The sequence below is a fragment of the Triturus cristatus genome, chromosome 2_2 (assembly GCF_964204655.1).
Source record: "Triturus cristatus chromosome 2_2, aTriCri1.1, whole genome shotgun sequence".
Lineage (NCBI taxonomy): Eukaryota > Metazoa > Chordata > Amphibia > Caudata > Salamandridae > Triturus > Triturus cristatus.
Window position 1 is genome coordinate 887,185,498 of NC_140582.1, and position 72,089 is coordinate 887,257,586.

Consider the following 72,089-nt stretch of genomic DNA (forward strand, 5'->3'; position numbering starts at 1 on the left):
AAGCAGAGTCATGATGACCATCCCACATTCCAGTTCGGCCAGCCCACAATGATTTACACAGTAAGGTTCAGATCCCATGTTTGATGTAAATAGACCCCCCAATAAACATGAGCATCTCCTGTTTTGGGAAACAAGTCATAAAGCAGGAACAAGCAGGTGTGGAAGAGATTAGCCGGGGGATTGTGTAGAATGAAAGGACTTTATGACGGGTCAAACCCTGATGCTAATCACAGGTGGACGGAGGAAGGGGAGCTCGTGAGACCGGTTTGACCCAGGGCAGCAGAGCCAGCTGCCCAGGTCACAGAGAAGTCAGAGGGAAAGCCCATGTACTGTGAGGCCCGTATTTACTCCATTATAGCCTATGTGAGGGCAATGACAAGATGGCCACTGCTTCCAAAATGGAACCCGCGTAGTGAAGCTGAATAACGTGTACACATTGCATTCATAGCTAGAACGATATATAAAGCACTCGTACATGCCGCATTTACCATTTGCGGTTTGCTAATACCAAGGTAGACAGGGGTAGGGCCCTGTTCCCTACGCGGTCCTGAATATTAAAGTACGACACTACAGTTAAATGTGCACAATGTATGCAGGCCCATAACTCCCAGCAGAGTGCTGATTCACCCTTGCTATAAGCCAGGTAGTATTCTTGTAGTGCTTCAATCAGCCTATCAGTCTCTGTCCACTCCTGCAATTATCCTGATAGAAGCATGTCCTTATCTAATCGCTATTTGAACACACAAGCACTTAAAAATTCACCTTCCTGTTAACTACCAGCACTCTCACTATCTAGTCAGGTCAGTGTCTATACACCTGTAGAATGACTTAGGCATTAAGACACATAGTGGTACAGTGAAATGTGTGTAATGTATTCTAGGGGTGGGTGGAATTTGCGAAATCCACTTTCGCAAATTATCGCGAAAATGTTTAAAATTATCGCAAACAACCGGAAATATCGCGAAGATGCGGAAATTTTTTTCCCGCATGTTTGCGAGATTTTCTGCATGGTTGCGGGTCGCCAACTTACCCATTTGGTTGCTTGCGGGCGCGGCCATCTTGTTTTGAGTTGTCTCGCGGTGCATGATTGCAAGAAGAAAGACGTGATCGCGCGACGCATGACGTCGCTGCGGGCGCAAACTGTCGCGAGACAGCGCAAATGGCTAAAAAAAATCCAACATCTCATGGAGAACGCGACCAGATCAAGAAAACTTGTCGGCGAACGCAGGGAGTCAGGTAAGGCGATCGCGCGCACGCGAGAATGTATTATTTTACAGCGCGAGCAAGAAACAAATTATCGCCAACCTGCGGAAAGCGGAAATTTTGACATTTTCGCGCTCTCCGCGGAATGTGAAAATGTCAAATTATCGCAATTTCCGCGAACGGAACGAAATTTTCGCCCAGGCCTAATGTATTCAGGCCCCTAACCCCTAGCAGAGTACTGATTCACCCTTGCAATAAGCCAGGTAGTATTCATGCAGTGCCCAATCAGACTGTCACTCTCTGTCCACTCCTGGAGTCATCCTGACAGAGGCATGTCCTTATCGATTCTCTGTGCCAACACACAAGCACTTATAAACTCTTCCTGCAGTCAACTACCAGCAGTGTAAATATCCAGTCAGTATCCATGCACTTGTAGAGTGACTCAGGCATTAAGATAAGCAGTGCTACAGTGAAATGTACACAATCTATGTAGGCCTCTAACCACTAGCAGACTACTAAATCCTCCTTGCAATAAGATAGGTAGTATTCATGTAGTGCCCCAATCAGCCTGTCATTCTCTGTCCACTCCTGCAATCATCTTAACAGAACTATGCCTTTATGTAATCACTGTACCAAAACCTAGGGATTTATAACTTCAGTATTCTCTTTTGTTGCCGTACTCTAATCATTTAGTCAGTATTTATGTACTTATGCAATGACCCTTGTAGCAATACATCAATATTACAAACACCTATACAGTATTCATGCAGTCCTCTAAACACATAAACACTACTTATTTTGTCCTTTATTTTTCAAACTACTACCTCTGTATTGCAGAAAATGGGTTGTGATTTCTAAACAAAACATATAATATGTGTTTAATAATGCAATACATTATTTTATAGATTTATTTTATTTTTTTCAAACAGATAGTGTTCATCATCATTACAACAAAAGTCAACATGACTAAAAAACAGAAAGAAGGAAACAACAGAAAAAGGAGTACTATTTGAAGAAAACACAACAGCAACATTTAGATGAAGAACAACATGTGGAGATAAAAAAGAAATCTTGCGGTAGGAGAACCAAATCATTTATTAAAAGACTTTCACAGCCTAGAAACAGTGTATACAATGTGGAAAGTAGTAACAATGCCTCAAGAAGAAAGAACAATAACAAGAAAAAAGGAGAAATTAATGGGAAATTAAGTTTTCAAGAAAACATATATGGTAAAAGGAGAAATAATCAATTTACTGAAATAAGAAAAAGAATGTTTTATAAAAGAGGTATCTTTAATATGTTGAGAGATGTGAGGAAATATAAAAAAAAATCAGCATTTTATAAAAAGAAAAAACAGATTGAAACAATTGTTGAAAAGGCTTTTGAACTGAAAAGGTAATTATTCATTTTAGTATTAAATATAATTCGATCATTAGATAAGCCAATATCTTTCATGAAGGCCAAAAGTAAAAGGAAAAGATTAATTAACAGAAGTAACTTTTGTGATTTTTTTGGGGTGAATGGAAACACAGTTCAAGTTCAGAGCCTTTTTTTAATGAAGAGAGTTATTTTCAAACCAATAGATTGTTGCATGCAGTTGATACCAGTGGTCGTGCTTATGAGGTTAAAAACGGTTGTCGAATTGAAAAAGAAAAAATGGTTCCTAGAAATGTTGTGGAACTGGTAGCTGATGAAGTTCTAGGGAGACGTACTAAAGCCTCAGTATATACTTGGGATTGTAGTAGCATACGCAGTATACGTCAGGAATCTATTGATATTTTTCAGAATTTCTTACGAGTTTATAGTAAAAAATGTCTTAAACAAAAGATTAAGATGTTGCAAGGTCTAGATCCTTGCAGAGTGAGAAAAAAATACTTGTTTGCAATGTCATTCTCTGGCTTGTCTTTCTAGAAAAGTATGTCAAAGTGTTTTTCATCATTTTAGAATGTTAGCAGTGCATCATTCTCAAATGCGGAAATTAGTCAGAAGATTGTATTACGCAAAAAGTCCAGCAATATTTTTGAATTAATTAAACAGTGCACTTGTGCATGGGTCAGTATCAGATGTAAAAAAAGTTTGTGATGAAATAGAGTTTCGTTACTTTGGTCCTGAAGAAGAGAGTAGACAAAGTGGGACATTGATAGAAGTAGGCTTTGAAGAAAATGTGGAGAAGATTACTACAGAGAAATTTGAAGAAGAAATTTCAAAGTTTAAGGTAATTTCGTGTGAAAGGCCAAATTATACATGTATTTGTTGTCGACGAACTGACAATAACAATAAAACTAGGACAGTTAGGTGGCAATTACGATCCGGTAAAAAAAATTCCCGTACGACTCGTATCCGGTCTTTTTACCGTACGAATCGTACAAGTGCCGTACAAACTGGCAATCACGATTCGCATGGTAAAAAGTCCATACGAACCGCCTTGGGAATTATTCCCCACACGTCCTCGGGTCGGAAAATGTGTCCGACACGTCCTCGGACGATTTACCGTACAAACGTGAAAAGCGAAGTCCGACCGGGGAATCACGATCCGTCCCGGGCGTCCGAATGTACAACCGTATGGTAAAGACCGTCGGCACCGAACTCCAATAGCAACCATGGAGACGTCCAAACAGGTGCCCGGTACGCGCCGTACCCCCCCAGCCCCCGCATGTATGCGCCGTACCCCCCCCAGCCCCCGCATGTACACGCCGTACCCCCCCCAGCCCCCGCATGTACGCGCCGTACCCCCCCCCCCGTGTATGTACACCCGAGTACGTGTCGAACCCCCTGTGTATGTACACCCGAGTACGTGACGAACCCTCCGTGTATGTACACCCGAGTACGTGTTGAACCCCCGTGTATGTACACCCGAGTACGTGTCGAACCCCCCCGTGTATGTACACCCGGGTACGGCGCATACATGCGGGGGCTGGGGGGGGTACGGCACTTACCGGGCCACCTACTCTGGTCGTTTCGCGCCGTACTTCGCATTTCCGGCACTTTTTGGGTGCCGTAAAAATATTGCCGTCCGGACTGCTGTCGGTTCGAATCGTAATTCCTGGGTCGTGAAACGCTGCCTGTAAGCGTCCCGACGTCACGTCGCAGCATTCCCGGATCACATTCGTACGTATATTTTCGTCGGTCGGTGTTTTTTACGATTCGTACGGAAATGGTGTTTCCGTGCGAATCGTAATTGCATGTTTGTAAAGTTTTCCGACCGGGTACGAGTCGGACGGAGAAAACTCTCCGACCGACGGTTCGTACCCGGTTTTTACCGGATCGTAATCGGCACCCTGATCTGTATTTAAAAAGTGAAAAAGAAAATAATGATAAGTGGAAGGAATTTGCAACTTATTTGTTGGTAGACGATTGCTTTGATTTGTGTACTAATCAACGTATTTGTAAATATTGTTATAACAAATTAGAGGATAATAAAATGCCAGGAAGAGCTGTGCATAAAGATCTGGAGTTGGTAGATATTCCTCAAGAACTGATGGATTTAAACACGTATGAGTGTATTCTGATTCAACCTGTGCACCCGCTTCAGGCTATTGTTCGTATGGAGCCTAAAACAGGTAAATTGCCTCCCACAGATTTTCAGAGAGGATTAAAAGGAAGAGTTGTATATTTACCTCTAGAGTTAAAGAAAAATATTGAAACTATTGGTGTAGATAAAGAAGAAAGTGAACCATTAATTCTTCTAGTGAATGGTGTTCCTATTAAGAGTAAGAAAATCTGGCAGGAATTAGTGGATTTCAGGAAAGTGCAAAAGGCAACATTGTATCTTATAAAAAACAATGATTTGTACAAGAATGTGAATGTTGAAGAAGAAATACTTTTAGGAGATGATAGCGAAATGTCAAGTGGTCGGATTGAGAAAGTGGACATGTCAAACTCTGAAGAAATTTATGAACATAGTGTACATCCTTTACATTCTAAAGAAGTGTTGGGGAAAACTATTGAATTATTCCAAATGAAGAAAGCGAAGGGGAATCCCTTGAGTGTTTGGGAAAAGACTTTGGAAGCTTGCTTTTTTCCCCAGCTGTTCCCAACTGGAAAAGGTGGACGATATGACGAACGATCAATACAGATTCCTGCATCAGAATATCGGACAACAAGATTGCATGCAGAAGATCCAAGATTTCGACAATGTATCCCATATATATTTCATCTTTTGTTTGAGAGTGACTTGTCTGGACTTTCATATGCAGTCAACCATATATTAAAAACAGGAGTACATCTTCGAAATGTTTCTGCAAAGGAATTTATGGAAAAAGTACATCAGAGAGATGATCATTTGTAATCTCAACTGATTAATTTGATGGCATGTCAGCGTGGTACTAACGAGTATTGGTATCGTCATCATGGAGAACTCAAATGCATGTTAAGGAATTTAGGAACTCCAACGTGGTTTCTTACCCTAAGCTGTGCTGAGTACGCATGGGATGATTTACTCCAATTTCTTCGAGAAGCAAATTCAAACATTCAAAACATTGAATTTAAAACTCCTGGAGAATTGTGTACTTTGGATCCTGTTAATGGATGCAGATATTTCAATCATAGGTTTGAAGCTATGATGTCTTTTATCTGCAACAAAAAGAATCCTCCTCTTGGAGAAGTTATTCATTTTTTGGGAGAAAGGAGTATCAAGCTAGAGGTGCTCCTCATATTCATATGCTTCTATGGATCAATAATGCACCCAAATTTGGAACTGATTCGGATGACACTGTTTTATCTTTTATTGAAGATTATGTTACATGTGCTATACCTAAAAGAACAAAAGAAAACACCTTAAAGCAACAAGTGTTACGATTCCAAAGTCATCGATGTGGGAAATATTGTCGACGGAAATACAAGTCGAAGGAAAAGTTTTATACCAAATGTCGTTTTGGATTTCCACGTCCAGTAATATCCAAAGGAAGAGTGAACAGTTTCATGTCAGCGGTGAGACATACCATCACTAGAAAATCTCCCAAAAATACGTACAATTTGAGAAGAAGTGAAGAATCGAAGCATATAAATGATTATAATCCAGTTATTCTGTCAATGTGGAATGCTAATATGGATATCCAGTGTGTTGCGGATAATTCTATTGCTGTGGCTCGGTATGTAACATCATACATAACAAAATCAGAAAAGACGGACTTGAAAGAAATGTGGGTAGAAATTTCCCACGAGAAGATTCTCAGTAAGAAATTGTACAGCTTTAGATTGAAGATGCTGTCACATCGAGAAATTGGATCATACGAATGTTCTGCTCGGTTATCGTCTGCTAGTTTATATTCAAAGTCAAGAGGAATTATTTGGGTTAGTCTAGGTCTTGCTGCAACGCGAAATCGAGTACTTAAACCTATCCAGGAAATTGAATATTTAGCATTAAATGAACTGAAAAACACAGATATAGTCAAAACAAACATGTTGGATACATACTATCCAAATAGAAGTACTCATCTTGAGAACATATGTCTCTATGAAGTACTGCAATATTACAGTTTTGAGAGAAATACTACAGAGAATATAAATGAAGGAAAATATGCAGTGATTGGTTCAGAAGTATGTTTGGTGAAACATACTAAAGAAAATTTGATTAATCATAGGTAACTGACCTGTGATACTACTGATAAAAGAGAATTTTACTATTTGGCACTTTTACAACTCTTCCTTGGCGTACGGAACTGGAATTTCTTGGAGATTTTGAGTGCTATGAAGATTCGTTCAATGCATGTAAAGATAGCATTGAATGCACAGTTTTTGCAAATTATCTCAAAATGGTGAATGAAGAAATTGATCAAGAAGCTACTATTGCAGCTGAGATTGCTAGAGACAGTTCTCAAGATAGTCAAAGTTCTGCTGCACCGAGTCAGGATCCTCTAGGACAACCAATTCTTGAAAATGAAGCAGCCATCGCCATGAGTGAAGTGCAAACAGCAATGCATCAAGCTCAAGAAGATATAATGGACTTGGGAATGTTGGAAGAACAACTAAATGTTGAACAGAAAGAAATATACCAGCAAGTGAAAGAACAGATCGACCATGGTTTTCTTCATGAAAAGAAAGAATGTACATGCACATCATTTCAACCTATCCGAATGTATGTCAGTGTTCAAGCTGGTACAGGAAAAAGTTTCTTAATTAAAGTTTTGACCAGTTATCTACAGAAAACAACGGACTCAAATTTGTCTTGTGTTGTAACTGCTCAAACTGGGTTGGCAGCACACAACATTAAAGGAATTACATTGCATTGTTTACTTACGCTACCTGCAGTGCATGAAAATAAATTGGAATATCACAAGCTATCTGGAGAAGCTTGTTATGAAGCTTCAAGTATGCTAAAGAAAATGAAACTTTTAATTATTGATGTGGTGAGCATGGTCTCAAAATTAATGCTTGCCTTTGTGCATTTAAGAATGCAGCATATTTTAAAAACAGAATACGATGTGTTATTTGGAGGAAAACATGTTATAGTTTTTGGTGATCTACTTCAACTCACTCCTGTATAAGGACAACCAGTATATAAAACACTTCGGGCCCGATTCACAGAACTTACTTAAGACAAAATCCTAAACTTACTACCATTTTGGTATTCACAGAAGGCACTTACTCATTTTGGTATTCACAGAAGGCACTTACTCATTTTGGTGTTCACAGAAGGCACTTACTCATTTCGGTATTCACAGAAGTTAGGAGTTCTAACTTTAGGACTCCTAAATGCCTTCTGTGAATACCGAAAGTCTTAAAATTAGGATTTTTCTCAGTTTAGTAGTAGTATAGTTAGGACTCCTAACTTTAGGACTCCTAAATGCCTTCTGTGAATACCGAAAGTCTTAAAATTAGGATTTTTCTCAATTTAGTAGTCCTAAGTCTAAACTTAGGACTACTAAATTGAGAAAAATCCTAATTTTAAGACTTTCGGTATTCACAGAAGGCATTTAGGAGTCCTAAAGTTAGGAGTCCTAACTATACTACTACTAAACTGAGAAAAATCCTAATTTTAAGGCTTTCGGTATTCACAGAAGGCATTTAGGAGTCCTAAAGTTAGGAGTCCTAAATTTAGGACTACTAAATTGAGAAAAATCCTAATTTTAAGACTTTCGGTATTCACAGAAGGCATTTAGGAGTCCTAAAGTTAGGACTCCTAACTTCTGTGAATACCGAAATGAGTAAGTGCCTTCTGTGAATACCAAAATGAGTAAGTGCCTTCTGTGAATACCAAAATGGTAGTAAGTTTAGGATTTTGTCTTAAGTTAGTTCTGTGAATCGGGCCCTGTAGCATGAAGACACCAGAAAGTCTATGGGAAGCATTGAAAACGTTAACATTTGGTCATATTTTGAATACAAAGAACTTACTAAAAATATGAGACAAGCAAATGATATAGATTATGGAACTATTCTTCAAGATATAAGAATTGGAGTGTTGACAGAACATGGCAAACAAGTTTTGGAAATTCAACTATTTACTACCTTGTTTGCAAATGAAAATGAAGTTCCTGAAAAAATATACAAGAAAATTGCAGAAAAAAAAATCTGTAATCTGCCTAATGCCGACACTACAAGAGTGTTCTACATTCGAACAAATAATAAAAATGGAAGCCATTGACAAAATAGAGCATGAAGGAGTTACTATTATTTTAACAGAAAAATTACAAACAAAATTGGATTCTTTAGAAAAATGTATAAATCTAAAAATGCTGGTTTAAAAAAAAAGTTATATGTGTGTGTAAAATATCGGGTCATTTTACAGCATAAGTTTTGCCTTGATCAGGGCCCTGAAGAAGATTCTTCAGCTATTACCAGAGAAGGCTAGAGCATTGGTCGTTGGTGGTATCATTCTTAGTAGATTAGATTATTGTAATGCTTTACTACTGGGGGCCCCTAAGTTTTTGATTGAGCGTCTTCAAAGGGTGCAAACTATGGCGGCTAAACTGGCTCTGATGAAACCACGACGCTCATCAGGTGTGCTCGCCCTAGTCCTTATGCCTGGTTTTTAAGGCAGTACATGGCCTTGGTCCCTTACCCCTTCAAGAGATCTTCACTTAGTATACACCTACGAGATGTCTTCGTTCCGCCACTGCTCACTTGGTGAAAGTTCCCAAGATTCATAGAGCCAAGGCAGGGGGTATGGTCTTTAGCTTTGCTGTAGCTAAACTATGGAATAGCCTCCCTTTGGAGCTCAGACAATCCAATTACCTTTTATAGTTCAGAAAACAGATTAAAACATGGCTGTTCCCCAGAGCCTGTTAGCTCTGGAATTGCTCCCTCTGTATTAAGCTTCGCTTCCTTCTCTATCATTTGATACCGAATCTTGTACCATAGCGCCGAGGTACCCGTTGGGTGTTTGTTGCGCTTTATAAATGTTGCATACAATACAATACAATGTGAAAAAGGTTTAGTAATTGGAGCAATGGGAAAAGTGGTTGAATTTGTCAGTTATCAAAAAAGAGATGGGATTGAATCTTTAAAAATCACATTTGATCAGATTGAAGAAGTAAAGCAAATTGCTTGTTGTTCTGCTAGTTTTTTGCTAGTTAAAGATTTGTATGTTCGTAGGAAACATTTTCCTCTTTTCTTGGCATATGCAGTGACTATTCATAAGTCTCAAGGCTTAAGTGTAGACAGTGCTTTGGTAAACATTGGGTTTACCGTATTTAAAGAGGGTATGGCATATGTTGCTTTGTCAGGAGTCAGAATTTTATCTGGATTGTATTTAATTGATTTTTATTAGAGAAAGATTAGTGCAGATTCAAATTGTGTAAGAGAGCATAATCGGTTAAGAAGACTATATGCTGCCAATTTAGGTGAATATCCTGTATATGAAAAGCGTGTAGTTTGTCGAAAACGGAGATATGAGAATATCTGTAGTGAAGTTAAAGAGAAGAAAAAAAATCAAGATAATGTTGAGATTCCAAGCAAAAAGCAGAAGGAGACTATTGAAGAGATTGTTGGATATTAATTAGAAAATAGTTATGTAATAACTGCTATGCAAATGTAGTCGTAACTGTTGTATTTTCTTTAGAATATCTGCAACAGCAAATTATGGAGCATCAAGAAAAACTGTTTTGTTCTTTGTTGCATTCTGTATTTGAAAAATTGAAAACTGATAAAAGTAAAATCCAAAGTGTTTCTGATATTCGGAATCTTCTGGATATATGTAGTGGTTCTACACAATTTTCACAGAATGTCCAACAAGATGCTCAGGAATTTCTAATGTATATGCTTGCAGTATTGGAAGATGAAGGAATACAAATTGAAAATCTATTTGGACTTCGTTATCAATTGGAACATCAATGTGAAAATTGTATATTTACTTCTACCACTAACACACACTGAGAGATTCATATATTTAACAATTCTGGACTGTAAAGCAGTATCTTTCAACAAATTAGTTAAAGCAGCAAATCAAAACATGGAGTGTAGTCAATGCAAATCAGAAATGTTATTAACATTATTTATAGAAAGATTTGGAGAATATATAATTTTAATGATACAACGTTGTACAGCTGATGGAAGAAAATTGGAAACTTTAATGAAAAATTTTGTAGCAAGTCAACTATCAATATCAAGAAGAACTTTTGTAGCCCTAGCAATTATTTTCCATGATGGACCATCATCAACATCTGGACATTACACAGTCTATTTAAAATGCAATAAAGGATGGACATATTGTAATGATGCTCATTTGTTTTTTAAATTTAGTTTGCCTAAGGAATTACCAAATTCATACCTAATATTTTTAAAGCCAAAGTTCTAACAACATAATTAGGCCTATTGGGAATATGTTAATATGTATTAATACCAATATTTTTGACAATTTTAGTATGAAGGATTTTAGTAATATCATTTGGCCTACAGGAAAGATATTGATTAAAATTAAGCAGTTTTTTAGAGATATTCTATCATCAAATATTTTAAATGTCATCATTTAGAGTATACGGAAATTATAAAGAATTGTTGATTGAGTTATTGTTTATCTTTTTTGATATTATATTGAGAAAAATCTGTTAGAATGAAACATTTTATATATACGAGAGTTGCATTATATACTATGTTATTCAGGATGTTATTTATATGCAATGTGGAGAGCTAGTTGACTATGTTTAAAATATTTTTGACACAGATTTGTTTTTTTTAAACAATCTCATTGATTGTTATTTTATTTGACCGCTGTTATGTGATGAGTAACATTAAAATCACTATTAACAGGGAAATTCAATATATTCTGAGAACAGCAAAAAAGGCAAACTAAATAATTTATATAATGGTAAAATGATGTTGTGTTGTAAAAAGTATAAGATTATATATTATAACTTTGTTTTTTCTTCTCTTTTACAGATCCTAATTCTAAATACGCAAAATGACTCTGTTATTAAGATACAAAGAGGTCCAGTCAAATGTGCACAATCTATGCAGGCCTCTAACCCCCAGCAGAGTACTGATTCACCCTTGCTATAAGCCAGGTAGTATTCAGGCAGTGCCCCAATTAGATTGTCAGTCTCTGTCCACTTCTGCAATCATACTGTCAGAAGGATGTCCTTATCTAATCTCTGTGCCAACACAGAAGCACTTAAAAAGTCTCCCTGCAGTCAACTACCAGCAGTGTAAGTATCCAGCCACTATGCATGCACTTGTAGAATGACTCGGGTATTAAGACACGCAGTGCTACAATCAAATGTGCACAATCTATGCAGGCCCCTAACCCCCAGCAGAGTACTGATTCACCCTTGCTATAAGCCAGGTAGTATACATGCAGTGCCCCAATTAGATTGTCAGTCGCGGTCTACTCCTGCAATCATACTGTCAGAAGAATGTCCTTATCTAATCTCTGTGCCAACACAGAAGCACTTATAAAGTCTCTGTGCAGTCAACTACCAGCAGTGTAAGTATCTAGCCACTATGCATGCATTTGTAGAATGACTCACGTATTAAGACACGCAGTGCTACAATCAAATGTGCACAATCTATGCAGGCCTCTAACCCCCAGCAGAGTACTGATTCACCCTTGCTATAAGCCAGGTAGTATTCATGCAGTACCACAATTAGATTGTCAGTCTCTGTCCAGTCCTGCAATCATACTGTCAGAAGGATGTCCTTATGTAATCTCTGTGCCAACAAAGAACCACTTATAAAGTCTCCCTGCAGTCAACTACCAGCAGTGTAAGTATCTAGCCACTATATATGAACTTGTAGAATGACTCAGGTATTAATACACGCAGGGCTACAATCAAATGTGCACAATCTATGCAGGCCTCTAACCCCTAGCGGAGTACTGATTCACCCTTGCTATAACCCAGGTAGAATTCATGCAGTGCCCCAATTAGATTGACAGTCTCTGTCTACTCCTGCAATCATATTGTCAGAAGGATGTCCTTATCTAATCTCTGTGCCAACACAGAAGCACTTAAAGAGTCTCCCTGCAGTCAACTACCAGCAGTGTAAGTATCCAGACACTATGCATGCCTGTAGTAGCACTTGGCAGTTGTTTGTGCGCCAGTGCAGGAAGAAGCACAGAGTTGCGACATATTTATGTAAATATATCACATCCCTGTGCTTCGGAAGTGCAGCAGCGCGGTGTAGCTAAAGAGCTTGCACTGTAACACTGCAGCACTTCCTCATAAATCTTCACTTATAAATTCACCATACACTACTGATACATTCTTTCAGTCATTCACACTCTACACATATGTTCAACCAAACTTTCACACATTATCATACATGTATAGTTCTTTCTTTAACCGATTTTATATTTTTTGGGGTGTTACCCCCCCCCCCCCGAAAAAAAAGAATGAAAAAAACAGGAAACTTCAGGAATTATTTTGCTTTCCAAAAAAACAAAACAAACAAAAACTAGCAACGATGGTTCCATTGTGCAAGACAAACTGCTTCTACAGACTGCTCCCCAAAACAAATGAGTTTTTTGCACTTCACGCAGTGCTGCACTAGGAAAGCAAACTCAGAGCGTATGTCTGGTGCAGATGTAGAAGTTGATGTCCCAGAAGTACTTGGAACTGCAGCTGGAGGGTTCCTTTCTGCTCGTCTACACTCCTCCCGAGCCAGATACACCGGATGAATGGTCTTCAGATGTTTATACATCGATGCAGTACCAAAGGAATACTTCTTCTCACTACTGCCTTTAGAGAGTACTCTCTCACAAATCCGTCAGGTGACCTTAATGGCATTCACCTTCTTCTGCCCTGGTGGAAATTTCCACACCACTGATTCAGGCCTTTTAGGACGTTCAGGCTCCGGCAAAAATTCTTCTTCTGAAGAATGTTCTTTCTCCTCTTGCTGCTGTCCTGAAGCGATGATGTTCTTTTTATTTGAAAAACACCCAAACAAATGGTGACAAAAGGGTTCTTCAAAGCACAGAAATCACTTTCCAAAGATGCTCAAAGAAGAATGATTGAAATGGGTGGGGTCCTTCAATAGTTACAATGGGAAATGTTATGAACCAAGGTCTCATGGGATCTGCGCACCCAGCGCTTATGAAGCACACAACCGACGCGACTTCGCGAAAATATATTTAAAAGTAATATAACTTTATTACAAATTTGAACTATATTATTTTTATGAACACCTTAGATAAGCTCTAGCCCTAATATGTATATTAAAGACACATATATATCATTTTAGAACATAAAAATTTTCACGGGAATCGTGCACCCAGCGCACCCCACATCTGATGTCACGCGGGGCCCGCCACCGCGCAAGCGTCGCATACCGTAATGCACATGTGTTTCTAATTAGCGGAAGCAGGAGTCACGCATCAGTCGCATACCTATTGCGCACAACACAGAATATTATACGTATATCACGTAACTGGAAAACACGCACCCATCGCACACCATATGCGGATTCTTCACAACTTTTCCAATATGGCAGCTGTAATACGCACACTCATAGCGTTAGGTATACTTAGGGTGCGCGACTCCAAAATAAAAAAATAAAAAAAGAGAATAATATAAATATATTAAAATACAAAATAAAAAAAATTACAGTATATTTCAGTTTTAATGTTTTTAAAAACTTTTTTTAAACAATTTTCAGAAAAGTATATAATATTGTTTAATAAATGATATATTAACAAATTATCATCAGTGATGTCATCAGTGATGTCATTTGAGACGTCATCAGTGATGTCACTGACTATGTCATGAGTGATGTAATATGTGACGTCATCAGCAGTGCATTGCGGGGGCGCAAGTTATAGTTAGCTGAACCAACTATAACGGGGGAATATCACGGGTTTTTTACAAGTGAAATGCCCAACTAACTATAACTCTCCCTAAAACCTATGTTTTTTTCAGTGAATATCTATGTGTGTGTGCATATATATATATATTTTTTTTTTTCAAGACGAGCTCGGCACGATCCCCACCAGAGTATCCACGGCACAGAGGGAATTCACAGTAGTTTCTTTAGGGTATTTTTATTTTTTCAACCCCATTAGTGCAACACATGAAAGGACGGTCGACGCGTTTCGGCAGATGCCTTAAACTGGACTATAGAGTCCCAACGTCTAAACTGTCTATTTAAAGTGACTAAGTGCGTGAATCCTTTGATTGTTTCTGATAAAAAATTGACTAGACTGCTAACCCATATTAAAGACTGATTGTACCATTGTTCCTTTTGCATATTTACATTTTTTATATATTTGCCTTTTATATATATATGTATGTTTTTTTACTTTTTTACATTGATTGTTTTGCTGGTAAAGTACCCAAGTCAAACAAACAAAAAAGAAAAAAAAAACTAGAATAAATCTAGTAGAAAAAACGGCCTGTTTAAAAATAAATAGTTCATATTTTCTACTCAAAGATATAGAGGGAAAGGGAATAGAACCAAGGAGAGGAGGGGAGGAAGGATGAAGGGGCGGCATATTATTCAATAAAAGAGATTATTTCATTTCATTTCTTTTGTACATGATCTAAAAAAATCCAAATTCTATCCAATATTAAGCAGAAGGAGGTTAAAACACAATTCAACTAAGAACCAAAGACCCAAATTTACCTTGACTACCCCAAGGATTCCTAGGTTTCAGATCAAATATGGAGAGTAAAGTGACAAGTGCATAGTGCAAAATACATTCAGATCTTATATGGAAAGTAAAGTGACAAGTGCTTTGTGCAAAATGCATTTGTGCATATTTAGAGTCTATTCTCAAAGGATCATAAAAATTAATAAATACATACTGCAGATATATTGTGCAAAGTCGCAGTTCCAAAATGTCTCTCTCCAAAGTTTCTGATACTTCTAAAGTAGAATTTAGTCTGAACTCAACCCATATCCATTGGGGGGTCTAAGCAATTGCCTTAATTGTTCTTGTTGGATCCATGATTTTGTTCACCTCCCTAACTATATATGGATCTTTGGCTTTATCTTTTGTCTTTAGATCTTCTCTTTTATTGCATGTTCTCTTTTACAATTTTTTCCATCCATCACCCAATAATGCTGACTTAGAATTATTGCTACTCTATTCATAGATCTTGACTTTGCTTGATAGATTGTCCGATAGCGTCGTTAGGGACATTCATCGAGATATTTTTCCTGCGTTTTTCCTTTTTTGATGTTGATTTATCTTTGTCAGATTTGCACTGCAAATTGATCTTTTTTGTTTTGATAAATGAACGTACAACTCAGCATCCAAGTTGTGCCCAAATGGTTTTTCTGTTCCTAGTGCTAAAATTAACCTTGATGTCCGCTGTTCGCATGGAGGATACTGTTCGTGGCGCTCGGTTTCCTGTGGATTCTAGTACAGAGGTTATGTTTTTGTACAAATACTTCTACAGCCAGATAAATCACTTGTGTTTTACTGCAGGTGGATGTAAAAGATAGATTGAAATTAGGCCTGGGCCAAAATTCCGTTCCATTCTCGGAAATTGCGATAATTTGGCATTTTCGCGTTCCGCGGAAAGCGCGAAAATGTAAAAATTTCCGCATTCCGCAGCTTAGCGATAATTTGTTTCTTGCTTGCGCTGTAAAATAATACATTCTCTCGTGCGCGCGATCGCCTTACCTGAATCCCCGCGTTCGCCGACAAGTTTTCCCGATCCGGTCGCGTTCTCAACGAGATGTTGGATTGTTGGTAGCCATTTGCGCTGTCTCGCAACAGTTTGCGCCCGCAGTAACGTCATGCGTCGCGCGATCACGTCTTTCTTCTCGCGATCATGCACCGTGAGACAAGTGAAAACAAGATGGCTGCACCCGTGAGCAACCGCATGGGTAAGTTGGCGAGCCGCGACCACGCAGAAAATACCGTGAACGGGCGGGAAAAAAACTTCCGCATCTTCGCGATATTTCTGCGTGTTTGCGGAGATTTTTAACATTTTCGCGATAATTTGCTAAAGTGAATTTCGCAAATTCCGCCCACCCCTAATTGAAATCCTTCTGGTCCAAGCACTGGATGAATATATATATGGCTGCAACTTTCCAGTCAGTTTTTGGCCAGATAATCATAGCATTGCTGCTGGCATGAGATCCACAATGGATCAGCATCCCCAGATATAAATATCTAAAAACTACTGAATGGATTTGCACCAAATCGCAAAAAGAGAACTTTAGGGACCAAGTCCAGCTTTCCACCAAATTTGGCTTAATTCCAGTCAACAGTTCGGGCTGTAGTCATGTCTAAAATCCCTATGGGAATTAATATTGGAAAAGGTATTGTTTTGACCCTCCCCTTTTTCTCTTCCCCTGCTAGACGGATCGCCCCAAAACTTTTTATGCAGAACGAGATGCAAGAGGGCAGTTTTGGGGGAAAATCTAATGAAGATTCGTCAAACTGCACCAAAGTTTTAGGCAAACCAAAAAAAAAATCCTATGGAAACTAGCTCCCTACTACATCTACCTACTGGCAGTAGAAAAAAATCAAAGGTTACAGGGACATTATAGTTTGGAAATAGAATTTTTTTTAAACATAGAAATTTGCTGAAAAAAAACAAAAGTTAAAGGGACATTAGAGTTAGGCCGCGTCATGAGTTGTGTAACATGTGAGGTCATAAGCAGTGCATTGCAGGGGCATAAATTATAGTTAGCTCAGGTGACTATTTCTGCTGAATTTCTATGGTTTTGTAACTGTGAAATCTGAGCCTAACTATAATGTCCCTTTAGGCTTTGTTTTTTCAGCAAAATTCTGTTTTTTTTAAATTCTATTTCTTAACTATAATGTCTTTGTAACCTTGTTTTTCTTCAGTGAATTCCAAAGATTTTGGCATTTTCTATTTACTAACTATAACATCCCTGTAATCCTTGGTTATTTCAATGAATCTAAAGGTTTTTCAAATTCTATTTCTAAAGTACTATGTCCCTTTCCCGATATTTTTTTGTTTTTTTATTTAATTTGTAATTTTTATTTATAATCCTAAGTACACTATATTTATTTGGAATTTAAATTTTGCATTGTTTTCGCACCACAGGCAATCTTTTTTTTACACACATATTATTAATGTTAAATTTATGATGTTTTTGTTGCTGTAATTATAAAGGTTTTATCACAAATTTTTGGTACCGCTGTACCTCTGCAGGTCTCAAAACATAGACAGGACTACACGTACTCCATGGTTTATAATTCCAATCATGTGATTGGAATAAATCTGCCAGGTGCAGATTCGTTGAAAGGTTTGAACATTATTTCACATATGCAACTCAATTTATTTTCATTAATGACATAATTGTAAAAATATTTACAATATATTGTCCCCTATATATGGTTTTCAAGAAAGTTACTCATTTTACAATTTTCGCAAATCTGCGAATCTACGGACTGAATTTACAATTTCAATTGATGACACACCCAAACCTTGCCTTTTGATTGGGTACATCAGGACCTCACCCATGTACATTTAAAACCACACCTGAAAACAGTTATTTCTCCAATGAACTCTTGGAGAGAGGATTGAGAAGCAGTTCTGCTCTGTTTTCATAGAATAACTAAAGCTTAATCATCTGTCCAGAATGAACATCCAGAACCTGCTGAGGATGAAGAGGAAGATACCACATCTAAGAAAATGAGGTAATGTACGGAAGCATTTTGCAATACCTACAGCACCTTTGGGAGAACCATTATCAGCTATAGTCATTACAATACAAGCTGCATACAGTGGATTGAGTGGTATGGTTACTCGCTGTGCGAAATGCCACATGCTTGTCACTGTAAAAATGTCTTCTGTGGGTGCATTCTTATATTGGGTCAAGAAGCATTGCTGTTACTTTTTCGTTTTGTTTTTACTTACAGTTGCCACATAATGTGTTTTGAAGACTTCAGTGAGTTGCTTCGTTGCATTTCCCTACCCTGTTCACTTTTTGTTAATTCTTTAATTTTGATTACCCAAACTCTGCCATTGCTCTTGAAGAAGAGTGGTCGAATCACTTGAAAGTGTTCACACAACCCGGGTCACATGCCCAGAAATCAAGCTCCAGAAGGCCAATGCCTGGCTGTTTTAGCATGCTCCGTTCACATGGCACGTTACCAACTAGGGGAGTGGTCAGGCCAAACAGGTTTGCTATGGGTTGGGACTCTCGAAGCAGTAAGTATGACCATGTTTTTACACAAAAACTGAGTTGGAAACCCATGCAAACGCTGAAGAATGCCCAAGACCTATATAGGTCAATAGAGTAGGGGAAGAAACATCTTGACACTTTTACCTCAGGGTCATAGGACCACAACATCCGGTTGCCCCACCCTTAGCTTTTAATCTTCCCTGCTCACCCCACAGATAAAGAGATACCTTCGGTGAGTTATGGATTTTTATAAAATGTAAAGAAAAAACATACAAGAAAATCAAGACTTCTCTAAAGTTCTCACTGGAACATGGTTGAGCCCACCCTGACCTTTAGGAGCTAGGGTGAACCCAATAATGAAGCATGCCACTATTAGAGTGAGTGAGGTTTATGTATAAAAAGAGGTTTTCTCCGCTTCCCACTTCTAAGTGTGGTGGAGTAAAGGCTTTCTTTTCCCTTTCTCCTTAATCATTGCTCTTTGGAAGGGAGGATACTATTTTTAAATTAAGATTGTATCAGTGGGAGTACATATCCCCTTTCTTTTCACTCTGAAAGGATCCTTCCACCATTTTGGGTCTTTGATGTAACCCTCCGGTCCCTATTTGTTATAAATCTATACTCAAATGCCATAAATAATGTACTGTTGAAAGATTTTTATTTCTAGAACAAAAGGGGGAGGTAGAGGAAAACAGAGGGACTTGTTGTCCTTCTAACACATGTCAAAAACCAAAAAGAGCCTGTCCGTTAATCATGGTCTAAACCTCCACAAAATTGGAAATTAATATGTTTTCTTTAGACAACCCTCACCCACCTGGGTTTCCACTTGGTGGCATACTTAAATATTGGGTCCTTCCTGTTCCGCTGTGGAATAAGACATGCTGCAACCTATGAAATACATGGGAGCACTTATGGATGTTTAAAAAATGATGAACACAAAGTGAAAAATGGGAGTGCAGGGCCTTATGTGTGAGGATTAAAAATACCTGCCTGGTAGGTAAAATATTCCTTATTTGGACCTCTAGTCGGTATGATTAAAAATGAGGAAAATGAGACTCAAAGCAATAATGTTCCTGTGTTTCTAACTGTTTACATGTTTCAAGCCGTACCCAATGGCTTTTCTTCAGGATCAAGGAAATAAACTTCCTCTATACCATGTAGCTGCACTCATTCAGCACGCTAAAGAAAATTAAATCTACACATACAGCACCTAATTGGTGTTTTTACTTGATAATATATATTATGCCCAAATCTTGCATTATGAGTCCTCCGTGGGAAGAGGCACATTGTGGTGATGTCATGTACTCAGAGAACTGTCAGAACTCTCCTATGTCATTCAGAGCATTTGCAGCTTTCATGTTCTGTATGTTCTAGTACTGGCAGTTGCTACTTGTGCCTTGGTTGTACCAGGGACGGCTCTCTGTACTTCCGAATAAACTACAACGCAAAGTGAACTTTTCTCTTTTAACATCTTGGGAGTCTCTGCTGGGCCCAACTCATTAATACGCTCGCGCTACATCACGCACATTATCCCAAGCTCTACCGCGTGCCCAAACACTACTCACCAGCGCATGAGACCATAATTGTCCAGCTTCAGCTCGCGTGCGTCCCTCGCAGCGAGTCTTCCTCTTCTATAACATGCTGCACAGTCTTCGTCAAGACGTAAAATCACGTGGTTGCTTTGTGGAATGCAGCGTTCGCACGACAGAGTGTCTCTGAGGTTGCCAGGTCACTGCGTCATTTGGATGAATGGAGTTAATCTTCAATGTCTTGCGCTGACACACTCTGCCTTTGTGTATCAATTTCAACTCCGCAACCAACTTCAGTTTTCCGCTGACACGCTCAGCATCTGCATTCAACTCCGCTACCAATCTCGTTTTGCCGCTAACACGCTCAGAATCTACGTGTTAATCTCAACTCTGCTTTCAATTTCATTTTGCCGCTGACACGCTCAGCTTTTGCGTGTCAATCATTTTTTTTTTACGTTCATCCTCGCTGGCACCCACAGCATTGTTTTCATCTACGTGTGGCTTATTATGCGCTTATATTTAAATCCAGGATTTCAATCTAACAAAACGCTACCATCTTGTGGTCTAATTCATTATTGTATTATTATTCATATTCATCAAGCAACTCTTATAGTGGAACTTTCTATATTTTAAGATTTCTGTATCTCCATTATTCTACATTGCTTGTGGATTTGTACTCACATATTTTTTTTTATTATTTTTTTTTCTTCTTCTTTTTCCTCTTTCCCATTCTTCGTCCTACTCTCCATTTATTTATTCACTGATATGCAGAGTGTTACACCCCCTGCACCTTTTTTACAAGAACCTGGGGAACCCCAACTTGAATGGAAGTTATGGATTAGATCTTTTAAAGCATATCTGGGTGCAAACGATGGTCAAAGGTTCAGACCTGAAAGAAAGAAAAACCTTCTATACTATCATTTGGGAGTCGAGGGCCCAAATGTTTTTGACCATCTACCTCCTTTTGATCCACCTGAAGGTCAAGACCCGGATGAATTTGACTTAGCGGTAATGGGATTGGATAGGTACTTTACTAAAACAAAAAACATCGTAGTACACCGGTACAATTTTTTCACTAGAGCACAAAAACCCAACAAAAGTATCAACAATTTTATTACTGTGTTAAAAGTTCTTGTTGCTAAATGCGAGTTTGATAACTTTACGTCCCAACTTGTAAGAGATCAACTCATTGCACACTGCTTTTGTAAAAAAGTACAACAAAAGTCACTCAATTGCAAAGATCCTGCTCTCGATGAAACAGTAGACATTGCCAAGAGCATTGAAAGGTCTATGGATGATGCAAAGCAACTTGAATCTGCCTTATCAAACTCTACTATTTCCAGTGCTGTCAGTGCTAAACCTTCTTTTTCTTCTCTTTCTCTTCCAAATATTTCCACAAGAACCTCCACGTTTAGAGGTGGGAGAAACTTTACACCAAATAGAGGTGGGAAAACATTTACACCTAACAGACAATTTAACTACAAAATAAGTTGTTACGGATGTGGATCATCTACACATGTCTCTTCTTTCAAAAATTGTCCTGCCCTTAATCAACAATGTAGTAAATGTGGCAAGTTGGGCCATTTTGCTAATGTTTGTATGGGAGGTAAAAGAGGAAATGTAAGATGTGTACTTAATGATTCTGGTGAGCAATTCAATGAAGATGTCATTAATCAAGAGTATGTTGTAGTAGTTAAGAATTGTCCAAATATGTGTATCACACAACACATTCCAGATCCAGAAGTTGAAATCATTATTAACAATAATCCTATTTAACTTCTTGTTGACACATGTGCTCGTATCACCATTGTATCTCAAGACAAATATGTGAAATTTTGGTCCAACAAAAGCTTGCTACCTCCCAATATACTTACAGTAGCTTTTGAAGGTAGCAGGATTGATTTACTAGGCTACTTTTGGGCTAAGATCAGTGTTTTTGATGCAATTATCAATGGCAAGATTTATGTAGCTAAACAGGGTATCAATGTTTTTGGTCTCATCCATCAAGCCGAATTCGGTCTTACCATCAAACCTGGTTTACCAAACACAGTATTCATTGATCATCAGTCCAATTTTAATCATTCTAACTTTATTAAAAACATCAACTTTACGTCAAACACCCAAACAACCAATTCTTGGGAACACAAATATACTAAACTTTTTGAAGATCATTTGGGTAAAATTACTGACTTTCAACATTTTATCAAGATCAAAGATGGTACCATACCAGTTAAGCATGGACTTCGCAATGTACCTTTGAGCATTAGAGGTGATCTTTCTAAACATTTACAATCCCTATGTGACCAAGGCATAATAGAGAAAGTTGAGTCCCCTCTTTGGCTTTCACCCATTGTTTTAGCAAAAAAAAGATCTGGGGACTTGAGGATGTGTGTTGCCTGAGGAGCCTCGATGGTTTTCCCCTTCCGCGCATTGAAGATCTCATCGCGAAAGTAGGCTCCTCCTCTTGGTTTACCAAACTTGATCTTAAGGCAGCCTACCATCAAGTTGAATTACATCCTCAGTCCCGACGTCTCACAGCCTTTGTTACTCCAGATGGTGTTTTTCAGTTTTGTCGTTTTCTCTTTGGTCTCGCCTCAGCTATGGCAGTATTCCAAAGATTAATGACCGAAATGTTCCAAGATAATTCTCACGTAGTTGTTTTTCATGACGACATTCTAATTTTCACTCAAACTGAAGCAGAGCATGATTCTGTCATTGATCAAGTGTTCAATGTTTTAACAAACAGAGGAGTCATTTTACAAAAAATAAATGTATTTTCAAGGTAAGGGAAATCGAATACTAAGGCCATGTTATCTCTGAGCACGGTATCAAACCAAGACCAGGTCTCATTGAAAGCATAGTTAGTGTACCTCCTCCTCAGAACAAGGAACAACTTATGTCCTTCCTGGGCCTTTGTGAGTTCTTTTCCACATTTATGAAAGACTTTGCTAAGACCACAGAGTGTTTTAGGGCACTTCTTAAGAAAGGTGCAAATTATGTATGGTCTGAAGAGTGTCAAAAAGGGTTCCAAACCATCAAAGACCACATAGTTCAAGCCCCGGCTCTGCAAGCGTTCGTTGAAGGAAAACAAACCGTTATCACTGTCGATGCCTGTAATTATGGTCTAGGAGCTGTTCTATCACAATGTGCCAGCTGGAAGGAGTACACAGCTGGTTTTGCATCCAGGCCTCTTCGTCCCGTTGAACGGAACTATTCCGTAATCAAAAAAGAACTCTTAACCTGTGTATGGAGCATTGAAAAGTTCAAACCATATATATGGGGTAGATCCTTTATTCTCAAGACTGACCATCGTCCCCTTGTAGATATTCTCTCTGGTAAAAACGTTAAGCGTACTACCTCACATATAGCACGTTTATCCTCAGAACTTCTAGAATATACTTTCAGTGTGGAATACATTCCTGGAGGAAAAAATTGTAGAGCAGACTGTTTGTCAAGACTTCCCATACCTGATACAGATGATCAGGACTGGGAAACTGAAGTCGAGGAGTGTTTTGTAGCACACATTGGTCAAGACAATTTATCCTTCGCAGAAGAAGACTGGATCATACAAATTGACAAAGATCCCATTCTCAAGGAGGTTGCATCTCGAATAAGGAAAGGATGGCCAAAAGAAAAATGTTTGTCACCTGAACTTCAAATGTTCTGGAAAGTCAATGACGAACTTTCAGTAGAAAGTGGCAAACTAGTAAGAGGTGACAAACTTGTTCCTCCTTCTCACAATCGCGAAAAGATTATTCTAGCTGCACATTCTGTTCATCTTGGGTCAACTATCACAAAGAGGAAAGTTAGAAATGACATTCAAATAGATGATATGGTCAAGCGCTGTTCACGTTGCAACATCCACGACAAAGTTTTAGTACTTGAAGGTACTGTTGAATCTCCTGTTCTTCCCCCTAGTAGGGCTTGGCAAAAACTTGGTATGGACCTTTTCATGTTCTTCCTTCTAGTTGATAAATTGTGATGAACGGTCGCACTCCGTTGTAATTAATAGATGCTCCAAAAAGTGTTCATTTTTATACGTTCTGGGTGCTGTGAGTATCACCCCCTGATCATGGGGTGTTGAAACATGAGAACGATGATCCTTGTAAGCTTTACAAGGATGAACTCAAATATAAGCACTCCTTGATGCGAATGAACGCCTTCAATAATCACAAGATTAAGAACTCAATTCATTATGGTTTATTGGCGACATAATCCATAATTATAATGTTAGTCCAATTATAATCGGTCCAATGTTTCGTTTTATGTGATTCTTTGAAAACAAAACATTGGACCGATTATATTTGGACTAACAGTATAATTATGGATTATGTCGCCAATAAACCATAATGAATTGAGTTCTTAATCTTGTGATTATTGAAGGCGTTCATTCGCATCAAGGAGTGCTTATATTTGAGTTCATCCTTGTAAAGCTTACAAGGATCATCTTTCTCTTCCTTCTAGTTGAAAATACTTTTTAGTCCTAAATGACCAACTTTCTAGATGGGTTGAAGTCGAACCTATTTCTACACCTAATTCAAAAAGTGTCATTAATTGTTTGAATACTATTTTTCTCAGAGAAGGCTATCCAGAAGAAATCCTCACTGATAATGGTGTTCACTTTGTGTCACATGAAATGACTTCATTTCTACATTCTTGTGGCATAAAACACACCAGAACTCCACTTTGCCATCCACAAAGTAATGGCAAAACTGAGAGATTTAACAGAGTTGTGGTAGAGTGTGTACAAGCAGCCTTTAGATCTAAATCTTGTGTTTTCCAAGCAGTTAAAGATCTTGTTTGGTCATATCGCACTTCACCTCATGTTGCAACCAATTTTTCTCCTTTTGAACTTATGAGAGGTAGAAAAGCATCTTCTCAAGTATATCCCTTCTGGATGGTAAAATCTGTTCATCTTGGTTGTGACATGAGGTGCATGTGGGAATCTGCAAGGAAAACTTCAAGAGAAATTTGTTCTAAATCTCATCAATTTCCCACCACGAAAGAAACCCACAGACTCTGTGTTGGAGACTGGGTCAGGCTCAAAAACCCTGTTACAGTAAGAAAAGGTTTTTCTAAATTTCTTGAGTCGCAACAAATTGTGGATATGCGGAAGAATGCTGTAAATTTGTCCAATGGAAACGGGTGGAATACTTCTTGTGTTGCTAAGGACCCTTCTATTCCTTCTAATACTGATAAGCTAAAACTCAATGTTTCAGGGGGAGATGGTGTTAGGAAAAGCACCATAATTAGTGTTAGATTTCAAAAACTACAAGAGTATGTTTAATTCTCATTAGTTGTTTCAAAAACTACAAAACAATGTTTAGCTCTCATTATTGGTTTTTCAGTTCTTTTCCTGTTTTCTTTAATTTCCTTTTTCCTTATCTTTTACTTCTCCTTCTCTGTTATCTCAAGAGTTGTTTTATCAAAAGGGGGGAAGTGTGGTGATGTCATGTACTCAGACAACTGTCAGAACTCTCTTATGTCATTCAGAGTGTTTGCAGTTTTCATGTTCTGTATGTTCTAGTACTGGCAGTTTCTACTTGTGCCTTGGTTGTACCAGGGACGGCTGTCTGTACTTCCGAATAAACTACAACTCCAATCTTCTTCTGATTCCTCATTTATCATTTCACACATCTAGTCACACTTGCTCCAAAGCTACTACCTTGTTCAATAACCTAGGGCAGCTACTACATTTTCAGTATACTTGCTCACTCTATTTTTAGTCAATATTCTCATCTAAGCTCCCTTCTATTTTATACTAGTGTAGTGGCTAGAAGCTGCACATTTGCCTTCAACTTAAATTCCCTCACAATGTTTTAGCTGAATATACTTTTTTATAATACAACCTAATTAACATACCTGTAAAAGTTTGTTGCTGTTCTCCAGCTTTAATTTTGATTTGTGTTAACATCTGTTTTCATTAGAAATTTAAGTTAGAACTATGTCAATTTATCAAGTGCTCTTACTTATACTCCTGTAGCTAACAAATCAAAGGCTTCCATTCATCTTTTATTTTTGGTATACCACTTCTCAATGGTCATTATTATTTTAGTCCCTTCCCCCAGGACGTCCCTGTCTAACTTCACTGTGGCTCTGTGGATCCAAACAGAAGACCAAAAAAGCTCCTATTAATAGTTCATATTTATGTTTTGCTTTGTAAAACTACTCAATTAAAAGCCAAATACTCCCCAATTACCAATCTTTCCAAACTTTTGAGTTGCACAGTGCGGTCATTTTTGTTCCCTTCCCCCATATTCTTTTAGTTCCGTGTCCATGGTGACCATGTTAGCAGCACTTCCTACCTACAACTTGGTCAAAAGTACACATTTCTTTAGGTTAGCAGCATACTAGCTTCAAATTAAACTGTAGCTGGTATAGTTGACTGGTTGCAGTTTCAAGCATTTCCCTAACAAAATATATTTTTAAATTTTATCAAATCCATTCACAGATGTAGTTACTTTGTTCTCCAAATAAGTACCATGCACATCTCCACCATCCAATCAAATATGTTCTTTTATATTCTACTTGCTATCCTCCATTTTAGCTTCCATTCATCTCTGAAACTGCCTCATTCTACTACAGCCTTCTCCTTTGTGCTACTCCTCCTTCCCTCGAAAATGGTCATAGTGCGGATTTTGGGTCATAGTTTAGTGTTTTGAGCACCATGGATCCCAAACTAAAAGCACGCCTTCACGACATAATAGCTACAAACTTTCTTCAACCAAAACCATTTATGTAAAACAGCAATACATTTAATACAGAGGGCCGATAACTGGCCACATCGGTATCTTAGAGAGCATGGGAGTACATGTATAGGTCTTTGAGCAGGTGTGTCAGTGGTTTTGGTGTTGTCTCAATAGGTGTATAAGAAGCTGTATGGGTCTTTAACTTGGTGTTTGATTATGGGTCACTGAGTAAGTATGTGACTGGTGATTAAGCAGATTTTTGGCTGTATTGGTGAGTAAGTAGGTGTGACACAGACTAGATAGGTTTGTCAGTGGGTGTGTCAATGGCTGTGTGACTGGCAGTAAGGGTATATGAGTCACTGTGTGAGTGGCTGTGTGAGTGGCTGTATACATCTGTGAGTGAGTGTTTGAGTAGCTCTGTAGGATGTGACTGGTTGTATGGATGTGGGAGTAGTTGTGAGAGTAACTGGGTATGTGAGTGGGTGTGTGAGAAGTTATATGGGTATGTAAGTTGGTGTGTGGGTGTCCTTGTAGGTCTGTGATGGTCTATGTGGATATGTGAGTGGGTGTGTAAGTGGAACTGTGAGTGGGTGTGGGAATGTCTGTGTGCCTCTGTGGGTCAGTGCGTGAGCCTGTGAAGTGTCCCATGGGGATGTGTGAGTGAGTGTATGGGTCTGTGAGTGGATGTGTGGGTAGGTCTGTGAGTATTTGTGTGAGATTCTGTGTGGGTCTGTGATGGGTGTAAGAGGACCTGTGTGGGACTTTGGTGATGAAAGTGCCTCCGAGTGGTTCTGTGAGTACCTGCTTAGCTCTCTAAATGTATGTGTGAGTGCATGCATGGGTATGTGAGTAGATGCATGGGTCTGTGGGTGGGTCTGTGAGTGGCTGAGTGGATCTTTGAGTTAGTGTAACAGTGACTGTGTGGGTCAGTCAGTGGGTATGAAAGTGCCTCTGTGGGTCTCTGAGTGCTTCTGTGAGTACCTGCATAGGTCTGTAAGTAGGTATGTGAGTGCCTACATGGGTCTGTGAGTGGGTTTGTAAGTGCCTGTTTAGAATGTGAGTGGGTGTGTGAGTGCATGTGTGGGTCTGTAAGTAGGTGTATAAGTGCCTGCTGGGACTGTGAGTGGGTGTGTGAGTGTGTGTGTATGTGTGTGTGTCTGTGAGTGGGTGTGTGAGTGGAAGCATGGGTCAATGAATACATGTGTGGATCTGTGAGTGAGTACCTGTATGGGTCTGTAAGGGGGTGTGTGAGTGGCTGCATGGGTATATCAGTGGATATGTTATTGGCTGTGTGGGTCTGTGAGTAGGTTTGTGAGTAACTGTGTGGGTCTCTAAGTGGGTGCGTGAGTGGCTGTGTGGGTCTGTGAGTAGTTGTGTAACTGCCTGTGTCAGTCTGTAAAAGGTTGCAAGAGTGCCTGTGGGGGTGTCTGAGTGGGACTTAAAGGATTTTTATTGTTCCCAAGTGCACCAAAATTTCACTACTACTTGGATGAAAAAATTATTTCAGATCAAGTTCAAAATTATGTTTCTTCAAAGACCATAGTATACCAAATGTAGACCCCACTCAAGTATTACAAGTCATGCAGATGGATAAACACTGCAAAGCTCTTGAAGTGGAGCTCATCAGTAACAAATTCTGAGTGTTCACAGCTAGACACATCTCAACCAAGCCTGGAGGACGTATAAAAAGCTAAAACTACTCAAAATCATTTTGAGGTATACCAATTAGTGAACAGCACTGTTGAAAATATGTCCTATAATAAGAATTTGACATGTACATAGACATAGAAACTCTGAAGATCTTCCAATTATATATTACAATACCAAGCAGAGAATGTGAATTTTCATAGCGAAGTGGTTTTATCAACTACGGAAACATTGAGATGGCATGTCAAATAAGGGTGATTAGGCCCAAAGCAAAAAATCCAAAGTCATTCGATCATTGTTCCTCCAGATTCTTGAAAAGTCTTGACACTATGGTGCCGATTCGGATCCTGGAGAAACCGGGTACGAACCGTCGGACAGAGGGTTTTCTCTGTCCGACTCGTACCCGGTTGTAAAACTGTACAAACATGCAAGAACGATTCGCACGGAAACACTATTTCCGTACGATTCGTACAAAACACCAACCGAGGAAAATAAACATACAAATAACATCCGGAAAAGCGCCGACGTGACGTCGGGATGCATGCAGCCTGCGTTCCACGAACCAGGAAGTACGATTCGCACCGACGTCATCCCGCACGGAGAATATTTTCCGGCAGCCAAAAATTGCCGGGAAATCAGGACGACGCGCACAAGGAGCACCTGTACGCGACGGACAGACATGGACCCGAACCTACGTGTCATCCCGGCCCTCATAGCAGTCGACCTCCTCTACAGGTACCGACGCAGACGCCGCAGAAGGTCAGAACAACACCCAGGGGCAAAGGGGGGGGCAGGGGCAGGACTAGGGGTGGGCGGAATTTGCCGAATTGCGTTACGCAAATCTCCGCGAAACGGTAAAAAATCTCCGCGAACACGCAGAAATTCCGCGAACACGCGGAATTGCTTGTTCGCGATGCTTTTTTCCTGTTCGCAATTGCTGTTTGCGTGCTCGAGGAGAAATATCTCGCGAACATGCATTTTGAGAATGCGAACAAGCAAAAATTTCGCGAAATCGCGGAAAGCAGACTTTTGAGTAATTTCGCGTTCTCCGCGGAACACGAAATTCCGCAAATTCCGCAAATTCCGCAAATTCCGAACGGAACGGAATTTGCCGCCCAGGCCTAGGCAGGACACAAAACCCCCACCCAAGTCACACAGCACACATGCCCTGGACATACCTGACCTCCAGGCCCTGGTCACTTCGAGGGGGTGGGGGCGTGTCCAGCAACGCCAGCGTCCGCCACAACGGAAGTGGGCGACGATGCGAACCAGCAACACAACAATACAGGTACGTACCGTACCCACGCCTTAAGGGCGTGGGTACGAGTCGTACCACGCCCACACCCACGTCACCCCAACAATGGCGGTACGGCCCAAACCCATGTGCCAAAGGCCTGGGTACGGCCCCACAAGCATTCCACAGCGTGGGCATGGGTACGTATGGACAGTACCCTCACCCGCGTATGTATGGAGCGTACCCCCACCCCAACAGTGTATGTACAGACCGTACCCCCACCCATGTATGTATGGAGCGTACCCCCACCCCAACAGTGTATGTACGGACCGTACCCCCACCCGCGTATGTATGGAGCGTACCCCCACCCCAACAGTGTATGTACGGACCGTACCCCCACCCGCGTATGTATGGAGCATACCCCCACCCCAACAGTGTATGTACGGACCGTACCCCCACCCGCATATGTATGGAGCGTACCCCCACCCCAACAGTGTATGTACAGACCGTACCCCCACCCGCGTATGTATGGAGCGTACCCCCACGCCAACAGTGTATGTACGGACCGTACCCTCACCCGCGTATGTATGGAGCGTACCCCCACCCCAACAGTGTATGTACGGACCTTACCCTCACCCGCGTATGTATGGAGCGTACCCCCACCCCAACAGTGTATGTACGGACCGTACCCTCACCCGCGTATGCATGGAGCGTACCCCCACCCCAACAGTGTATGTACGGAACGTACCCTCACCCGCGTATGTACACCAGTGTATGTATGAACCATACCCCCACCCGCGTATGTATGGAGCGTACCCCCACCCCAACAGTGTATGTACGGACCGGACCCTCACCCGCATATGTATGGAGCGTACCCCCACCCCAACAGTGTATGTACGGACCGTACCCTCACCCGCGTATGTATGGAGCGTACCCCCACCCCAACAGTGTATGTACAGACCGTACCCTCACCCGCGTATGTATGGAGCGTACCCCCACCCCAACAGTGTATGTACGGACTGTACCCTCACCCGTGTTTGTATGGAGCGTACCCCCACCCCAACAGTGTATGTATGGACCGTACCCTCACCCGCGTATGTATGGAGCGTACCCCCACCCCAACAGTGTATGTACGGACCGTACCCCCACCCACGTATATATGGAGCGTACATGGCCAGACGCAGGAGGGGTGGGTGTAGAGTCCTCCCAGCAGTGCCCAGACATAGGAGGGGTGTGTGCAGAGTCCTCCCAGCAGTGCCCAGACACAGGAGGGGTGGGTGTAGAGTCCTCCCAGCAGTGCCCAGACACAGGAGGGGTGTGTGCAGAGTCCTCCCAGCAGTGCCCAGACACAGGAGGGGTGTGTGCAGAGTCCTCCCAGCAGTGCCCAGACACGGGTGGGGTGGGTGCAGAGTCCTCCCAGCAGTGCCCAGACACAGGAGGGGTGTGTGCAGAGTCCTCCCAGCAGTGCCCAGACACAGGAGGGGTATGTGCAGAGTCCTCCCAGCAGTGCCCAGACACAGGAGGGGTGGGTGCAGAGTCCTCCCAGCAGTGCCCAGAAACAGGAGGGGTGGGTGCAGAGTCCTCCCAGCAGTGCCCAGACGCAGGAGGGGTGGGTGTAGAGTCCTCCCAGCAGTGCCCAGACGCAGGAGGGGTGGGTGTAAAGTCCTCCCAGCAGTGCCCAGACACAGGAGGGGTGTGTGCAGAGTCCTCCCAGCAGTGCCCAGACACAGGAGGGGTGTGTGCTGAGTCCTCCCAGCAGTGCCCAGACACAGGAGGGGTGGGTGCAGAGTCCTCCCAGCAGTGCCCAGACACAGGAGGGGTGTGTGCAGAGTCCTCCCAGCAGTGCCCAGACGCAGGAGGGGTGTGTGCAGAGTCCTCCCAGCAGTGCCCAGACGCAGGAGGGGTGTGTGCAGAGTCCCCCCAGCAGTGCCCAGACGCAGGAGGGGTGGGTGTAGAGTCCTCCCAGCAGTGCCCAGACACAGGAGGGGTGTGTGCAGAGTCCTCCCAGCAGTGCCCAGACACAGGAGGGGTGTGTGCAGAGTCCTCCCAGCAGTGCCCAGACACAGGAGGGGTGTGTGCAGAGTCCTCCCAGCAGTGCCCAGACACAGGAGGGGTGTGTGCAGAGTCCCCCCAGCAGTGCCCAGACACAGGAGGGGTGGGTGTAAAGTCCTCCCAGCAGTGCCCAGACACAGGAGGGGTGTGTGCAGAGTCCTCCCAGCAGTGCCCAGACACAGGAGGGGTGTGTGCAGAGTCCTCCCAGCAGTGCCCAGACACAGGAGGGGTGGGTGCAGAGTCCTCCCAGCAGTGCCCAGACACAGGAGGGGTGTGTGCAGAGTCCTCCCAGCAGTGCCCAGACGCAGGAGGGGTGTGTGCAGAGTCCTCCCAGCAGTGCCCAGACGCAGGAGGGGTGTGTGCAGAGTCCCCCCAGCAGTGCCCAGACGCAGGAGGGGTGGGTGTAGAGTCCTCCCAGCAGTGCCCAGACACAGGAGGGGTGTGTGCAGAGTCCTCCCAGCAGTGCCCAGACACAGGAGGGGTGTGTGCAGAGTCCTCCCAGCAGTGCCCAGACACAGGAGGGGTGTGTGCAGAGTCCTCCCAGCAGTGCCCAGACACAGGAGGGGTGTGTGCAGAGTCCCCCCAGCAGTGCCCAGACACAGGAGGGGTGGGTGCCTATCACTCCCAGCAGTGCCCAGACACAGGAGGGGTGTGTGCAGAGTCCCCCCAGCAGTGCCCAGATGCAGGAGGGGTGGGTGTATAGTCCTCCCAGCAGTGCCCAGACACAGGAGGGGTGGGTGCCTATCACTCCCAGCAGTGCCCAGACACAGGAGGGGTGTGTGCAGAGTCCTCCCAGCAGTGCCCAGACACAGGAGGGGTGGGTGCAGAGTCCTCCCAGCAGTGCCCAGACACAGGAGGGGTGTGTGCAGAGTCCTCCCAGCAGTGCCCAGACACAGGAGGGGTGTGTGCAGAGTCCTCCCAGCAGTGCCCAGACGCAGGAGGGGTGGGTGTAGAGTCCTCCCAGCAGTGCCCAGACACAGGAGGGGTGGGTGCAGAGTCCTCCCAGCAGTGCCCAGATGCAGGAGGGGTGGGTGTAGAGTCCTCCCAGCAGTGCCCATGGAATGCAAAGGGTGGAGTAGCCACAGATACAATGCCCACAAATGTCAGTCAGGTGCACAAAGACCCTGCAGTACATGCACCACATGTGTGCGAGGCTGGGAGTACACACATGCATAGCGCCTAAAAGAGAACATGTCCACATGAAGTCATGTCAACAGTCTACATACACAAGTACAGTGACCACCAAGGATGCCACAAATGATGCAGGTGGAGACATCGCTCAGCATGCATGTGCAAAGTTGAAGGAGTCCGTCACACACCCAGCTGATGTAGATACAGCTCAGTACCACATAGTGGAAACACCCTGCAGGGAAGATGTCAGGTTACACAGAGGAAGGAACACACCTTGGGACGATGTCACCATGCAGTAACTGCTTACATGAACAAAGTAATTTAGCCAACAGCTTGTGATGGCACACAAATACCAGGGTCCACCCTATGACCAGCACAAGACTACATTTCCCACACACCCAACACATTATCACCACCCAAAATCATGGAGCAGGTCAACTAACAGCAATATCAGATAAACAGTAGTGTTCCAAGGGAAAAACAAATTGCTTTATTATGCAGGTTGTAAGTAATAATCATCATAAATGTCAATATATACAAGGCCCATAGGGCAGTCCATGACTCAAATCCGGATGGGGGACACAGTGGTACGTGTGTCCCCTAGCTTGCCTGCACAGTCAGACTCCTTTGTCTTCCACAGGGTGGGGGCATCATGTTGGGGGGAAGGACCAGGCACCGCAGGGACAGGAGGGGCAAGGGTAGGTGTTGTGGGTGCAGGGACGGACGACTCCAACACAGGGGGTGGGGCAGCGCCAAAGGTGGATTGGAGCACGGCGCTGCAGATTACTGCCAGGTCGCCCAGCATCTCTCCTGCACCCGAAGGAACCACAGGCCCCAAGGAGGGGGGGGGGGTCACAGGGATGGGTCGCAGTGCTACCCGGGGAGGGTGTGGACAGGGGGGGACTCAACCACCCTGACCGGGGACTCCTTTGACCGCTTGTGGGGTGGTGTCATTGTGGGGCTCAGGGACAGAGCGGCCATGAAGGAGTCCTTGCTGGATTTGTGGCCAGGAGAGCTGAGGGGAGTGGATTTGGAGGGAGTGGATTTTGCAGAATGCGGACTCCCACTCTGGCTGCGTGTCTTACGTTTGCCCCCCGACCCAGTGGGTGTGCCTACTTCACCCTGTGTGTGCGTGCCAGGAGGTGTGCGCTTGTCCTTCCCTGCTGGTGTGGTGCCTGTGTCTGGTGGGGTGTGTGCATGCTGACGTCTGGGTGTACGTGGGACAGGCATGGGAGTGGGAAGTGTTGATGGGGCATGGGTAGGGAGTGGGACGAAGTACTGCAGGAAACCCACTGCTGCAGTCAGTGTCGAGTCAATAGACCGCAGCAAGTTGCGTTGGTCAGCCTGCGATGATGAAATGCCCTCCAAGTATGCCTCCATGTTGTTGAGCACTTGGCTGTGGCCATGGAGGACATTAAGCATCGCAGCCTGACCAACCTGCAACTGCCGCAGGATGTCCACAGACTCGGCATTGGCGGCAGCAGTGGAGACAGGGGCAGGGGGTGCGGTGCCTGGCAGGAAGGAGACACGTGGTGACCTAGCACACCAGGAAGGGACACGAGCAAGTGGGAGGCCGGTGATGGCAATGGAGGGGGCGGGGAGAGATTTTGTGCTGCTGTCAGCTGTTGGAGCAGCCTCCGCCCCCTCAGAGAGCACAGCCTCGGACCCGTCAGCTTCATATTCTGTGGTGGCAGTGGACAGGTGCTCCGGCTCACTCCCCTCAGTCTCAGTTCCACTCGATGTGCCAGCTAAGATGTCACTGCTGGCACTGGTGCCCGGTCCCTCCGCACGGTCCGTGCCGGTGTCTCCATCCGTGTCCCCCGACGATGCTGTGGGCAAGGTGAATGAACAGGAATTAATCAGACACCTGTATACATATGTCACATGAGTCAAATCTATATAGATTACAGTGCATAGCCTGAAATGAAAGATGAGTAACATCTACAATACAAGGTACATATATAGGCCCTGCAACACACAGTTGGTTCACCCACCATGCCACTGAGAAACTATGGAGAGCATAACACATTTGCAAATGACATGATATGGATTTGGACAGAGGAGCCAGGCTCTGGGGACAATCCAGCACTGCATCTGCACCACACAGCGTTGCCGTAACTAGGGATGAGCAGGGACCATCTCCATGAACTTGAGGCACATGCTGCAAAGGTAATACTTAAAGACATGCCCAACATGAATGGGTCACTGCACCTTGAGTGTATGTCCAGACAAACATCACACACTGGCCAGACCGAGCAATGAGAGGCCACCATGAGTATGAACGAGGAAAATTAGGTCAGGCTGTACAGTGGACACTTGTAGAACACGTTACGTAAATATACATGGTGCCAGGGGACAATGGCACAGAGCACATCCTATGCTGTAGACACTGAGAGTGTCCACATATTGTGATGACACACATGATACCTAGCAAAATATACCCCAGGGGACAGTAGTGGCCACAATATTCCATGGTCCTGAATGGTAATGACTGCAACACAGGCCACCATCCCTGCACTCTGCGTATCGCACACTCATGCACATCATGTCACAGGCCACAACATAGGACATGCTTGCTGTAAGGCATTACACTTCAGAGACATACTCCTATGTCTGGACTCAGCATCAGTGCCAATTGACATGGACCCCACAAGTACTGAACTGGACAGGGCACAGGCAAGGTCCCAAAACCTGTTACACACCACCCCCACACATGATGCTGCAAGCATTGGTCACGTGGATAAACTGCCAGCCCAGATGACCTTGTGAAAGAGTGACTACACACAGACCAGGGAACACATGACAAGGAGGGGAAGGGAGGAAGGACAGCACCGCTATACTGTGGGTGACAGGACCTGCACCGCACATTTAAACACTGGCAGTGTATCCATGCAACTGCGCACTTACAAATGCTGGTGACACACAACAAACACACATGTACCTACCCCCTTCCTGCTGCTGCTTCTCCCGTAAGCGCCTGTCCATGTCTGGAAAGACCACCGCCAGCACACGCTAGTGGATCTGGGTCAGACAGCGACGCCCATGGTTCTTAGGGCCCACAGGTGAGTCCCCCAGCAGGACCCGTGCGATCCTCCGCGTCCAGCACCGGATATCCTGCCAGCGTTTTCTCACCTGGGCCAGGTGCCGCTTGCGACCCTCCGTCCTCCTCACGGCACTGACGGCGTCCCTCCAGATCTGCTCCTTGGCAGAGGCGCCTACCTGTGGGGTTGAAAAAGTGAGACTACATCAATACACCTGCCTCATGTCACAGAGACACACATTAGAACAATTTTGCTGGTTTCAACAAGGCATAGTATGCAGCCAATGCATTGCACCTTTGTCATAGGGACATTTTTCTCTGTGTGAGGGCAAATGCACCACGTGCCATTGAAAGTACACAGGTGGCATGAGGGGTACGACACAATAAATGATCCAGACTCACACTGTGCATCAGAAGGTACACCAGGATTATGTGCAGCACCTCAAAGCAGTCACATGCCACAGGCCACTGACGCTACCTCAGCAGAGTACACAGACACACACAGGCACAGGACATTCACCTGCCATTGCCAACTGCAGCTACAAACCTCACTCTGCACATGTGCCACTAGACTGGGGGGGCGCACAGGTGTGGGGCTGGCTCTGCACGTCAGACACACAGCACTGCTCCCTGCTCACATCAGATGGGCAGGGTATAGCCATCCCTCATGCAGCTGGGGTGCTACACTCCACATATGCACCCACCCACATGACAGGGGACTTACACACACACACCGATGTCCAGGGTACGAACACATCATGTGAACACTCTCAGCACAGGTACACTGAACAAACACACATCTGTGGGTACAATCACCTGTCACACTGGGGGGACCACAGAATCACATGAGGACTGTAGAAGCAACATTCCCATGAGGATTAGACAGGCAGAATGTGGCATGCACCATGCAGTGATTGTCACAGTAAACACAATGCAAGTGAGGATGGCAGACATGCACCACAGCATGCTCTAGCTGGGAGACATCAGGCATTCCCCCCGCCTGGGACCCACTCTACAGTACAATGCATGTGTGTCACACCTGGACACAATGCCAGAAGTCCCAGTCACAAAAAAGGGACAGAGTCTGTGCTAGTGGACTCAGCACTCACCTGAAACCCTGGTCGGCCATACAGCATGGGGTACTGTGGGAGGATCACATCCAGCAATGCCAGATTCTCCTCCAGGGTGAAAGGCTGGGCCCTCTCCACAGACCTTGACATGGTGCCAGGGAATCACGAGCAGCAGCAGTGTTGTTGAATCAAAAGATGTGCAGGCTGTTGGGTGGTTGGGGGTTGGGCCACGTGTGATCTTGTTATTTGTTGGAAAACAAATGTGTATTCGACAGCTACTGCAATGTACTGTGTTGAAAAAAAACAATAAAAATCTTTTTTTTTTTAAATTAAAAAAAAGATGTGCAGGCAAGTGCTCTCTCATGGGACCTGGCTGCCTTATATCTGCCTTGCTGGCCTGTTTCATGCACAGGAGTACAGAGTGATTGGTCACTCACATTTGCATCCTATGTTTCCTCCAATCCATTTAAACCTACCCCTGTGAGGGGGTTAGATTTTTTTAGAATTCAGCATGATGTCATTTCAAAAACAACTTTGCAACAAAGTAGATTATTTCAAACCGACTTTTGCAGGCCACCTCATTCAACAAATTCAAAGTTTAAACTCGGTCTCCATGGCAACCAGCATGCATCTCTGGCTTCATACTTGTCCCTCATGTGTCCCCTATGTAATTTGGAGATTCACACACAGGTACGGTGCGTTCCGGGGCCCTAGGGCACCCCAAATGCATAGCTATGGGCCGTACAGGCGTGTGTACGGTCCGTATCACTATGGGTACGCATACGCGAGCAAACCCATAGTGATACGGACCGTACACACGCATGTACGCTCAATATCACTATGGGTGTGCTCGCTTATGCGTACCCATAGTGATACGGACCGTACACACGCCTGTACGCTCACTATCACTATGGGTGTGCTCGCGTATGCGTACCCATAGTGATACGGACAATACACATGCCTGTACGCTCACTATCACTATGGGTGTGCTCGCGTATGCGTACCCATAGTGATACAGACCGTACACACGCGTATACGCTCACTATCACTATGGGTGTGCTCGCGCATGCGTACCCATAGTGATACGGACCGTACACACGCCTGTACGCTCACTATGGGTGTGCTCGCGTATGCGTACCCATAGTGATACAGACCGTACACACGCCTGTACGCTCACTATCACTATGGGTTTGCTCGCGTATGTGTACCCATAGTGATACGGACCGTACACACGCCTGTACTCTCACTATCACTATGGGTGTGCTCGCGTATGCGTACCCATAGTGATATGGACCGTACACACGCATGTACGCTCACTATCACTATGGGTGTGCTCGCGTATGCGTACCCATAGTGATACGGACCGTACACATGCCTGTACGCTCACTATCACTATGGGTGTGCTCGCGTATGCGTACCCATAGTGATACGGACCGTACACACGCCTGTACGCTCACTATCACTATGGGTAGGCCTACGGCAGTACTCCCATAGTGATAGGAACGTACACACACCCTCAGAGCGAATGTACGGTGCCTTTCACACATAACAGTGGTGACAGGCAGCACACAGAAAGGAAAAGAGCTGACATACTTGTCCATGGATGGACATCAAGGCATTGTCTGTGGAAATATGGATTTTTCTGGTCAATTATGTCCCCTATCTTGGACCCCAACGGTTCTATGTGCATGTTACAAGTACATGTACGTTCCCTCCAGTTCCAGTTATGAAGACGCAAATACATGTGCGTCCACCGTTAACATGTCCTCTTTTAGATCCGCCATGAATGAGCCGGATATTCCATTCCTAAGTACGAAAGGCCACCGCCTTTATATGGTTCACTTATGCCATTTTACAGTCCAGGCAAGTAGGCCCTGATTCTGTCATCAAGCTTTTCCTGCTCTCTACCTCTGAAGCTCCAGTCCGAGCCTACATCTGTGACCATGAACTTTGTCTCATCCTCTGCGCGGCTCACGATGCCTGACATCAGCTTGCTGCCTGCCAAGAACTGTATTTCACCTTCGGAAATTATCTGCTCCGCTCCCTGCCCAATGCATTCCTGTCTAGTAGCTTAAAGTAAACATTCTGCCAGCTACCGAGCAAAGGCCCGGCTTCTCTGTCTTTATGCAAGTAATTCATAGCCCTGTTACTATGGAAGATTCCTGCCCTCGCATCTAGTGTAGACACTTAGACGCTTGTACACGCACTAACAGTCAGTATAGTCAGTATAGAATAAGATTCTACTCCAAGAAGGCCTCTCTTTTGGATAACATAGTTCTTTAAACATAGGATGTTAGATATGATTTGGGATTAGGTTGACTTGACCCTCCAGACATCTGTCGCCACATGTAGAGCTAAATGTCAAGTCCCCTTCACCCCCTAGCTGCACGTCAATCACACGTCATGCTGCTGCGCGCGCATCTCTGCAAAGTATTTCTGCTGACATTGCGAAATTATTTCATAGGTCCACCCATATGTAACATCACAACCAATGACGTTTCCTTGTTACTCCCAATTACGCCTCCTTCAGCTACGCATGTGAAATGTTATCTTTGCTATCAATTGTTACGCCTCTTGCATTTGCTTCGCTGTAATGCCTATTGTATAAAAGTTATTAATTATCAATAATGTATGTTCTTCACTTCCTGAGCCTCCGTGGTGATGGAACCTGGAGTCCACGATTTCGAAATCATTTATTGGAATAAAGCCCGTTCTTAACCTCTAATACCACGGATTCTGCCTCTTATTTATTGAGCTATTTTTATTATGTTCTGTATCAAATTAAGTCCCGGTAATTAAATTATTTACCACATAAATGGCGCCCGAACAGGGACACTTTCTCATCTCACGCGCCGGCGGTGCGTTGCAGGCCCGGTCTCCTGCCACAGCTGGACGGACAACAACGCGTACCAGCAGGATTTCCTGTATCTCCCTCCGGTCAAGCGGGGGCGACTGAGGCTGCGATCAACACCCAGACGAGGCGGTGAGAAGTGCGAAGTATCCCGACCAGAGCCTAGCTGAGAGAGCAAGATCCGAGGTATACAGAGGCCCACCAGGTTTCCGATGTCCTGAAGTGTCCGAAGTTGTCGAGTCGAGTCCAGTCCGGTCCAGTTCAGTTCAGTTCCGTTCCGAGGCCTTCCGTTCCGAGCTACCCGGTGAGTACCATTACTGGGGAGGCGTTCTGGCGTGCACATAAGTTGTGCCGGTCCAGACGGGTTTGGGTACACAAATCCGGTCTGCACTGTTTTAGCAGTGTATCTGTACTGTTTAGCAGTATATCTAGTATATCAAGTATATAAATTCAGAATAATTCAGTTAAATGCCGAGTATTATGTTTAGTGATTAAGTTTTTCTTAGATCATCGTCATCATCACCGTTGCTCATTTAAATGTTAAATGTTAAATGTATTGATATGTCCTGCATATTTTGGTGTGAATGACTGTTCATTATCGTGGTTTATTGTATTAAGTTTGCTCAAAACCAAGTATCAGACCAGTTCTCAATATGCCGCTCTTTTCGAAATTAAGACAGATCACAACTAGAAAAGGGGTACTCGAAGAAGCTGTTCCTATTCCTCCTAGGGACACTCCAGGGTACTTCATGTATCATAAACACGGCCTAGACGCTATATTATTTCTTGATTTATGGGTAGACTACACTAAGGAATTACCAGAAAGTCAGAGGTGGCCCGCAGCTGGGACCTGGGATGCAGAGTGCATCGTGAAAGTAGAGGAAGAATTATGGAAAAAGAAAGCTAGACAATCACAGAAAGACGCCATTGAATTATGGCGTAAAGAATCGTATAGACGAACAGAAAAAGCACGTAGACAGGAAGAGAAGAGTAAGGAGAATTCAAATAAAGTCCGAGAAAATCTATTAATTGAAGAAGGTACACGAGTGAAATCAGAACAAGTAGACAGACAAAGAAATGCCCTTATGAAGGGTATGTATCCCCTTCTGGCCGAGGGATTACCTAAGGCTACTCCGGGGATACCAAAAGACTTGCCACCCCCATTATTTCCAATAAAAGTACATCCTAAGGGGCATCCTAGAACCGCAGAAGATGTTTTTCTTTCCTCATATTTAGATGACGCAGCTCCCGAGTATGCTAACCCCGCCCCACATAGACCGTTGGCCGGGGAGGTTCAACGCCAAGATCCTGTATCTATATCCTTACAGCATCAAATCCTGACACAAGTTCCGGCAAGCACGTCCGTTTCCACATCTGTTCCTACAGCTACTTCTATAGCTGTGTCCACACCTATAGTTGCTGTATCGCGTTCTACGAATCCTTTCACGCCCGATACTCCAGACGGGGTTACTGGAGGTGCTACCAACATTTTCTCTACGCCACCCAGAGTAAATAAACTTACCTTTCAAGAGTCAGCACATCCGCGTACCCCCAAACTCATAAATGCCCGCACGCTTAAGGAACTTCTTATAGATTGTAGATATGACCCTGTGCCCGGCAAAGAGGACGAAATGATCATGGCATCATTACGTATCAGACGAGCCGCGGTGTATTTAGGGAAGTTACCAGGAATGACTATGCATCTAGATAATATATATCATTATGTCCAAACAGGGCGAGACTCTGAATGTATTAACAGAGCTATGGAATACCAGAAAGTGGAGATACAGGGGGAACTGTTACGTTTCCTCATAAATTGCGTAATCAGAAATCAAGACCGACCGGGGGTAGATCCGGAAATAATGCAAACTCTTACCAGATGGAGCCAGAATATATCAGAAGGGAGACATGATAGGCAAAAATGTATAATAGCCATGTGCAGAAAGATCCGAAAAGAAATAGAACGCCTACACGAAGAGAGATTAGCGGTAGACCAGTTTGAACAAAACGAGGAGGAAGAAGGATCAGGACCGTCCACAGGACAGTCAGAAACGATAGCCTATGTAGGTAGAGGAAGATCTTGTAATAATACTAGATACTTTACTGACCCAATACGTCCGATATGTCCAGATAATAACAGGAATTTCCAAGCACCTATAATAAATATGAGGTCCCCCGAGCATTCGTTCCAAGCCGCTGACAAATTACTGCGAGAACGAAGGGGTTATCATTTACTCGATTCTATGGATGAACAAGAATTAGCCAGGTCAGCCGTTCATTGGGTTGACAGTCCCGGAAAATATGGTGATGATACAGTAGCACACACATTTTTGAACCTCACCCCAGATGAACAGCGTTTAGCTGGGATTTATATGATTCAACAACTTCTTATACTATATAAAAGCCAACATTCAGATGCTGGTCCCTTACCTGATATATTGACTGAATTACTCACGAATAGATGGAGAGGTTCAGGTACTAAGTTAATTAAGGAAATACTAGAATCCAGAAAGCAGTACATTCTTTTTGTATGTCCAGAACATGTTTCATTGCCCATCAAGGAAAGACCGATGTATTACATGGACAGACAGAATCCCTTACGAGAAGTACACCCAATAAAGGGCGAGGATAATCAGTTTAAACGTGTATATGTATATACGCCCATATCGAAAATAGAATTGTTAGAAATGAAGAAAGTGGTACCCAGTCATGACAAAGACCCAGCGGGTTTCCACCGAGAAATTAAAGACATGTTACTCATGGGAGAGTATACCTATCCCGACATTATGACAATATTAAAGGTATTAATGCCTGCTGGCATTTATGAAAAACTCAAGGAAAAAGAGTGGGAGGTAGGAGACCAAAAGATAGATTGGACAGCATTAGAAAATGAAGAAAAGGCCCGAGGTCCAGGTTCGGGGCTTGGGGACAAAACTAAAGCACTGCCAGGTTTACTAGTACAGGTACTGCCACGTTTATTAACTACGAAAAAGGAAGACTGGGGTGCAATCTCAGCCTGTAAACAAAAGCAAGATGAAGACACTAGTGATTTCTATGCCCGATTCGAAAAATGTTTTGGTATAAATAGTGGTATAAAAGCAAGTAGCGAGTCATACCCACATCTGTTTGTGACAAAATTAGTTGAAAATTCCTTGCCCCAAGTGAAGAATAGAGTATTAAAATTCGAGAGTACCTGGCAAGGTAATACCCCATCACAAATGTTACAAATGTTACAGTATCATTACAATAGAATTAGAGAAGAACAAGAACATGAACAAAGACGCATGAAAGACACAAAAATGAAAATGCTAGTCTCCCAGACAGTTCCAGCTGAAGGTCATAAAAAGGGCACGACACAATCCGGTGATTCAGCAGGACCTGTAAAAGGGACATGCAACTATTGTAAACAGCCAGGACATTACATACACGATTGCCCAGTCCTGAAGCGTAATATCGCCACAGGTATTACAAAAGAAAGACCACGGCCACTTAGACAGGATCAGAATGAACAAGGAGCACCGCAGCATGCACAGGCCATGCCAGCTCCACAACAGTCTATACAGTTTGTGCCAGCCGCACCAGCGCTGCCGGCTGCTGCCACACAAACCACGACACGACAGCTGTACCAGACCGCACAGTATGACTATCCTGATTATCAACGATATGCATGAACCAGCCTAGAGAGGGAAGTTGACTTACCCCTTATCGAGGTCCCTGTAGACCAAGAAGGACCTTATGTACATAGTGAATTATTAGGCCAAGATAGAAAATTTTTACTTGATACAGGGGCAAGTCGAACAACTATAAAACGTAGTGAAGTTCCAGGGGCACCCCTCTCAGGCTCACAGAATATTTCCCTTGGTTTTTCAGGAAAACCTATTGTTAATGAAGTATCACAGCCTCTTCCACTTACGATAGGACCCTTGACCAGAACTACAGATTTATTGCTTACTAAATCATGTCCAGAAAACTTGTTAGGTATAAAAACACTGAAAGCTCTAGGAGCTATAATATGTTGTTCTCCGGAAGGAGTAAGATTGTTTTTACGTGATTTCAAAGGTCATTATGTGTCTCGAGACATGGATTCCCGACTGCAGAATTTGCCCACACATTTATGGGCACAAGGCCCTACAGATGTTGGTTGCATGAACATTACACCATATCGAGTCACACTAAAGGCAGGAGTGGTACTACCACGAATGCGACAATACAAGTTACCCCCAGATGCTGTAATGGCTTTACTGCAAATCATTGACGAACTTATCGGCCAAGGAGTGGTTGTGGAGACCGACTCCAATGTATGTAATTCACCGATAATTCCGATTCTTAAACGAACTGATCCAAAGGCTCCCCCAGTATATCGATTGGTTATTGATCTGCGCGAATTAAATAAATGTATTGTACCACAATACCCCGTAGTTCCAGACATCTCTTCATTACTGACAGCTATTGATTCCGAAGCAACGTTCTTTACTGTAATTGATCTCAAGAATGCCTTTTTCAGCGTCCCAATAGATCCGGAAAGCCAATACTTGTTTGGATTCAGTTTAAATGGACGTAGCTTTAAATTCACACGCGCACCTCAAGGATTTACAGAAAGCCCCAGCATCTATAGCCAAGCATTGAAACGAGAACTTGACAGTATACACATGCCAGTCAACACTGCTCTGCTTCAATATGTCGATGATCTGCTGATCACCGCCCGAAGCGAACCTGAATGTGAAAAAGCATCACTGACGGTTTTACAATTTCTAGCCGAAAAGGGGCACAAGGTGTCCCCTTCTAAGCTGCAATTCTGTGTCCAGCGAGTTATTTACCTTGGTCACTCGCTGTCCAAGGAGGGAAGGCAGCTTACACCAGATCGCATCCAGCTAATTGCAAATATGCCAATACCCAAGACACAAAAGGAGGTGCGGGCTTTCATAGGCCTCACTTCATATTGTAGGCAGTGGATCCCTCAGTATGCATTTCTAGCAAAACCACTCATTCAATTAACAACACAGGAGGCAGCCACATCGACTGTCCTCCCTTGGACTCAGGAACACACACTAGCTTTTGAAAGCTTAAAGAAAGCTCTATGCCAAGCACCTGTTTTAGCAACACCATGTTACAGAAAACATTTTACACTCTTTGTTACAGAACGAGAAGGTACTGCCTTGTCAGTACTCACACAGGAACAAGCAGGATCACACAAACCGTGTGCTTATTTTTCTAGTACATTAGATCCCGTAGCTCAGGCTCTGCCTGCGTGCCTGAAATCAGTGGCAGCGACAGCTTTAGCAATCAGACAAAGCGATGCCATAGTGTTAGGACATCCATTGACAGTCCAAGTACCACATGCAGTAGAGGTTCTTGTGAATCGAACGCAAACACAACACTTGACTATAGCGCGACTTACAGGTTACGAATTAACATTGTTTCAGCCACATATAGAAATCAGACGTTGTAACACATTGAATCCTGCCACACTTTTACCTGTAAATGGAACAGACCCACTAGCTCATGATTGTATTGATGTTATTACAATAACGACGAAACCCAGACAAGACTTGACAGATGTCCCATTGTCAGATCCAGACCTGACGTTGTATGTAGATGGTTCATGTATGAGAACAGGTACAGGAGAGTTAGTGGCCGCTTACGCAGTCACAACAGACACTGAAATTATTGAAACCAAGTGTATAAATACCTTGTCCGCTCAAGCAGCAGAGCTCGTCGCTCTGACACAGGCCTGTATTCAAGCCACAAATAAAAAAGTCAACATATACACTGATTCACGTTATGCATTCGGAGTTGTACATGACTTCGGCGTGCTGTGGCGAGAGAGAGGTTATTTAACTTCTCACGGTGCCCACATTCAGCACGGACCCCTCATTCATGCCTTATTAGATGCAATACATCTACCCATTGCAATATCGATTATGAAATGTAAAGCTCATACGAAAATTACTGATATCATTTCTCAAGGCAATGATCTAGCTGACAGAACAGCTAAACAGACTGCTCAAACTCAAACATCCGACATGACAAAGACAATAGTCCAGACACCAACACATTGCATGATGGTTAAGGATCCCGCTCTTGATGTAATTGACATACAGACACATGCTACTCCAGACGAAATAAGGAAATGGACTGAATTAGGAGGGATCCAAACGGATCAAGGATGGATGACGAAGGAAAAATCTGTGTGGTTCCTTCCTGATTCAATGGTCCAAGTCATTATTAACACTGTCCATAGTCCAGCGCATCTAGGAGAGAAAGCTATGCTAGACAGCATTCAACATATTTGGTTCAACAAGCATTTACGAGCAGCAGCGAAACAAAAAGTTCGTACCTGTATGATCTGTTGTCAGTTCAACCCAGGAAAAAGCATTCCCGTAGAGCAGGGTGGATTTCAGCCTCCTGACCACCCTTTTGAAATTCTCCAGATGGATTATATCCAGATGGAACGATGTCGAGGATTCAAATATGTTCTCGTAGTTGTCTGTGCTCTTTCCCGTTGGACAGAGGCGTACCCGGTTTCAGATTACACTGCCCCGACTACTGCCAAACAGTTAGTTCGAGAATTCTTCCCACGATACGGTTTACCACGTGCTGTCTACTCAGATAACGGCCAGCCGTTCTCATCCGAACTAATGAAACACGTTTCACTTTTGTTAGGTTATCAGTGGAAATTCCACTGTGTCCGACACCCCGAGGCAGCAGGTCTCGTGGAAAGACATAATCAAACTTTGAAAATCAGATTGTCCAAAATATGCAGGGAAAAAGGTGTCGACTGGGTAGTAGCATTACCAGTTGCACTCTTTTACATGAGAATGGTAGCACACTCTCGAACAGGGCTATCCCCGTATGAGGTGATCTTTGGCAGACCACCAAATATGTGGGGGACGCCTATACCACGTAAAATAACTGATATTGACTGTAATATGCTGACAGATTATTTGGCTTCCTTGATGTCTGCACTACAATCTTGTCGTTCACAGGTAGCTGCAGCTTTTCCTGACAACACTGAGGTGAAACCCCATGACGTAATTCCGGGGGATCTCGTTTTAGTGAGGAACTTTGATCGAAAGACTCAGCTGGATCCTAGGTGGAAGTCGCCTCAAGTGGTCTTACTCACCACAAGGACAGCCGTGAAGATCGAAGGCAGAAAAGGCTGGGTACATTCAAGTCATATCACGAAATTTTATGGACTACCATCAGATATAAAAACTACACCTCGTGTGTCTTCACCCATTGACTCAAAACTTCCTTTGGTTGACTCAGGTAGTCACGAACATTATAAACTAAAACTCAGATCTAATCAGTCAGGAAATTTGATTGTTTAAGTCCTCTCCAAGGTGAAGCGGTTGAATTTGTCTCTGACATGTATCCCTTAGATCTGAATAGAGAAAGAACCCGAAAAATGTTGAAACGACATACATACTGTAAATCACTGCGTAGTCATTGCACCGTGACGTTATTGATTTTGTTTTTCCTAAGTCTTTTAATAACTACTGCAAGTATATTGTTGCACATATGTTATCCTATTTCTAGACATGTTTATAATATTACTGCTGAACATTCTTTTAGCGAATTACCTCCGCATGAATTGTCATACAGATTTGCGCTGCGCAATAACACTTTTATTAGTATGTTACATCATTCCCATCAGGTTAGCAATGCTACAAATTGTTGGATATGTGGCCGACTCCCTCCCTATCAGAACTATAAAGGAATTCTACCTCTTTTTCCATACCCGTTCACACACAACGGCTCCTGTGGAGCATGGTTTAGTTTACTTAATTCCCAAGATTCGAACTCTGCAGTTTATCAAGACAATGGGGTATGGGGAAATCTGAACTTAGTTTTACTTAAAGTCTGCCACCCCAACAAGGAGGGACTTCCCAAAAGAACAGGAACTGATCTAGAAAATGAAGTATATGGATTAGGTAATTTTACGCTTAATCTCCTGATCTTGAATGTCGAATCCGAAGCTAATCCAAGTTTGCCCGCCATGTCAGTATTTCCAGTAAAAGGTGAATTATGTGTAAGAAAGAATGGTTCCATACATATGGGCCATAGTAGATGCACCACTGTAATAGAATTCAGTGATCAAGGCAAGTCGACATTTAGAGCTTCCCGCCATTCCTATTTTATATGTGGTCAGACGGCATATGTACGTTTGCCTCTAGATTGGGATGGTACCTGCTACATTGGATTCCTTTTGCCACCTGTTTTTCTAGCTCCTCCTGATTATCACAGAAATACTCATTTAGTACACAATAGAGAAAGGAGAGATCTCCCAATAGTCGATTACACTGAAACAGCATGGGAAAAATACACAGATTTCAATAAAGGTCTCTTTCCCTATATAGGTACCGTTACTAATAGTAAGCTGATACGTAGATTAACTAGAACACTGGAAGCAGTAGTGAACGAAACTATTTCCGCCTTAGGCAATTTAACAGAAGAGCAGTCTGCTATGCGGATTGTTGTGCTTCAAAATCGTCTTGTCCTTGACGTCATCCTGGCCGATAGGGGTGGAGCTTGTAGGGTCATCGGATCAAGCTGTTGCGTATTCATACCAGAAAATTCGCCATCTGTATATAAAGCCATAACCCACCTTCATAAGATTGTAAGCCAGATACACCAAAATCCAGGCACCTGGACTTGGTCCGGTTGGTTTTGGAGCGTGTTATCAGCCTGGGGATGGAGAGTTCTATCCTTCCTAGGTATTGGCCTCCTCATACTATTCAGTTGCTGCTTATGCCTGCAATGTGGACCAGCGATTTGTGGTCTGTGTGCCACATCGTGCATTCCACATCAAGATTTTCATTCAAGATCCCGGAAGAAGAAAGAAGAACAAATGATGCTATATGAACAGATCAATGGATTAATGAAGATTGATATCTCTTGATGGGCAAGTAGGGGACAAGGAGGGAATGTGGAAATATGGATTTTTCTGGTCAATTATGTCCCCTATCTTGGACCCCAACGGTTCTATGTGCATGTTACAAGTACATGTATGTTCCCTCCAGTTCCAGTTATGAAGACGCAAATACATGTGCGTCCACCGTTAACATGTCCTCTTTTAGATCCGCCATGAATGAGCCGGATATTCCATTCCTAAGTACGAAAGGCCACCGCCTTTATATGGTTCACTTATGCCATTTTACAGTCCAGGCAAGTAGGCCCTGATTCTGTCATCAAGCTTTTCCTGCTCTCTACCTCTGAAGCTCCAGTCCGAGCCTGCATCTGTGACCATGAACTTTGTCTCATCCTCTGCGCGGCTCACGATGCCTGACATCAGCTTGCTGCCTGCCAAGAACTGTATTTCACCTTCGGAAATTATCTGCTCCGCTCCCTGCCCAATGCATTCCTGTCTAGTAGCTTAAAGTAAACATTCTGCCAGCTACCGAGCAAAGGCCCGGCTTCTCTGTCTTTATGCAAGTAATTCATAGCCCTGTTACTATGGAAGATTCCTGCCCTCGCATCTAGTGTAGACACTTAGACGCTTGTACACGCACTAACAGTCAGTATAGTCAGTATAGAATAAGATTCTACTCCAAGAAGGCCTCTCTGGATAACATAGTTCTTTAAACATAGGATGTTAGATATGATTTGGGATTAGGTTGACTTGACCCTCCAGACATCTGTCGCCACATGTAGAGCTAAATGTCAAGTCCCCTTCACCCCCTAGCTGCATGTCAATCACACGTCATGCTGCTGCGCGCGCATCTCTGCAAAGTATTTCTGCTGACATTGCGAAATTATTTCATAGGTCCACCCATATGTAACATCACAACCAATGACGTTTCCTTGTTACTCCCAATTACGTCTCCTTCAGCTACGCATGTGAAATGTTATCTTTGCTATCAATTGTTACGCCTCTTGCATTTGCTTCGCTGTAATGCCTATTGTATAAAAGTTATTAATTATCAATAATGTATGTTCTTCACTTCCTGAGCCTCCGTGGTGATGGAACCTGGAGTCCACGATTTCGAAATCGTTTATTGGAATAAAGCCCGTTCTTAACCTCTAATACCACGGATTCTGCCTCTTATTTATTGAGCTATTTTTATTATGTTCTGTATCAAATTAAGTCCCGGTAATTAAATTATTTACCACAGTCTGTGCAGTACTACATGTGTGGGGCACAGGTGTGAAAGGCTGTGATATGGCACATTACTCCTGAGTTGTGAAGGCAATAGATGTAGAATGAGATGTGTACAGATGTTATGTGTGATGGTGCACTATGTGCCAGACATGCCCTTCACTCCTTTGACATGTGTGCATGTCGTACAGAACACTTGAGATAAGCGTCACTGGCATGGCACAGTCAACAACACACTCAAGTGTCCCCTGATGCCCGCTACAGGGGTTACCACACCTGACATGTGACTACCCATGTTGCACGATGTGACTATGTCATGTATGTGTGGTGTGTTTCCATTAGATTGATGTTGGTGTTCCCTCAAATGCATCTGCAGTTGCTGCAACCAACATGTGTCTGTGTGTAGATGGCCATGGCACACTGTTACGCACACCAGGCCACATGTGGTATCGGATGTAAGGTGTGTATGTATGCATGGGACACGGAGTAGCGTAACAAGGACCTGTCTGCATACTCTCAATATATGTGTGATCAGTCATGACATGTACACCTTCATGGCAAGGTGTGTGGGCTGTCCTAGTGTTATGTCATGTGACCTGTGGCTCTAGTGTTCCGCTACCTGTCTCTGCAATCAACATCCTACATCTGCTGATATGTTGATGTATGTCACTCCTGTATTGCATCTGGCTGTTCACTTACACTGGGACACAGCTAGTCCCATGCCATGGGATGTGGAGGTTCACAATCCCCGTGTGTAGCTGGGTCTTGGCAGGAGTGTCACCTGGCAGCCATACGTGTCCAGGGCATGTAGCACATACCTGACTCCGTATGTAGCATATGTGTATTGACAGATTAACATGTGCTCAGTACATATAAATTGTTGTTGTAGTGCACTCACTCTTCCTTGTCACTTCCAAATTACTGCAGAGCGCCGCCTCTTCCCCGACCAATTCCGGACTTGGCTGACATGCGGGAGAATGACAGTATACGCCGCTACCGCTTCCCCCAACCGTTGATTGAGGAGTTGACGGCAAGGCTGGCACCACACCTGCAACCGCTGCACAGGTATCCAACGGCACTGACACCCAAGCTGAAGGTAATGGCAGCCCTACATTTTTTTGCCACGGGTACCTTTCAATATACCATAGCTCATGTTGGTGGCATGTCCCAGACCATGTTCAGCCGTGTGCTGCATGATTTTTTAGAGGCCATGTTGCTTCACCTGGATGAGTTTATCCATTTCCCAACTCCTGAACAGTTGACAGGTGTCAAGCGTGGATTCTATGCCCTGGGAGGGATGCCCCATGTCATTGGGTCCATAGATGGGACACATGTGGCTTTGGTACCACCACAGGCACAGGAGGTAGCGTACAGGAATCGCAAGCACTACTACTCCATCAATGCCCTTGTGGTGTGTCTGTCCAACATGGTGATTTCACAAGTCTGTGCTCGTTTTCCAGGATCAGCACACGATGCTTACATCATGAGGCATAGCAGGGTGCCTGAAATGCCGGCCCAGCTCCGCTACAACACCGTCCATGGCCGGACAAGGCGAGTGATAGAGAGGACATTTGGCCTCCTGAAGAGCCGATTCAGGTGCCTACACAAGACCGGCGGCGCCCTCCCATATGCCCCGGTGAAGGTCTGCAAAATCTTCATGGTCTGCTGCATGCTGCACAACATGGCAGTTGAGAAAGCTGTGCCACTCATCCTGGATCAAGATGATCAGGACCATCCACCCGTGGAGGACGAAGGGCTTGGCAATGGGGCTAGTGATGTGGAGGATGTGGAGCCGCAAGAGGACATCCGGAGTCGGCTCATACGCGACTTCTTTGCTTAGTGGTGAGTACCAGTGTCTGAGTGTGCACGCATTGGTCCTTGTGTGGCATGTGTTGCAATGTGTGTGTCCATCTGCATGTATGCCACGTGAGTCAGAGTTGTGTGTGGATGTGTCACTCGAGTGATGGTGCCAGTGATGAGTGTATTTCCGCAGTCATAATTGTGACCTAGCATGTTGTCATCCTTATATGTGTCGAGTACATGCACATGCAAGTGGATGAGCTTTTTGTGGCTGACTTCTTGAGTGTCTCTCATCCCCAGGTACTTGCGCATGCCGTCTGCTGGTTGCATTGTTTTGGCACGGCTATTCCTCATGGACACGTCATCGTGTGCTGACTCAGCGTTACAAGCACGGACAAGTTTGGAAGTCTCCTTAGGGTAAGGGATGCATCAGGGGTGTATTGGGTGTGGCAGTTGTTTACGATGTGTGCACACTGCCCCTGTCGATGTTTGGCTCCTCTGCAGACATGTCGCATCACCATGGGACACATGACATGTAGCTGGATTCACCTGAATAGATGGTCAGACTTGTTGACAGTCATCTGTAATGGGATAGTGGATTGTGATGAAGGCATCAATGTGTGTAACACTGCCCTCGGACACATACGGTTTGCATTGGCTTGACATGGTGTGGGACTTCCACATCAGAGGATCAATGGTGTATGGCAGCCTCTCCGTGAGCAGCAGGGGGTGTTTAGCTGTTACCCGACACTTGTGTACCAGTTCCATGGATATCAAGCATTTGTGGTGCAGAAGGGGGGTTCCAGTGTTGGACCCACATGTTACTCCACATGACCTGTGTATGTGTACTCCGAGTTGCCTCTGCATTCCGGAATACATGACTAATAAAGGTGTCCCTATGCCTCCAAGGTGCCTCTTCTCAGTCAATGCTGGTGTGTTGCCACGGTGCATACGGCATGTCTGGCATGGTTCTCAGTGATAGGGGCTATGTGTCTATGTGTCTATGTGTAGAGTAGCAAGATGCAAGCTGTTTGTGTGGGATTAGACCCTGTATTGTGCATGATGTCCATGACTGTGTGGGTATTGTGACATGTGCCATCCCCATGCATCCAACGTTGGCCAGGCCAGGCCACCATTCTCTGCATCCACCTGACTCAAGCTTGCAGGACATGGTTCTGCCACCTGTCTACACATACCTGGGTGCCCCCCAGGACACTCCGCATGATCCCTGACCTCTGCGCATGACTGTTGCTGTACTCAATATGTCTGTCGGCATGGTTGTGCAGCCACCCCCTCAGCTGGTTGGGCCCATCACGGGTGTGTATGGTGCTCCATGTCTGTCTTGCCTAATACATTGTGACCCATGTGTGTCCTGTGCCAGACTCAGGCCCCAGGGTATGGATGGTTGAAGTCATATGAAAACTCAGGCATGGTTAGACTTTACAAGACACATGTAATGTAATAATGCAAAATGTAGGCATCATCTCTTGATCGTTTAAGTTTTTATTTGTGTTGGGGTACGTGTTGGGGGGTGGTATGACAAGAGGGGCTTTCCGGGTGTGTGGAATCCAAAGTTCACTGGGGGAGTTGGTATCCTTGCCATTGGAAATTATCAGAGTCCATGCCACAGTCTTTGTCAACATTGGTCAGACAGTGACCAGCAAGTCCATGTGGCAGAGAATGTCATTTGCTGATATGCTGCTGTTGGGCCAGTGGGCCAGGTGCCAGGCCAGGTGTCCTGGGAGATGGTGCTGTTGCGCCGACCCTCGCGGTCTTTTCCGTGGACGACCCGCCCTCCTGCGGGAACCCTCAGAAGGAGGCCGTGACGATGCTTGGGATGCTCCGTCGGATGTATCCTCCTCCTCCTGATCCCTCCCTGTGGGTGGTGATGTTCTTCGCCTGGTGGCACAGGGAGGGTTGCCCATGTTGTCGGCTATCCGACGGAGTGAACGGTTAATTCCCGTGAGCACCGTCACGAGCTCAGCCTGTCTGTCCTCCATCCGTCCTTGGTGTCGCTGTTGACAGGCATGTTGCTGGGCCTGCTGGTTCTTGATCTCCTCGAGGGTCCCCTTCATCTCGTTGAGGGTGGACACAACCTGGCTCATGCCCGTGGTGTCCTGCCGGTGTGTGTCCAGGATGTTTCTTACATGGGAATATACCGGATCCGCAGCCAACTGGTCAGGCTCGCGCCTCCGCCATCCTCCACTCCCACTATCCCTGCCCACTTGCGCCTGGCCTGCCCTTGTGAGCACATCGGGTCTCCGGGACCCGTGAGGGTTGGCATTTGCGTTGTCGCCTGCCTCCTCCTGGGTGCCCGGTACACCGTGTCCCTCCTGGTCAGCCTGGCTGCATTGTGGTGGTGGGGCAGGGATCCTGGGTGTCTCTTGGGATGTGGCAGGAGTGAGGGTGGTGGTTGGCCCGGTTGTACCTGACGCAGGTGCTGCAGGTGGTTGGAAACCAGAGGGGCCAGGTTGGTCGGGGTCGTCCACAGAGTGGTGAGAGTCGTCGCTGCCGGTGGGATCGTCATCCCGCAGAGACAGGTCCTGTGAGTCTTCCCCCCCCAGTGTTGGGGGGTGATCCACGATGTTGACCTGTGTGTGAGAGAGAGAATGTTATTTTTGTTCCATGCAACATCCATGTTTCATTCGTTTCAAAGTTGGCACATTTCCTCTGGGTATTTGGATATGTCTTGCATTCCACTCACAGTGCACTTGTGCATGGGTATGTCCCTTGGCCACAGCTTTTGAGACTTTACCTATGTGTGACACAGTCTTACTTGCTGCGTCAATTGTGACTGCAGTCAGCAGTGGAGTGAGCAGGTGTGGCGAGCCATGCATTGGCATCGACAATCGTCTGCCACATGGCTGTTTTTTCGGAAATGCTGGTCTGTCTGACCAATGTTCCAAAGAGGTGTGGCGCGACTCTGATGATTTCGTCGACAAGGACCTCCAACTCTCGGCTAGTGAACTTTGGATTCTTGTTAGTGGGCATGGTGAGGGGTGTGGGTGTGGATGGTTGTGGGGGTGTGGGTGTGGATGGTTGTGGGTGTGTGGGTGTGGTTGTGCAGGTGTGTGTGTGAATGTGATGAGGGGGTGTTTGTGAAGGTGTGCAGGTGTAAGGTGTAGTGGAGGTTGTAGTATGGTGCAGTTGTTTCTCTGTGTGGTCTGGCAGCAGTGGGTCTGTTGCAAAGGATCATGGTTTGTGTGTGTTGGGCATTTTTATTGGTCCATTGGTGGGTGTGGCTGTGTTTGAACTTTGGGTGGGTGTGTTATAAGGAGTGGTTGTGTTTTGGGCCTCTGTTTGGGTGTTTGGCAGTTGCAGGTCAGTGAATAGGTTGTATTTGTGCTTGTTGGACATGTTTTGTGGCTTTGTGCGATTCGAATGGAGTCTTCTTGTGTTGTTTTGCTTTGTCCTGGTTGTGTACGTGTGTTTTTAGCGACTGTACGGTGCGTACATCTGCCATTTTGTTGTACAGTGCTGTCCTTGTCTTTGGCTTGGTACGACTCGTATATGCGCGATGTTGGGTGAGGGTGCTGGTGTTGGGGCCTGGGGTGCGCTCCGTACTTAGACTGGGGGGTGTGTGTTCGCTCCATACATACGCGGGTGAGGGTACGGTCGTACATACACTGGTGTCCATACGCGGGTGAAGGTACGGTCCGTACATACACTGTTGGGGTGGGGGTACGCTCTATACATACGCTGGTGAGGGTATGGTCCGTACATACACTGTTGGGGTGGGGGTACGCTCCATACACACGCGGGTGAGGGTACGGTCCGAACGTACACTGTTGGGGTGGGGGTACGCTCCATACATACGCGGGTGAGGGTACGGTCTGTACATACACCGTTGGGGTAGGGGTACGCTCCATACATACGCGGGTGAGGGTACGGTCCGTACATACACTGTTGGGGTGGGGGTACGCTTCATACATACGCGGGTGGGGGTACGGTCCGTACGTACACTGTTGGGGTGGGGGTACGCTCCATACATATGCGGGTGGGGGTACGGTCCATACGTACACTGTTGGAGTGGGGGTACGCTCCATACATACGCGGGTGGGGGTACAGTCCGTACGTACACTGTTGGGGTGAGGGTACGCTCCATATATATGCGGGTGGGGGTACGGTCCGTACGTACACTGTTGGGGTGGGGGTACGCTCCATACATATGCGGGTGAGGGTACGGTCCGTACATACCCTGTTGGGGTGTAGGTACGCTCCATACATACGCGGGTGGGGGTACGGTCCGTACGTACACTGTTGGGGTGGGGGTACGCTCCATACATATGCGGGTGGGGGTATGGTCCGTATGTACACTGTTGGGGTGGGGGTATGCTCCATACATACGTGGGTGAGGGTACGGTCCGTACATACCCTGTTGGGGTGGGGGTACGCTCCATACATACGCGGATGGGGGTATGGTTTGTACATACACTGGTGTACATACACGGGTGAGGGTACGGTCTGTACATACACTGTTGGTGTGGGGGTACGCTCCATACATACGTGGGTGAGGGTACGGTCCGTACATACACTGTTGGGGTGGGGGTATGCTCCATACATATGCGGGTGAGGGTACGGTCCGTACATACACTGTTGGGGTGGGGGTACGCTCCATACATACGCGGGTGAGGGTACGGTCCGTACATACACTGTTGGGGTAGGGGTACGCTCCATACATACACGGGTGGGGGTATGGTTCGTACATACACTGGTGTACATACGCGGGTGAGGGTACGGTCCGTATATACACTGTTGGGGTGGGGGTACGCTCCATACATACGCAGGTGAGGGTACGGTCTGTACATACACTGTTGGGGTAGGGGTACGCTCCATACATACGCGGGTGAGGGTACGGTCCGTACATACACTGTTGGGGTGGGGGTACGCTCCATACATACGCGGGTGGGGGTATGGTTTGTACATACACTGGTGTACATATGCAGGTGAGGGTACGGTCCGTACATACACTGTTGGGGTGGGGGTACGCTCCATACATACGCGGGTGGGGGTACGGTCCGTACGTACACTGTTGTGGTGGGGGTACGCTCCATACATATGCGGGTGAGGGTACGGTCCGTACATACACTGTTGGGGTGGGGGTATGCTCCATACATACGCGGGTGAGGGTATGGTCCGTACACACACTGTTGGGGTGGGGGTACGCTCCATACATACGCGGGTGAGGGTACAGTCCGTACGTACACTGTTGGGGTGGGGGTACGCTCCATACATACGCGGGTGAGGGTACGGTCCGTACGTACACTGTTGGGGTAGGGGTACGCTCCATACATACGCGGGTGAGGGTACGGTCCATACATACACTGTTGGGGTGGGGGTACGCTCCATACATACGTGGGTGGGGGTATGGTTGGTACATACACTGGTGTACATATGCAGGTGAGGGTATGGTCCGTACATACACTGTTAGGGTGGGGGTACGCTCCATACATACACGGGAGGGGGTACGGTCCGTACGTACACTGTTGGGGTGGGGGTACGCTCCATACATATGCGGGTGGGGGTACGGTCCGTACGTACACTGTTGGGGTGGGGGTACGCTCCATACATACGCGGGTGAGGGTACGGTCCGTACATACCCTGTTGGGGTGGGGGTACGCTCCATACATACGCGGGTGGGGGTATGGTTTGTACATACACTGGTGTACATACACGGGTGAGGGTACGGTCTGTACATACACTGTTGGGGTGGGGGTATGCTCCATACATACGTGGGTGAGGGTACGGTCCGTACATACACTGTTGGGGTAGGGGTACGCTCCATACATACACGGGTGGGGTATGGTTCGTACATACACTGGTGTACATACGCAGGTGAGGGTACGGTCCATACATACACTGTCGAGGTGGGGGTACGCTCCGTACATACACGGGTGAGGGTATGGTCCATACGTACACTGTTGGGGTGGGGGTACGCTCCATACATACGCGGGTGAGGGTACGGTCCGTACATACACTGTTGGGGTGGGGTTACGCTCCATACATACGTGGGTGAGGGTATGGTCCGTACATACACTGTTGGGGTGGGGGTACACTCCATACATACGCGGGTGGGGGTATGGTTCGTACATACACTGGTGTACATACGCGGGTGAGGGTACGGTCCGTAGATACACTGTTGGGGTGGGGGTACGCTCCATACATACGCGGGTGGGGGTATGGTTCGTACATACACTGGTGTACATATGGGGGTGAGGGTACGGTCTGTACATACACTGTTGGGGTGGGGGTACGCTCCATACATACGCGGGTGGGGGTACGGTCCGTACGTACACTGTTGGGGTGGGGGTACGCTCCATACATACGCGGGTGGGGGTACGGTCCGTACGTACACTGTTGGGGTGGGGGTATGCTCTATACATACGCGGGTGAGGGTACGGTCCGTACATACACTGTTGGGGTGGGGGTATGCTCCTTACATACGCGGTTGGGGGTATGGTTCGTACATACACTGGTGTACATACACGGGTGAGGGTATGGTCTGTACATACACTGTTGGGGTGGGGGTACGCTCCATACATACGCGGGTGGGAGTATGGTCCGTACGTACACTGTTGGGGTGGGGGTACGCTCCATACATATACGGGTGGGGGTATGGTCCGTACATACACTGTTGGGGTGGGGGTACGCTCCATACACTCCATACATATGCGGGTGAGGGTACGGTCCGTACATACACTGTTGGGTTAGGGGTACGCTCCATACATACACGGGTGGGGGTATGGTTCGTACATACACTGTTGGGGTGGGGGTACGCTCCATACATACGCGGGTGAGGGTACGGTCTGTACATACACTGTTGGGGTAGGGGTATGCTCCATACATACGCAGGTGAGGGTACGGTCCGTACATACACTGTTGGGGTGGGGGTACGCTCCATACATACGCGGGTGGGGGTATGGTTTGTACATACACTGGTGTACATATGCAGGTGAGGGTACGGTCCGTACATACACTGTTGGGGTGGGGGTACGCTCCATACATACGCGGGTGGGGGTACGGTCCGTACGTACACTGTTGTGGTGGGGGTACGCTCCATACATACGTGGGTGAGGGTACGGTCCGTACATACCCTGTTGGGGTGGGGGTACGCTCCATACATACGCGGGTGGGGGTATGGTTTGTACATACACTGGTGTACATACACGGGTGAGGGTACGGTCTGTACATACACTGTTGGTGTGGGGGTACGCTCCATACATACGCGGGTGAGGGTACGGTCCGTACATACACTGTTGGGGTGGGGGTATGCTCCATACATATGCGGGTGAGGGTACGGTCCGTACATACACTGTTGGGGTGGGGGTACGCTCCATACATACGCGGGTGAGGGTACGGTCCGTACATACACTGTTGGGGTAGGGGTACGCTCCATACATACATGGGTGGGGGTATGGTTCGTACATACACTGGTGTACATACGCGGGTGAGGGTACGGTCCGTACATACACTGTTGGGGTGGGGGTACGCTCCATACATACGCAGGTGAGGGTACGGTCTGTACATACACTGTTGGGGTAGGGGTACGCTCCATACATATGCGGATGAGGGTACGGTCCGTACATACACTGTTGGGGTGGGGGTACGCTCCATACATACGCGGGTGGGGGTATGGTTTGTACATACACTGGTGTACATATGCAGGTGAGGGTACGGTCCGTACATACACTGTTGGGGTGGGGGTACGCTCCATACATACGCGGGTGGGGGTACGGTCCGTACGTACACTGTTGTGGTGGGGGTACGCTCCATACATATGCGGGTGAGGGTACGGTCCGTACATACACTGTTGGGGTGGGGGTATGCTCCATACATACGCGGGTGAGGGTATGGTCCGTACACACACTGTTGGGGTGGGGGTACGCTCCATACATACGCGGGTGAGGGTACAGTCCGTACGTACACTGTTGGGGTGGGGGTACGCTCCATACATACGCGGGTGAGGGTACGGTCCGTACATACACTGTTGGGGTAGGGGTACGCTCCATACATAAGCGGGTGAGGGTACGGTCCGTACATACAGTGTTGGGGTGGGGGTACGCTCCATACATACGTGGGTGGGGGTATGGTTCGTACATACACTGGTGTACATACGCAGGTGAGGGTATGGTCCGTACATACACTGTTGGGGTGGGGGTACGCTCCATACATACACGGGAGGGGGTACGGTCCGTACGTACACTGTTGGGGTGGGGGTACGCTCCATACATATGCGGGTGGGGGTACGGTCCGTACGTACACTGTTGGGGTGGGGGTACGCTCCATACATATGCGGGTGAGGGTACGGTCCGTACATACCCTGTTGGGGTGGGGGTACGCTCCATACATACGCGGGTGGGGGTATGGTTTGTACATACACTGGTGTACATACACGGGTGAGGGTACGGTCTGTACATACACTGTTGGGGTGGGGGTATGCTCCATACATACGTGGGTGAGGGTACGGTCCGTACATACACTGTTGGGGTAGGGGTACGCTCCATACATACACGGGTGGGGGTATGGTTCGTACATACACTGGTGTACATACGCAGGTGAGTGTACGGTCCGTACATACACTGTCAAGGTGGGGGTACGCTCCATACATACGCGGGTGAGGGTATGGTCCATACGTACACTGTTGGGGTGGGGGTACGCTCCATACATACGCAGGTGAGGGTATGGTCTGTACATACACTGTTGGGGTGGGGGTACGCTCCGTACATACGCGGGTGGGGGTATGGTTCGTACATACACTGGTGTACATACGCGGGTGAGGGTACGGTCCGTACATACACTGTTGGGGTGGGGGTACGCTCCATACATACGCGGGTGGGGGTATGGTTCGTACATACACTGGTGTACATATGCGGGTGAGGGTACGGTCTGGACATACACTGTTGGGGTGGGGGTACGCTCCATACATACGCGGGTGGGGGTACGGTCCGTACGTACACTGTTGGGGTGGGGGTACGCTCCATACATACGCGGTGGGGGTACGGTCCGTACGTACACTGTTGGCGTGGGGGTATGCTCCATACATACACGGGTGAGGGTACGGTCCGTACATACACTGTTGGGGTGGGGGTATGCTCCATACATATGCGGTTGGGGGTATGGTTCGTACATACACTGGTGTACATACGCGGGTGAGGGTTCGGTCTGTACATACACTGTTGGGGTGGGGGTACGCTCCATACATACGCGGGTGGGGGTACGGTCCGTACGTACACTTTTGGGGTGGGGGTACGCTCCATACATATACGGGTGGGGGTATGGTCCGTACATACACTGTTGGGGTGGGGGTACGCTCCATACGCTCCATACATACGCGGGTGAGGGTACAGTCCGTACATACACTGTTGGGTTAGGGGTACGCTCCATACATACACGGGTGGGGGTATGGTTCGTACATACACTGTTGGGGTGGGGGTACGCTCCATACATACGCGGGTGAGGGTACGGTCTGTACATACACTGTTGGGGTAGGGGTACGCTCATTACATACGCGGGTGAGGGTACGGTCCGTACATACACTTTTGGGGTGGGGGTACGCTCCATACATATGCGGGTGGGGGTATGGTTTGTACATACACTGGTGTACATATGCAGGTGAGGGTACGGTCCGTACATACACTGTTGGGGTTGGGGTATGCTCCATACATACGCGGGTGGGGGTACGGTCCGTAAGTACACTGTTGTGGTGGGGGTACGCTCCATACATATGCGGGTGAGGGTATGGTCCCTACATACACTGTTGGGGTGGGGGTACACTCCATACATACGCGGGTGAGGGTATGGTCCGTACACACACTGTTGGGGTGGGGGTACGCTCCATACATACGCGGGTGAGGGTACAGTCCGTACGTACACTGTTGGGGTGGGGGTACGCTCCATACATACGCGGGTGAGGGTACGGTCCGTACATACACTGTTGGGGTAGGGGTACGCTCCATACATACGCGGGTGAGGGTACGGTCCGTACATACACTGTTGGGGTTGGGGTACGCTCCATACATACGTGGGTGGGGGTATGGTTCGTACATACACTGGTGTACATACGCAGGTGAGGGTATGGTCCGTACATACACTGTTGGGGTGGGGGTACGCTCCATACATACGCGGGAGGGGGTACGGTCCGTACGTACACTGTTGGGGTGGGGGTATGCTCCATACATATGCGGGTGGGGGTACGGTCCGTACGTACACTGTTGAGGTGGGGGTACGCTCCATACATATGCGGGTGAGGGTACGGTCCGTACATACCCTGTTGGGGTGGGGGTACGCTCCATACATACGCGGGTGGGTGTATGGTTTGTACATACACTCGTGTACATACACGGGTGAGGGTACAGTCTGTACATACACTGTTGGTGTGGGGGTACGCTCCATACATACGCGGGTGAGGGTACGGTCCGTACATACACTGTTGGGGTGGGGGTATGCTCCATACATACGCGGGTGAGGGTACGGTCCGTACATACACTGTTGGGGTGGGGGAACGCTCCATACATACGTGGGTGAGGGTACGGTCCGTACATACACTGTTGGGGTAGGGGTACGCTCCATACATACACGGGTGGGGGCATGGTTCGTACATACACTGGTGTACATACGCAGGTGAGGGTACGGTCCGTGCATACACTGTTGAGGTGGGGGTACGCTCCATATATATACGCGGGTGAGGGTATGGTCCATACGTACACTGTTGGGGTGGGGGTACGCTCCATACATACGCGGGTGAGGGTACGGTCCGTACATACACTGTTGGGGTGGGGGTACGCTCCATACATACGCGGGTGAGGGTATGGTCCATACATACACTGTTGGGGTGGGGGTACGCTCCATACATACGCGGGTGGGGGTATGGTTCGTACATACACTGGTGTACATACGCGGGTGAGGGTACGGTCTGTACATACACTGTTGGGGTGGGGGTATGCTCCATACATACGCGGGTGGGGGTATGGTTCGTACATACACTGGTGTACATACGCGGGTGAGGGTACGGTCTGTACATACACTGTTGGGGTGGGGGTACGCTCCACACATACACGGGTGGGGGTATGGTCCGTACGTACACTGTTGGGGTGGGGGTATGCTCCATACATACGCGGGTGAGGGTACGGTCCGTACATACACTGTTGAGGTGGGGGTATGCTCCATACATACGCGGTTGGGGGTATGGTTCGTACATACACTGGTGTACATACGAGGGTGAGGGTACGGTCCGTACATAAACTGTTGGGGTGGGGGTACGCTCCATACATACGCGGGTGGGGGTACGGTCTGTACATACACTGTTGGGGTGGGGGTACGCTTCATACATACGCGGGTGAGGGTGCGGTCCGTACATACACTGTTGGGTTGGGGGAACGCTCCATACATACGCAGGTGGGGGTATGGTTCATACATACACTGGTGTACATATGCGGGTGAGGGTACGGTCCCTACATAAACTGTTGGGGTGGGGGTACGCTCCATACATACGCGGGTGAGGGTACAGTCCGTACGTACACTGTTGGGGTGGGGGTACGCTCCATACATACGCGGGTGAGGGTACGGTCCGTACATACACTGTTGGGGTAGGGGTACGCTCCATACATACGCGGGTGAGGGTACGGTCCGTACATACACTGTTGGGGTGGGGGTATGCTCCATACATACGTGGGTGGGGGTATGGTTGGTACATACACTGGTGTACATATGCAGGTGAGGGTATGGTCCGTACATACACTGTTAGGGTGGGGGTACGCTCCATACATACACGGGAGGGGGTACGGTCCGTACGTACACTGTTGGGTTGGGGGTACGCTCCATACATATGCGGGTGGGGGTACGGTCCGTACGTACACTGTTGGGGTGGGGGTACGCTCCATACATACGCGGGTGAGGGTACGGTCCGTACATACCCTGTTGGGGTGGGGGTACGCTCCATACATACGCGGGTGGGGGTATGGTTTGTACATACACTGGTGTACATACACGGGTGAGGGTACGGTCTGTACATACACTGTTGGGGTGGGGGTATGCTCCATACATACGTGGGTGAGGGTACGGTCCGTACATACACTGTTGGGGTAGGGGTACGCTCCATACATACACGGGTGGGGTATGGTTCGTACATACACTGGTGTACATACGCAGGTGAGGGTACGGTCCGTACATACACTGTCGAGGTGGGGGTACGCTCCATACATACACGGGTGAGGGTATGGTCCATACGTACACTGTTGGGGTGGGGGTACGCTCCATACATACGCGGGTGAGGGTACGGTCCGTACATACACTGTTGGGGTGGGGTTACGCTCCATACATACGTGGGTGAGGGTATGGTCCGTACATACACTGTTGGGGTGGGGGTACACTCCATACATACGCGGGTGGGGGTATGGTTCGTACATACACTGGTGTACATACGCGGGTGAGGGTACGGTCCGTAGATACACTGTTGGGGTGGGGGTACGCTCCATACATACGCGGGTGGGTGTATGGTTCGTACATACACTGGTGTACATATGCGGGTGAGGGTACGGTCTGTACATACACTGTTGGGGTGGGGGTACGCTCCATACATACGCGGGTGGGGGTACGGTCCGTACGTACACTGTTGGGGTGGGGGTACGCTCCATACATACGCGGGTGGGGGTACGGTCCGTACGTACACTGTTGGGGTGGGGGTATGCTCCATACATACGCGGGTGAGGGTACGGTCCGTACATACACTGTTGGGGTGGGGGTATGCTCCATACATACGCGGTTGGGGGTATGGTTCGTACATACACTGGTGTACATACACGGGTGAGGGTATGGTCTGTACATACACTGTTGGGGTGGGGGTACGCTCCATACATACGCGGGTGGGAGTATGGTCCGTACGTACACTGTTGGGGTGGGGGTACGCTCCATACATATACGGGTGGGGGTATGGTCCGTACATACACTGTTGGGGTGGGGGTACGCTCCATACACTCCATACATACGCGGGTGAGGGTACGGTCCGTACATACACTGTTGGGTTAGGGGTATGCTCCATACATACACGGGTGGGGGTATGGTTTGTACATACACTGTTGGGGTGGGGGTACGCTCCATACATACGCGGGTGAGGGTACGGTCTGTACATACACTGTTGGGGTAGGGGTATGCTCCATACATACGCAGGTGAGGGTACGGTCCGTACATACACTGTTGGGGTGGGGGTACGCTCCATACATACGCGGGTGGGGGTATAGTTTGTACATACACTGGTGTACATATGCAGGTGAGGGTACGGTCCGTACATACACTGTTGGGGTGGGGGTACGCTCCATACATACGCGGGTGGGGGTACGGTCTGTACGTACACTGTTGTGGTGGGGGTATGCTCCATACATACGTGGGTGAGGGTACGGTCCGTACATACCCTGTTGGGGTGGGGGTACGCTCCATACATACGTGGGTGGGGGTATGGTTTGTACATACACTGGTGTACATACACGGGTGAGGGTACGGTCTGTACATACACTGTTGGTGTGGGGGTACGCTCCATACATACGCGGGTGAGGGTACGGTCCGTACATACACTGTTGGGGTGGGGGTATGCTCCATACATATGCGGGTGAGGGTACGGTCCGTACATACACTGTTGGGGTGGGGGTACGCTCCATACATACGCGGGTGAGGGTACGGTCCGTACATACACTGTTGGGGTAGGGGTACGCTCCATACATACATGGGTGGGGGTATGGTTCGTACATACACTGGTGTACATACGCGGGTGAGGGTACGGTCCGTACATACACTGTTGGGGTGGGGGTACGCTCCATACATACGCAGGTGAGGGTACGGTCTGTACATACACTGTTGGGGTAGGGGTACGCTCCATACATATGCGGATGAGGGTACGGTCCGTACATACACTGTTGGGGTGGGGGTACGCTCCATACATACGCGGGTGGGGGTATGGTTTGTACATACACTGGTGTACATATGCAGGTGAGGGTACGGTCCGTACATACACTGTTGGGGTGGGGGTACGCTCCATACATACGCGGGTGGGGGTACGGTCCGTACGTACACTGTTGTGGTGGGGGTACGCTCCATACATATGCGGGTGAGGGTACGGTCCGTACATACACTGTTGGGGTGGGGGTATGCTCCATACATACGCGGGTGAGGGTATGGTCCGTACACACACTGTTGGGGTGGGGGTACGCTCCATACATACGCGGGTGAGGGTACAGTCCGTACGTACACTGTTGGGGTGGGGGTACGCTCCATACATACGCGGGTGAGGGTACGGTCCGTACATACACTGTTGGGGTAGGGGTACGCTCCATACATAAGCGGGTGAGGGTACGGTCCGTACATACACTGTTGGGGTGGGGGTACGCTCCATACATACGTGGGTGGGGGTATGGTTCGTACATACACTGGTGTACATACGCAGGTGAGGGTATGGTCCGTACATACACTGTTGGGGTGGGGGTACGCTCCATACATACACGGGAGGGGGTATGGTCCGTACGTACACTGTTGGGGTGGGGGTACGTTCCATACATATGCGGGTGGGGGTACGGTCCGTACGTACACTGTTGGGGTGGGGGTACGCTCCATACATATGCGGGTGAGGGTACGGTCCGTACATACCCTGTTGGGGTGGGGGTATGCTCCATACATACGCGGGTGGGGGTATGGTTTGTACATACACTGGTGTACATACACGGGTGAGGGTACGGTCTGTACATACACTGTTGGGGTGGGGGTATGCTCCATACATACGTGGGTGAGGGTACGGTCCGTACATACACTGTTGGGGTAGGGGTACGCTCCATACATACACGGGTGGGGGTATGGTTCGTACATACACTGGTGTACATACGCAGGTGAGGGTACGGTCCGTACATACACTGTCAAGGTGGGGGTACGCTCCATACATACGCGGGTGAGGGTATGGTCCATACGTACACTGTTGGGGTGGGGGTACGCTCCATACATACGCAGGTGAGGGTATGGTCTGTACATACACTGTTGGGGTGGGGGTATGCTCCGTACATACGCGGGTGGGGGTATGGTTCGTACATACACTGGTGTACATACGCGGGTGAGGGTACGGTCCGTACATACACTGTTGGGGTGGGGGTACGCTCCATACATACGCGGGTGGGGGTATGGTTCGTACATACACTGGTGTACATATGCGGGTGAGGGTACGGTCTGGACATACACTGTTGGGGTGGGGGTACGCTCCATACATACGCGGGTGGGGGTACGGTCCGTACGTACACTGTTGGGGTGGGGGTACGCTCCATACATACGCGGGTGGGGGTACGGTCCGTACGTACACTGTTGGCGTGGGGGTATGCTCCATACATACGCGGGTGAGGGTACGGTCCGTACATACTCTGTTGGGGTGGGGGTATGCTCCATACATACGCGGTTGGGGGTATGGTTCGTACATACACTGGTGTACATACGCGGGTGAGGGTTCGGTCTGTACATACACTGCTGGGGTGGGGGTACGCTCCATACATACGCGGGTGGGGGTACGGTCCGTACGTACACTTTTGGGGTGGGGGTACGCTCCATACATATACGGGTGGGGGTATGGTCCATACATACACTGTTGGGGTGGGGGTACGCTCCATACGCTCCATACATACGCGGGTGAGGGTACAGTCCGTACATACACTGTTGGGTTAGGGGTACGCTCCATACATACACGGGTGGGGGTATGGTTCGTACATACACTGTTGGGGTGGGGGTACGCTCCATACATACGCGGGTGAGGGTACGGTCTGTACATACACTGTTGGGGTAGGGGTACGCTCCATACATACGCGGGTGAGGGTACGGTCCGTACATACACTTTTGGGGTGGGGGTACGCTCCATACATACGCAGGTGGGGGTATGGTTTGTACATACACTGGTGTACATATGCAGGTGAGGGTACGGTCCGTACATACACTGTTGGGGTTGGGGTATGCTCCATACATACGCGGGTGGGGGTACGGTCCGTACGTACACTGTTGTGGTGGGGGTACGCTCCATACATATGCGGGTGAGGGTATGGTCCCTACATACACTGTTGGGGTGGGGGTACACTCCATATATACGCGGGTGAGGGTATGGTCCATACACACACTGTTGGGGTGGGGGTACGCTCCATACATACGCGGGTGAGGGTACAGTCCGTACGTACACTGTTGGGGTGGGGGTACGCTCCATACATACGCGGGTGAGGGTACGGTCCGTACATACACTGTTGGGGTAGGGGTACGCTCCATACATACGCGGGTGAGGGTACGGTCCGTACATACACTGTTGGGGTTGGGGTACGCTCCATACATACGTGGGTGGGGGTATGGTTCGTACATACACTGGTGTACATACGCAGGTGAGGGTATGGTCCGTACATACACTGTTGGGGTGGGGGTACGCTCCATACATACGCGGGAGGGGGTACGGTCCGTACGTACACTGTTGGGGTGGGGGTATGCTCCATACATATGCGGGTGGGGGTACGGTCCGTACGTACACTGTTGAGGTGGGGGTACGCTCCATACATATGCGGGTGAGGGTACGGTCCGTACATACCCTGTTGGGGTGGGGGTACGCTCCATACATACGCGGGTGGGGGTATGGTTTGTACATACACTGGTGTACATACACGGGTGAGGGTACGGTCTGTACATACACTGTTGGTGTGGGGGTACGCTCCATACATACGCGGGTGAGGGTACGGTCCGTACATACACTGTTGGGTGGGGGTATGCTCCATACATACGCGGGTGAGGGTACGGTCCGTACATACACTGTTGGGGTGGGGGAACGCTCCATACATACGTGGGTGAGGGTACGGTCCGTACATACACTGTTGGGGTAGGGGTACGCTCCATACATACACGGGTGGGGGCATGGTTCGTACATACACTGGTGTACATACGCAGGTGAGGGTACGGTCCGTGCATACACTGTTGAGGTGGGGGTACGCTCCATATATATACGCGGGTGAGGGTATGGTCCATACGTACACTGTTGGGGTGGGGGTACGCTCCATACATACGCGGGTGAGGGTACGGTCCGTACATACACTGTTGGGGTGGGGGTACGCTCCATACATACGCGGGTGAGGGTATGGTCCATACATACACTGTTGGGGTGGGGGTACGCTTCATACATACGCGGGTGGGGGTATGGTTCGTACATACACTGGTGTACATACGCGGGTGAGGGTACGGTCTGTACATACACTGTTGGGGTGGGGGTATGCTCCATACGTACGCGGGTGGGGGTATGGTTCGTACATACACTGGTGTACATACGCGGGTGAGGGTACGGTCTGTACATACACTGTTGGGGTGGGGGTACGCTCCACACATACACGGGTGGGGGTATGGTCCGTACGTACACTGTTGGGGTGGGGGTATGCTCCATACATACGCGGGTGAGGGTACGGTCCGTACATACACTGTTGAGGTGGGGGTATGCTCCATACATACGCGGTTGGGGGTATGGTTCGTACATACACTGGTGTACATACGCGGGTGAGGGTACGGTCCGTACATAAACTGTTGGGGTGGGGGTACGCTCCATACATACGCGGGTGGGGGTACGGTCTGTACATACACTGTTGGGGTGGGGGTACGCTTCATACATACGCGGGTGAGGGTGCGGTCCGTACATACACTGTTGGGTTGGGGGAACGCTCCATACATACGCGGGTGGGGGTATGGTTCGTACATACACTGGTGTACATATGCGGGTGAGGGTACGGTCCCTACATACACTGTTGGGGTGGGGGTACGCTCCATACATGTGCGGGTGTGGGTATGGTCCGTACGTACACTGTTGGGGTGGGGGTACGCTCCATACATACGCGGGTGAGGGTACGGTCCGTACATACACTGTTGGGGTGGGGGTTAGCTCCATACATACGCGGGTGGGGGTACGGGCCGTACATTCACGGGTTTATATACACGGGTGGGTGTACAGTCCGTACGTACGGGGGTGTACATGCACGGGTGGGGGTTCAGCGCGTACATACGAGGGCTGGGGGGGTGGTTGGGCGCGTACATACGGGGGCTGAGGGGTTGTTCGGCACATATGCGTGCACATGTCTCCATGGTTGCTATGGGAGTTCGGTGCGGACGGTGTTTTTTCCATACGGTTGTAACATCGGACGCACAGGATGGATCGTACTTGCGCGGTCGGACTTCACTTTTCACATTTGTATGGTAAATCGTCCAGGGACGTGTCGGACACATTTTCCGACCCGAGGACGTGTGGGGAATTATTCCCAATGCGATTCGTATGGACTTTTTCCCATGCGAATCATACTTGGCAGTTTGTACGGCACTTGTATGATTCGTACGGTAAAAAGACCGGATACGAGTCGTACGGGGAAATGTTTTCCAGGATCCGAATCGGCACCTAAGTGTAAAAGCAGTGTATCTACTGAGCAAGGGGATGGGTCATAGACAAGAGAGAACCATTGATGCTTTCACTCTTTACAATAAATCTAGGAGTATGCAGTTTGCAACACATAACACAACTTACTTGGTGGTATCTTGCCTCAAAATTCAAGACAAGGCTGTTCCTCTCATTGAAAGTCACAAGAGGCACCAGCAGAAGAATGGTGTGAGAAGAAAATATCTCTCAACCACAAATTATTGTTTTATCCTTGAACAAGACAAAAAAAGTGCTTCATTTTGTATTAACATAGTGTTTAGAAATGTATAAAAATTTACATAACGTGATATTAGCAAGATTTTTCATGCAAAAACAACACATTTCTCACACTAAAATAAGCATGGGTCAGACTAGCACATACGTTGCATAAGAAAGATGAAATGTGTACTGCAGCCACCATTGAACAACTCTGCATGTTAAATGCTATATTATTCCTCATACAGGTGAAACTTACTTTCCTAACTGACTTAGGGCCTTATTTGGTCTTTGGCGGTCCTCCTGCGGGCCATACATCAGCTCCCCACACGATGACCATCCAAGCTGTACTCACACCGCCCGCCAGATTACGACTGGAATCCTTGGCGGGAGGACATGCTGCTGCGTAGTCACAGAAAGTCTGCCCCTGTTAGGGCCCCCTTTGTTGCCACACCACCACCCTTTTCATGGTGGACTCACCGCAGTGGAAAGGATGGTGGTGAGGCAACTCGTAATATGCTCAGCGGTGGAACAGCAGCACCATCATCATATTTCTCTGCCTGACTGCTGCACATTCGATGAGGGATCCAGGATCCCAGGCGGACTCAGTGATCTAGTGGCGGTCCAACTGCCAAAGTCCTAATACTGCAGGCAGACCACCAGTCTGGCAGTCCACCGACTTTACCGAGAGGTTTGGCTGCCCAACTGACTGCCTAACTTGCAATAAGGACCTTTAACAAACTTTGCAGACATAAATTGACACCTGTTTCCAACACTGTAACAATTAATGAAGATAATACATTCTGCAGCACCAAAACCTTTTCGCTTCAATGTAGTGCTCATTTTCTGAACTGAAACCTAGTGTACATGTTTATGTTGGTTGGTCAGATTAGCATTTAAGTGTTCGAGAAATTCGGGGGGGGGGGGTAGGAGAGATCTAGGCTACATTCTAGCTAGAGTTGGGACTTTGGCACAAGAGTTATGAGCCTGGGGATGCTGGCATTTCAAGTGGTGTGCCAAGTAGATAGTCTGCCAAGGATATACAGGGTCCTGACGTGGGCTATATCATTTGAATACATTGAGAACTACATTTTATGATGTGTGGTATACCAAACAATGTACCATCAGGGAACAACTGTAATTTTGATTGGGTAATCCTCAATCCTGTAAGGAAAATAAAACGGTTATTACAGTTATTGCTTAAAAGTTAGATCCAACAACTTACATAAAAGCGAAACTTTCAGACAGAAAAAAGAGAGGTTTGTTTATTTTTCTCTGCTTCTGTAGCTTTTGGGCTAATAGACCTATTATTCATTCCCACTCCCCCTCCTCATCCCCCTCCCCTGCTCCCCAAGCCGCTAATTTCTGGTGCGGTAATTAACACCTGTTAGCAGGCAGTAACTCTTAAATACACAGCCCTGAATTTTCTGACACAATGTTTTATCTTAGCTACACATGTGTGCATTTTGGTTCTGCCTGGTAGTAAAGAGCCGAGCTTCCATGACAAGAATCTATTAATTCATGGCTCATCTGTAAAAGGCAGCAATACTAAATGGAAAGTCTAAAACAATTAGTTTATTCCTTCTGCTTTAAGTACTGTAATTCATTTCTCTGAACACC